General features: G+C 33.6%; 5 protein-coding genes and 1 long non-coding RNA gene across 6 annotated transcripts; 5 read left to right on the top strand and 1 right to left on the bottom strand.

Annotated features, from left to right (window-relative positions):
* The first annotated feature begins 31017 nt into the window (after positions 1-31017).
* LOC146913018 (uncharacterized) lies at positions 31018-32897 on the top strand. The gene is made up of 2 exons (XR_015013356.1): positions 31018-31078; positions 32699-32897. It is a non-coding gene; the product is annotated as an uncharacterized LOC146913018 (long non-coding RNA).
* Positions 32898-42632: 9735 nt separating this feature from the next.
* LOC146913017 (F-box/LRR-repeat protein 16-like) lies at positions 42633-44555 on the top strand. The gene is made up of 3 exons (XM_085720852.1): positions 42633-42943; positions 43012-43844; positions 44294-44555. The coding sequence occupies exons 1-2, from the start codon at positions 42633-42635 to the stop codon at positions 43832-43834; spliced, it is 1134 nt and encodes a 377-aa protein (XP_085576978.1). The 3' UTR covers positions 43835-43844; positions 44294-44555.
* Positions 44556-46863: 2308 nt separating this feature from the next.
* Positions 46864-50222, bottom strand: LOC146913016 (uncharacterized). Its single transcript, XM_085720851.1, has 6 exons — positions 50100-50222; positions 48752-48819; positions 48393-48658; positions 47819-48308; positions 47617-47722; positions 46864-47223 (listed from the first exon to the last, which is right to left on the bottom strand). The coding sequence occupies exons 1-6, from the start codon at positions 50220-50222 to the stop codon at positions 46864-46866; spliced, it is 1413 nt and encodes a 470-aa protein (XP_085576977.1).
* A 145-nt stretch (positions 50223-50367) lies between these two features.
* LOC146913015 (uncharacterized) lies at positions 50368-52132 on the top strand. Its single transcript, XM_085716277.1, has one exon. It carries the CDS (start codon positions 50368-50370, stop codon positions 52105-52107), a length of 1740 nt encoding a protein of 579 aa, XP_085572403.1. The 3' UTR covers positions 52108-52132.
* A 2346-nt stretch (positions 52133-54478) lies between these two features.
* Positions 54479-59045, top strand: LOC146913014 (uncharacterized). Its single transcript, XM_085720850.1, has 3 exons — positions 54479-55786; positions 55904-56127; positions 56744-59045. Exons 1-3 carry the CDS (start codon positions 54479-54481, stop codon positions 59043-59045), a joined length of 3834 nt encoding a protein of 1277 aa, XP_085576976.1.
* Positions 59046-65855: 6810 nt separating this feature from the next.
* LOC146913013 (F-box protein SKIP1-like) lies at positions 65856-68705 on the top strand. Its single transcript, XM_085718429.1, has 2 exons — positions 65856-67752; positions 68500-68705. The coding sequence occupies exon 1, from the start codon at positions 66458-66460 to the stop codon at positions 67745-67747; it is 1290 nt and encodes a 429-aa protein (XP_085574555.1). The 5' UTR covers positions 65856-66457; the 3' UTR covers positions 67748-67752; positions 68500-68705.
* Positions 68706-71482: the final 2777 nt, after the last annotated feature.

Genomic DNA, 71482 nt, shown 5'->3' with positions numbered 1-71482 from the left:
TGAGAACAACGCACACCGGAATCAAGGAAAACGCACCGCCGGGATCGAATACAAAATCTGAACAGCTTAAGCATGTTGCAGAAAAATCAGAACGAAGCTTCACCTTTGCGGTGGTTGTGCAGGCACTCGTAATCACAGACGATTGCATCACCATTACAGCAAGTTGCACGCTTTTCTTGATTTTCAAACGATGCAAGAATTGATCAACGCCGTTTCCGTGTTGACACTTGATCGGAGAAGGTGAACTAAGATTCGAGCTTTGTTGTTCCTCCACTGTAACAAATTCAGAATCCGAAAGAACACAACCAATTTCTCCAATTTTGAACGATTTTCCTTCAATTAAAGGTGTAATCAGCGTGATTGGAGACACCGGAACAGCATCAGAAGCTTGACCGAAACTACCAAAAATCAAGTCGGAATCGTGAACTGTGACGAAATCAGAGGAATCGAATTCTGCAGGAATTTCACTGGAATCTTCATCGGAAACTGCAACCTCGTCGGAATCTTGAACAAAAATCGCAACTTCGTCGGAGTCTTCACCAGAAATTGCAATTGCAGCGGAATCTTCAACTGAAACTGCATCCTCATCAGAATCATCAACGGAACCGTCATCTTCATCTTCCTCCCTAGGGTATCGCTCTGATACCATGTTAAAAATCATGGAATCATAGGGAGAGAAGTCATAGATGTAAGCAAGATAGCAAGCATAAGAGTACTCATGAGGGAGATACTCAAAGAAACTCATTAGAGAATGAATAGATTTGATAAAAGATATGAATGTGTACAATGGTGTTCCTATATATAGAGATTAGTTTGAGCAACTAACTCTAACTAACTTCTAACCAAGCTACTATTTCTTCAAGGTTAGCCCTTTTATTTAATTTGTAACTTGTTACCAAAGTTGGTCAGAATGTAAAATGGTCTTTTTGATAGTGTATATATATATATATATATATATATATATATATATATATATATATATATATATATATATATATATATATATATATATATATATATATATATATATATGGGGGCTGTTAACTTGCACCCACCTAAACATTAAGGTGCAAGTTAACAAGCTACACCCACTAGTTATTTACCAAAAAACATATTATAAATCCTGAAACCTGTTACAAGTGGAAGGGTAGATTTGTCATTACATTATTAAATTAATAAAAAGCAATTTCACACTGCAAAAACACGTAGGTTTTGTAGGTTTTTCCCCAATTCAGTAGTTTTTGCTGCACTCACTATTCTCTAATTGCATGAAATTTTAATTTTTTTTCCCATGCTTTTGTCACTCTGCTACATGTTGATTTATGCTACTCGTTGCTTGGGTTCCTTAAAAATGTTAATTAATATTTATAAGCTGGAGTGTTTGTTTCAACCAAAAAAATAAAAAGCTGTAGGGTTTGTTTATGCTTGCAAATGTCTCCCGAAGTTATAATATTGGGCAATCCGTATCCTAAATAAAAACATGGGTAATTGGAAGTCACGAAAATTATACCGGAAAAATTGGGAAACATTTATTTCCTCAAACTAGTTACAAAATTGCCCTTCTATTTAAAATTAATTAGAATAGAAGCAACAAGGTGTTTTAGTAAAACATAAGTGAGTGTAGCTAGTTAACTTGCACCTTAGTGTTTTTAGGTGGGTGCAACTTAACAGCCCCCAATATATGTTTTTAGGTGGGTGCAAGTTAACAGCCCCCAATATATATTGAGTCAGGATCCGTTGACACCTGGTGTCAACGGATTCGTTGACACCAAATCACAATCATTCATTTAAATTGATCTAAAGGTTCATAATTATTTACTTAAACCTTATTGTGATCTCTCTTTGATTGGCTCCCAAAATAAACAATTGATTTTCTCTCTTTCATATTTTTTGTTGCCGAAAATAAGTGATTAGCCTTCATCTTCTTTAACTGATCTGATTGTACCCTCTCCAATTCGTGACTCATGATACCATAATCAAGCATGTTTTCCTCACAACAAAGCAAGTTCCATTTTCGTTCATAACCTATTTCATATCACCATCAATAAAAAAATAAATTAATTAATTAATTCATTGAATTAAAAGTGGAAGCACTAAACTCTAGAGATAAAAGATTATTTTTCCATGAACGTTCTGAAATGAATGTAATTAAAAAAATAACTGAAATGGATGAAATTAAAAAAATAGCTTCTTGTTTTTTTTTTTAACAAAACTGGAAGCACTAAACTCTAGAGATAAAAGATTATTTTTCCATGTCAATGAATAAAGGGTTGATTACAAGTGTCGATTTTATCTAGTTCTACTATAAACTAACTACCATTAATATGAATTTTTACAAACAATCGTTCTTAGCATCCATTAGAAATCTATATAATATAAATTTACGGCCGATTCCATAGCCCTTTATGGAAATGTTTTTTCTCCTCCTATTCTTATGACACGTGACACTCTCATCCTATTCTTTTTCCAAATACTCTCACCACATTCATCCTCACAAAATACTCTCACCACATTCATCCTCACAAATTTGTATTTATTGTTTATGTATAAAAGGAAGTTTTACAATTTCAAATTCTAATATGCTTCAAATTTCAAATCAAACATTTCCTATTCATTCAAAAAATACGAATTCCAAATTATTGTTGATTTATTTTGTGAAAACGTATGCTTTATATTTGTAAAAATAATTAAATGTTTTTTCTTTCTACTAAACGTTTCGTATTTTAGAAATACAAATACAAAAGGAAGTTTTACAATTTCAAATTCTAATATGCTTTTTTTGAATAATCAAATAATTTAAATTAATATATTTGAATTTAGATATTAAAATAAAACAAGTAATATCTAATTAAAATACGATTAATGAAATAATTATTTAAATATCAAAGAGATGAAATAATTGATATATGTCAAATAATAAAAATATGATTTGATTTGTCAAAAAAAATGATTTGATAAAAGTGTAACTTTTTAAAATAATTTAATTAGATTTGGTAGTAACCATTAATTTGTTATATAATTTAACTAGATACATTTTACTTGGTACCCAAAAAAATAATATTTGGTTATTTTGTTAAGGTCATGTATGATACAAATATTTACTAGACTAAAAAGTATACGTTATTTTTGTCAAAGGATAAATTCCACCACAATTAAATTTTTTAATAAAACGCCGATTACCGCAAAAAAAAAAGAGGACGTAAACCCCATGTTTTTCTTATTATATATTTCTATTTTTGGTAGAATCATGTAATTTAATTTTGGTTGAAATACAAAAAGAAAAATATTAAATGCTATTAAATTGGTTCCTCTTTTTTCTTAACGTAAATTGATTCCTCTTTTTTTTGGCAATAATATAAATTGATTATATTTAATGGTCTTGCTAAAATAAACGTTGAACCTTCCCTAAAAAAATAAAGTAAGCCTTAAACCAAAAAAAAAAAAAATTAGGAATTGCTTAATAGCTAAAAAAAAAAATATATTTCAAGACCTTTCCTCTAAAATCGCAAAAACCGTTGAACAGATTTCACCAAATTTTTTTTAATGAATTTCGTTCAATTGTTCGATGTTTGTTTTATGAAAGAAAAAGAAAATCGGATACTTTATTTTAGGACAGAAAAAGATTGGAATTGGAGGTATTTAATTTGAATTGAAAACGTATCATTAGAGAATATCAAAAATATGATTTCAGTTGATTCTATTTAGTGGACCTGCTCTAAAAAAAATAAGCCTTAAACCAAAAAAAAAAATCGGAATTGCTTAATAGATAAAAAAAAATTATTTCAACACCTTTCCTCTAAAATCACAATGGCCAAACGAGATTATATCAATAAATTGGCAATGTTATCAAAAAAATTCCCAACATCATTCAATCAATGTGTATCTCTTCTATTAAAAAAAATATCGCAGGAATAATGCAAAAAAATATTACATATGTGTATCTCTACATTTTGTTATTAACACTGTTCAAATATAATTTGATTTTTCAAATCATTAGTTTTTATTATTTTATATTAGTTTTTATTTTCATTCATAAGAATTTCAATTCACACGTTTTACTTTGATAGTACACGTGACAACCTTATATTGAAAGGTGCATTTAATATTTTATTTCATATACACATCAAAATGTTATTTGCTAAAATTCGGAGGAGTATTTAATGTACCAGAATGACAGCCGAAAATTTACATATGAAATTACTCTAATGAACCAAAAATTTTGGAGCAGTATTTAAACTTCTATTTTTATTCTTAAAAAAAAAAAAAATATCCCCACTCTATTATATTTTCCAAGAATTTTTTTTAAAAAAAGTGTTCAGTATGAAAAAATAATGTTTTTATTTTGATATTAGAAATTTATATTTTATACACATTTAAATTTAAAAAAAATGACATTTTCTAGGCGTTAATAATAATTGATTAAGACTTTGATGATAATTAATTGCATAAAGATTGATTTCAATTTTAGTTAAAAAAACAACCGTAAATATGGCTATAGTAAAAAAAGTCTTAACAAAAAAGCATAAATCACTCTCTCAAAAAAAAAAAAACATAAATCATGGAACATACGTTATTCCAAGACTCTACTTTGTTTTTACAAGTATTTATATATTTTTATAAAAAAATAATTTGTTTTTATTGTGCATTCTTCAAAAAAAAAATTGTACATATTTAATTAAATAATTATTCATTTGATTTTTTAACACATTTAAATTATAAGATTAAATCTAGATCAACATAGGGTTAAAAAAACGATACGTAAATAAAAAATCTTTATTATATGTTTTTCGTTTTTTGCAATCAATATATTGTTATAATAAAAAAAATTGTGACTTTGATTATTTCAAATTAAAAGACTAATATACCATGAGTATGTGTATGAGTTTGTTTGAAACATTAATGTATAATTTATTCACAATTATTGCATCCATTAATCAATGGAATAATTTTTGTGGTTATTTGGTGTTTTTTGGCTATAAATATTGCTTTTGAAGCTCATGTTTTCCACACCATTTTTCAGATCATCTCTAATTTCATACAAGAATTGTAAAATAGTTTTCGAAATCCATCTTTCAATGTATTGATTTTTTTCTTATTTTCATAGATCTGTCTCCAAAAATTGATTCTATTTTTTATATTTTCTACGGGTACAACAATTAAACTTATTTCACTCTAATTTTCTTTCTTTCAGCTGAACATATGGAAATTCAGCATATGGAAACCTATTTCACCTTCTCTTTAGGTGTTCAAAATGTGGATTGATAGAAGATTGGCAAGTGTACCAATAACTACCGAAGTAGTAAAAATATCGTTCCCACGAGGACTGTTTTTAACTTCAATAATTCAATTGCGTTATAAAAGTAGGATGTATAAAAGTTTATTTTTGGTTTGCCACTAGGCAGTAGATTTGGTTTGATTTTACGAAATCAAATAAAAAGAATAGATTTGATTAAGAAAATATGGAGAGAGATGAGATCAGGTCTTCGAATCCTCTATGTTTCCCCTAATTGGTTACTGCACCTATTATTACTAATGATTCTCTAGTTTCACGATAGTTAACAAATTAGCCCTAATCAATCCCTTGAGTTAGGACCCTCTTTTTAAACTACAGCCCCTAATTCCTTAGGTGGTCTAATAATCATCAAAGGTTTAAGCACGTTAACCTAATATCACTAACAAACGATTATCCATTCCTAGACTAACCATGTTTATTAGAACAATTCAATTAGGTCTAAGTCGAAAGCTATGGTCAGTAGTCATTCGATCTCACAAAATCATGTTTATATTTGATCAGGATATAAAAAGCAGTAAGAACAATTGAATTGAATGAAAACTAGAATATCATTAATAAGTAATAGAGTTTCACAGCAACATATGATCAATTAGGGTTACATAGGTTCATCTCCGACCTAATCTCTAAGAGATTTAGCTACTCATAATTGAGTTTACAAATAGCATAATCAATGAAATAATTAAAACATACATGAATTGGTAAAAGGATGAAGAAATCGCCCTTCTAGCCGTCTCCGATGTCTCAAAATCGCACTTTGCTCTCCAAAATCGTAACCCTTGTTCTTCAGATTGAATGCAGTATTTATAGAAGTCATGGGCCTGACCCATCAAAATCGCGCCGCGCCATGTATATAGGCGTGCCGCGATTTCCCTCAAACAGGGAGGATGTAATTTTGCTTCAAAAATCGCAGCACGACTTGAAATTGGCGTGGCGCGATTTCCTTCGAACAGACTTCAACATTTAAGCTTTTTGCACTCCAGAATAGTAGAAATTGCATAAGAACTCTATCAAAATGTCACAATAAGTCCCTAATATTACGTAATGACAGAATGTCATCACAACCCCAAACTTAAACCATTCCTTGTCCTCAAGGAATTTGCTTGCAACAGTGACAAACGACAGTAAAATAACAGTTACCTGACAAAACGATAGTACCCAAAAGTTCATTCTCCTTCTAGCTAAAGATGAGCTAGTTTGACTTGTTCGCATCCACCAATTCACAATTCCTCGCATCAAATTGAAACAGGGTTCTACCAGTCGACATGCAGGTCTACATATTACCATACGCTTGAAAAGTTTCTAAACATCAATCAAAGTCAATATCATTACACATTTTTGAGGTCTTTAGGGTTATAACGGGGCTTAGGTGAAAGGTGGGATATATTTGGATAAGTAGGCTACACAAAATTTGAGTTAGGCATTCCTACGGAAATTAAAGCACAAAATTCAATCCTTCAATCATTCACCTTGTGGAATAACAATCAATGCAAAGGTACTAGAGAATATTTTTAACATTTAGGGACAATCGAGTTTGAAGTTACTCGGATTTTAAATGTTTTGTCCCTTTTTCATCATTCAATTTCTTTTTTTTTTTTTTGATACACCATTTTTGTGTATATTTTGCATGACAATTTCATAATTCTTTTCATTTTTGTTCTCTAATTCTCTAGTACCCCCACCCCAAACTTAGTTGGTTGCAAATTCCAATAGCAACCCCAAACTTAATCTTTAGCAACATTCTACAATGCCTTAACTCAGAAAATACATTAAGGGACAAGTCCTAAAAGTCTCTAGGCTTGTAATGTAGTTTGTCACCGAACAAAAAGTTCTAATCCTACCGTCTCACAATTGGTTAAGAAAGGATAAATTCAACAAATTAAAACAGGGTAGGCTTCAAAAAGGCTCACAGGACCAATCACTTTTGCCTCAGTGTGTAATTGACAAAGACCAATCAATAATAGAGAAACAATGCAAGTTCTAGAAATGTAGTTGCATGGAAAACTAATCTAAATATAAGTAAATTGAAAAACAAATTTGGCAATGAACCTTATGGCTGAGATTTCTGGGAGTATGTGACTACCTAGCAACGCCGTACACTTCGCCTTTGAATCAAGTCACCCCTCCTTTAGAACTTTTGGAATACCGTTTCATCAAACAACTGTTACTAAACTGGAATAGGTCACATGAAACAAAACAAATTCATTAATAAAACAAGTGCAGGAACAATTACAATAGGGAAATAGTTCAATGGACTTCGACATAAAAAAGAAAATAAAGAAAATACATCAAAAGAAAAATGACTGAAAATAAAATACAAAGCAGAAAATGCTGATCCATCAGTAGATCAGCCCATGTTCACATCATCATCCGAGTGTCCAGCCCCCGGTGTCCTCAATCCTTCAAAGATGTCATCCCCTTGATCTTGCTCGGTGGCATTGAAATCGTCAGTGATTTCCCTCCTCAGTTTCTCAACCCAACACTCCTCCGGCGGTTGAACATTCAGCAATGCATTAAGGGCTTCAGGGCTGAAATCAATGATCTTGCCCCAAACAAAAGATTGAAAGGGTGTATCGGAAACCCGTGCATTTGCAAAGAATTCGACGATCACGGTTTTGTTGTTCGCTTCATCGATCATCTCATTCAACTTCGTCCACCCTCTCCTTCGTAACTCAGCCTCAAAGAACGGATAATTCACAAGCTTTGTGAATTCAAACTTCCTCTCCCCCACAACTTCAAAACTTTTCATGGCTTTGTGGAACTCTTGGGCTTGGTCATTGATAAAATGAATGGCGTTTTCGGTGGTTCGGATGCGGTACGAGGGCGTTTGGCTTTGCTTGTGGATGGCTTGGGGTTGGTGGCTTTCTTTGAGCGGGTGTTTCGTGGATTGGAGGCCATTTGTGGTTAAGGAAGATGGTGAAAAGGAAGTTTTGTGAAGTTTGGGAAAATTATGATGGATTGTGAATGATAATGGTTTGGATTGATGAATTTGTGATTGGATTGTGGTTTGATGATGTTTAGGAAGTGATAAGGTAGATTAAGATGGGAAAAATTCGTGAATGGGAAGTCTAGGGAAATTTTTGGTAGAGAAAAGTAGGAAAAATGGAATGAAAATGATGATGAATAGTGAGGTTTTTATAGGCTGAGGGGAAAAATCGCGCTGCGGCCATATACAGGCGCGGCGCGATTTTGTAGAAACAGGGAGTTCTCTCATGCCAAAACTTGTTTTCTTGAAAAATGCGTGAGTTCCTTGAATTTTTGAAAAACTTTTGAAGAGAGAATCATGCAAGACATCAGTACCTTGCATGATTTTCTTGATAGGAGGTACTAGAACAATTTTTCGAAAACTTTCCTGCCTCATATTAAAAAGAAAAGAAAAATATTTTTGTGTTTTTATTTTTGAAAGCAATAAAATCATACCTGAAAATTAAACAGTGGGTTGCCTCCCACCCAGCGCTTTCTTTTACGTCATTGAGCTTGACGCTTCAACCACTGTTAGGGTGGCAAATATGTCAGAAAGAATATATCATCCTTCTTCTTCCTCTTGTTTGGTAGGAATTCCATGAATTTGTAGCAAAGAAGTAGATGCTCCCATGCTCTCACTGTTAAACCTTTAGAGTTTAAGCTCTCCCACCGTAGAGAAGGACGTGCATCCATCTGTACACGAGTGATTTCCTCAACCCCTGTTTGTTCAGACTTCGGGAAAATGTCAGCACTCCTCACTTTTGGATTTTCTTCCACCACGACCTTGTGACACTCAATCTCCATCTGAACCAGCTTCCTCTGAGACTCATGTGCTTTCTCAACAAGATCACCACACTGAACATCAAACTTTTCAAATAAAACTTGATTTGACACCAAGAAATCATCTAAAATATTCTGAAGTTGAGTATTGTAATCGATGTTGATCACCTCTTTCTTCCCTTCACCATCACTACCTGGTTGATTCGCCTCATAATGACCACAACTCGAGATTTTATTGTCCAAAATTTTGATCTTAAAAGATAGCATATATTTTTCATACTGCAACTTAGCAATCTCTTCTGTGTCATAGAGGAGTAACCTGTCTATCATAGCTGCAAAACTTGGATAAACTTTTCAGTAGCACAGTACAATGAGAAGAAAACAAAGAGCATAATATTTTTTTTTTATAAATATATATACAAAAATATAAAAGACAGAAATCCTAAATAATAACGTAATTGCCTTGTTGAAATAATTCAACAGTCCCCGGCAGCGGCGCCAAAAACTTGATAGAAGATTGGCAAGTGTACCAATAACTACCGAAGTAGTAAAAATATCGTTCCCACGAGGACTGTTTTTAACTTCAATAATTCAATTGCGTTATAAAAGTAGGATGTATAAAAGTTTATTTTTGGTTTGCCACTAGGCAGTAGATTTGGTTTGATTTTACGAAATCAAATAAAAAGAATAGATTTGATTAAGAAAATATGGAGAGAGATGAGATCAGGTCTTCGAATCCTCTATGTTTCCCCTAATTGGTTACTGCACCTATTATTACTAATGATTCTCTAGTTTCACGATAGTTAACAAATTAGCCCTAATCAATCCCTTGAGTTAGGACCCTCTTTTTAAACTACAACCCCTAATTCCTTAGGTGGTCTAATAATCATCAAAGGTTTAAGCACGTTAACCTAATATCACTAACAAACGATTATCCATTCCTAGACTAACCATGTTTATTAGAACAATTCAATTAGGTCTAAGTCGAAAGCTATGGTCAGTAGTCATTCGATCTCACAAAATCATGTTTATATTTGATCAGGATATAAAAAGCAGTAAGAACAATTGAATTGAATGAAAACTAGAATATCATTAATAAGTAATAGAGTTTCACAGCAACATATGATCAATTAGGGTTACATAGGTTCATCTCCGACCTAATCTCTAAGAGATTTAGCTACTCATAATTGAGTTTACAAATAGCATAATCAATGAAATAATTAAAACATACATGAATTGGTAAAAGGATGAAGAAATCGCCCTTCTAGCCGTCTCCGATGTCTCAAAATCGCACTTTGCTCTCCAAAATCGTAACCCTTGTTCTTCAGATTGAGTGCAGTATTTATAGAAGTCATGGGCCTGACCCATCAAAATTGCGCCGCGCCATGTATATTGGCGTGCCGCGATTTCCCTCAAACAGGGAGGATGTAATTTTGCTTCAAAAATCGCAGCACGGCTTGAAATTGGCGTGGCGCGATTTCCTTCGAACAGACTTCAACATTTAAGCTTTTTGCACTCCAGAACAGTAGAAATTGCATAAGAACTCTATCAAAATGTCACAATAAGTCCCTAATATTACGTAATGACAGAATGTCATCATGGATCTCGAAGAACGAATTTGATGAAATATGATGCACACGATGACTACTTTTTTTTTTAAAACTATTCATGTACTTAATTTTAGAGCTACGATTTGTATTGTTGATCATATTTTACATTTCAAATAGCAATGTTTCTTTTGCTCACCGACTATGCTATGATTTTAATATTGATTAAAATCATATTGAATATTATAGATAGTTGTTGTTAACTTGCTTTGTGTAATTAGGAAATTAGAGTGGACACTATCCTTTTTTATTGATTTAATTTCTTTGATGAGTGTTGTATCATATATATGACATTTTTTTTTCCTATTATCTTCATCCCTTTACCACAACAATGTTGCTAAAATTAAATATACAGATAAATATTAACACCTAAAAAGATGAATATAATATCCCTAAAAAAAAGAGATAAATATAGTAGGCCATCATGATAAAAAAAAAAAACAAATTATATATATGTAAAAAAGGTTTTTTGAAGTAATATATGTAAAAAAAAGTTACTTTCTTAATTTCCGATAATCTAAACTCTCAAATAATAATTTTGAATGATAATGATTTTTTGTGCTGACCCTCCAGTTTCTATGGAAGGTCTATGATAGTATGGAGTTTGACCTGAGTCTGAGTAAAATTTAACCAATAATGGTCTCACAATAATTTCAAAAATCAATTGACTCATTAAACAAAATAAGCTATTGGCTTAAGACAAAACATAATTGCTATGAGCGGATCTTTTGAGCATTTAATTGCAGACACATATACTCAATAGATATTATATTTTTGGTATAAAATCAAAGGAGTAATTCGCTTTTTATCATTTACAAATAAGGATTACAGATTCAATCTCACATGGTCCAATACATGGTAATATTTATAAGTTTTATACAAGTAAGTATAAAATGCCTAAAAAAAAGCAAGAATAATTATTATTTTTCGATAATCATTAAGAATAATAAATGACAAATTTTATCAATTTTTTTAATAAAAAAACAAAAATAACTAAAGGATTCACATCTACCACTGCTTATAATGATTATTTTTTTTTAGAAATATTCATAATGAACTTGTGGACAATTGTCATGTCTAGACATTCAAGGATTTATTAGTAAATCATATGTATATTGGCTACAATAATATAGTGTGTACCACTTTCTTATCGTGTTGTGTTGTTGGTGTAAATATTTATTCTTTGGAAAAGCATTTTAAGAATCTCAAGTTCTATATATGGTCTTCGTTGTTCACCATCAAACAATAAAGATTTGTTTTCAAACTGATGAAGAAATACAAATATTCAAAAGGACCATAAAAAAAACAAATGATATTAATATAATAAAAAATTTCTAAATCATTAATCACATTTTAATATTAATGAAGATATTCTCCTTAATGAAGGGGCTGTGTTTATATATATATATATATTTCGTTAATGAGAGTCACATTTAAAAAAATTTATAAATCATTAATCACATTTTAATATTAATGAAGATATTCTCCTTAATGACTACTTTACTCCTATGACTACTTTACTCCTATACAGGTAATGAGAATCACATTATTTAAATGATTTAATTTTGTTTAAATCGATTTAATATCATTAATAAAATACCTTAGATATTTAATGGAGAAATAAAGGATAATCACGTGATTTTAATGCATTAATCACATATAAATTGGTTTTAATCTTTACAGATATTCGACTTACTTGAGACATTTTTATCAGTGTTTTATTAAATAAATTTTATACAAACATAATTTTAAGTGTATATAAAAAATTATTGAATTTTGAGATATTTGACTTCGATAAGAAGTTCGTACGAGTGTTTAACAAATTTTATACAAATATAATTTTAAACATATATAAAAATGTTTTTTTTTGAATGTATATATAAAAAAGTTTTAGAAATCTTAATTTTTTTTTTGACAAAAGAAATCTTAATTAAGAAACCCAAATATAAACATATATAAAGAGAAATGTTAGCTACTTTTATAGAAGTTTGTATGAGTGTTTAACAAATTTGGAACATATATGCTTATGAAAGTTATATTTTCTTATATTTATAGAGAATTAAATTTTTGCTTATATGCTTTAGCAAATTTAGGTCTGACTCTTAATGATTATACTAACTGCAATAGCATCTCTGCCCAAATTAGTGAGTATTCTGTTGGAAACAAGTTTGGTTTATCAAACTTTAGATTCTTAAATTTCTGAGAGTTTTGGTTTGGTCTCTCCTCTTTTTCTATTGTATATATTTTTTATTTAATATATTTTGGTGAGGTGATACTCTAATTGCCCACTTTTGGTTTAAAAATAAAAATTATTGAAGACGGTATAAATCCCATTAATATTATTGATATACTAAATAACATATTCCATTTTTCAAACAATGAATAAAAAATACAGCCTAGCAAAATCAATGCAAATATTTTGCTACCACAATATAGCCTTTTAAAATTGGTCTTTCAACTATCAATGATAATTTTCGGTAAACCATCATACGCATAAACGACCCATGGTTTGGGCAAAATGTATGTTATTTGTATCACATTCATTTTGAGGTGTAATATGGACCTCTAAAAATGATGTGTGGATAAAGAAGTTAGTACAAGAGAGTATGATCAGTTTTGGAACATGGAATATAGACACTCTTATAGAAAAATATATTGAAATAGTTGGTGCTATGACTAGAAGGAAGATTATTGTACGTGCATATAGGAAAATAAGTGGTTGGATTAAAGGGCGAAAAAATTAGATAGTTCAAGGTTTAAGAATTGGTACACTAACAAAGTTAGATCGAGAAATGAGGTAGACATTATAATGAATACAGAATCAAAGAAGGATATTGTATATGTAAAAAGGATAGGACATCATATCATATCTATACAATTTATTGTGTAACAGTACGTCTTTAGTGTTACAAGTTAGACAGACAAATAGGGTAGACATTATTGTTGGTGAGGAATGAAAGAAGGATATTATAGATGTGAAAAGGATAGGAGATCATATTCCTAAAAAGTGTAGTGGAACAATACATCTTTAATATCATGAAATTAAGTGGGTGGATGAAAAGGCGAAAGAATTAGATAGTTCAAGGTTTAAGAATTGGTACACTAATAAAGTTAGAACGAGAAATGAGGTAGACATCATAGTGAATACGGAATCAAAGAAGGATGTTGTATATGTAAAGAGGATAGGACATCATATCATAGTTATACAATTTATAGTGTAACAATACGTCTTTAGTGTTATAAGTTAGACCGACAAATAGGGTAGACATTATTGTTTATGAGGAATGAAAGAAGGATATTATAGATGTGAAAAGGATAGAAGATCATATCATATTGCTAAAAGTTATAGTGGAACAATACATCTTTAATATCATTAGTGCTTATGCACCCTGGGCAGGGTTAAAAAAAACTTTAAAAGTAAATTTTGGGATGATTTAGGAGGCTTAATTCTAAATATACCACTAGGAGAAAATATTTTTCTACGAGGGAACCTAAATGTGAATGTAGGGAGTGTTTTGAAGGCTTGAATAGGGGTATGATCTAAGGGAGATATATGCGGATGGTAAATTCATATACAAGGGTCGGGTGCAATAATCATGAGGTCGAGGTGTACACTAGGTTGCCTTAATCAAAGACCAAACCCAGCAAAGTACCACGACAAACCGTGGTGCTGCCTACACGAGAGTACCCCTGTCTCACAACCTAATGCCCACAAAGATCCTCTAAAAAATCGCAGCTGCACAGCAGCAAAGCTGCACTACAACAGGCTAAAATACCTGCAACTAAAAAACAGAAAAGCCAAGCGGACGCAACAGCAATTATGCACACACAAAAGCCTCCCAGCCAGCGGCTACATCACGTAATAGCAGCGCAGAACTGACACTAACACACCCACAAATAATGTAAACAACATAAGGTTAATGCATGACCTACTATCAACGCCACAAAACTGTTCTTTAATTGATTAATTTTTCACGTTATCTAGATTAGTGAGCATTCATGACATCTTTTTGTAGCAGTTTCTATATCTATTTATTTTCGCGTTAATTAGATAATGGCTTGGGAAATCCTTTACAAATAAGCTTATTTTTTTAGTCTGAGTTAAGCTAAAAAAAGCTTTTTTCGATTAAGAATTGAGTCGTAACTTTAATATCATTTTTTCCGTTGCATTGCATATATTACTATCATTTTTAGTTTTTTTTGACAAAGACAGAAGTGAAAATAGACATGTTTCAAGACATAATGATATATTTTTTTTAAGGCCAGAACATGTTGCAATTGTCATTGATGAGAATTAGAACAAATGGCGTGTCATTATGCAACTTTAAAAGGAAAAGGTGCACTTAAAATGCATTAAGAGGTAACATAAAACTTCAAAGTAAAAACATGTCTCCACCGAGATATGCTTTGTTAGTGTTGTCTCCACTGCACTTCTCTTTGCGTACTCCTTTGTTGTTGTTTTTGAAGCAACACAAGTCAAATACTGCTTGGAATTTTGGGATGACGAGTTTAGCATCAGTGCAAATGACATGGACGAGGCAATTATAGTAAAGAACAAACCAAGAGTTACTAACTCTACGATACCATTCAGCATTTTCTACATTTTTTAAGCTGATATGTTTAAATATAAAGAATTCTCATATAAAGCTAATATTTTATCTTTCTCTTCAACGTGCACACATATGCATGCAAAGGTGTTAATATTAATTTCGAGACTTTACATTTAATATGCAGATCTGCGTATCAGTGACGATGACTTGAAGAAGCTGTGTTTGATTGAAATTGAAATGTTGCTTCAGGAAAACGGACGGTCTCTTATTGACTTCAAATCTATGCCCAGGCCAAATGCAGCAGACATGCCAACTTTCACAAACAAGCTTATCGTTGATGAGCTAAATGACAACAAAGATGAACTGGATAAGACACACGCTGATGTTGACTGATGAACAAAGATGTGTGCATGACAAGATCATGGAGTCCGTTGGTTCTGACGACGGTGGTTTCTTTTTCTTATATGGTTACGGTGGTACTGGAAAAACCTTTATATGGAAAACATTGTCAGATGTTGTTAGATCGAAGGGGTTAATTGTATTGAATGTTGCATCCAGCGGTATATCGACTTTTCTATTACCAGGTGGAAGAACCGCGCACTCGACGCTGACAATCGCTATTGAGATTAATGAGGCATCATCGCTTACGATGGAAAAGGATAGTCCTAGGGCCGACCTGGTGTGCACTGCAAAGTTGATAATTTGGGATGAGACTCCAATGATGCACCGATGGTGCTTTGAGGCAGTTTACCGATCAATGTGTGATGTCCAAGAATGATCCCCTAAACGAGTTTAGACCTTTTGGTGGAATGACAGTAGTTTTAGGTGGTGATTTCAGGCAGATATTGTCTGTTGTCCGAAAAGGAACGAGGCAGGATATTGTTGATGCCTCAATCAATTCATCAAAGATATGGGCTTATTGTAATTTGTTGAGGCTTACTGTTAATATGAGATTGGGTGCATCTTTGGTACCTGCAGAGCAAGAAGAAATTCCTAATTTTGGCAAGTGGATACTCTCAACTGGAGACGACAATGACGCTTCGGATGAGAATGGTGAAATGAAGGTAGAAATTCATGAATATTTGCTCATATCGGACACAACAAATCCGTTGATGTCAATTATAAACTTTGTGTATCCTGATTTGAATGATAACATTGGTGACCAGCTATTTTTCCAAGAAAGGGGAATACTCGCACCAACGCTTGATTCAGTTGAGCATGTTAACGAATATATGATGTCGCTGATTCCAAGTGAAGAGAAAGAGTATTTAAGCTCTGATTCTGTTTGTCGATCGTGTGAAAATTATGATGTCCAAAGCGAGTAATTCACAACAGAATTTCTTAACGGTATTAAGAGCTCTGGAATTCCAAATCACCGGTTGAAACTAAGGGTGGGATGTCCGGCTATGCTGATGAGAAACATCGATCAGGCCAATGGACTGTGTAATGGTATGAGGCTGACAGTTACACATCTAGGGAAGAGCACGGTAGTTGCTACTGTAATTACAGGAGAAAGGGCAGGTACCAGGGTATTCATTCCCAGGATGAATCTTATTCCGAGTGATCCAGGACTACCCTTCAAATTCAGACGCATGCAATTTTCATTGACTCTTTGTTTTGCAATGACAATAAATAAAAGTCAGGGTCAATCTTTATCTCGAGTGGGAGTTTATCTTCCTAAGCCCGTGTTCACGCATGGACAACTCTATGTTGTTGTCTCTCGAGTTACTTCTAGAAAAGGTTTGAAGCTGCTCATCTTGGATGAAGATAATAATGTTTGCAAGGAAACCAAAAATGTTGTGTATCGTGAAGTTTTTCAAAAAGTATGATCATTGGCTATGTTTTAGAATTGTTGTTGCTATAATTTAAAAAACTAAAGTTACGTATTGTTTGGAAGTCGTTTTTCTTTTTTAATTTCTTTGTAAGGCGTATTGGTAGACATGGCAACAAACCCCGCCCCCGCAAGACCCAGCCGCCCCCGCCCCGAATTTAACGGGGAAAAGCCGATTTAACCGGGTGTGGGGGAAATTTGGAGTTTTAGTACGGGGGCGGGTGCGGGGTATGCTTACTCCCGCCCCGCACCCACCCCCGCCCCGCACCCATTTTTTAAAACTTTCTTTCTTAAATTTTATAATCTTATTTCCATAAGTACCAACCTATTTTAATATAATATTACTCTTTAGAAACATATTTATTATAATTATTTTGCTCTTTTGAAAAAAGTTTATTAGATAAATAATTATTAATATAATTATTGTGTTTTTGTTGCTATGAAAAAATGAAAAAATATGCATTTTTTAAATATTTTATAAAAAATAAAGTTTTCGCGGGTGGGGGTGGGGGCGGAGCCGGGAGTTGAGGGCGGGGTTGGCTGTTCAATTTTTACCCCTGATATGGTTTGGGGACGGAGGCGGGGCGGGTACGGGTGCATGGAAGCGGGGGCGGGGACGGGGATTCTCAAACCCGCCCCCGGTCCGCCCCGATGCCATGTCTACGTATTGGTCATTACAGGACATGCAATTTCTATATAAGCAGATCCTCCTGCCATTGACTTTTAATTGATGCACTTTTCAGGTATAACAGTACGCAGAACTTTTTTTTTACATCGTTGTTACCCCAAAATACAAATTTACATTAGACCATTGGTTTTGTAAAAAATAAAAACAAATAACAATCGACGTTTCTGTAGCCCAAACTATATTTAGACACACCCATAAAAAATTTAACGTTTGCATTCACAGGCTATGGGTATATATCTGACACTGACTATTATATAAAAAAAATAGAATCTTTTTAGTTTTTATGATTAATAAAATATATTATGTCAACAAATAATAATATACAGTACGTCGGCGTATTTTTGCATAAATATTACATATGCTAAGTTTAACAATGAGTACATCTTATACTACAAATAATTAGTATAAGTATAAATCCAAATACTTTAATCGTTATGTGCAATGTTTAGATATTTCAAAATATATACAAAATTAACAACATTAAGATGATATTTTTTTCCATATCAAATTTAAATTATAACCACATTTATAATTTTAAGATAACATAATATAAAATCTATCCATTTGATCAAAAAAGTTTTTTATTTCCCGTGCTTGGCACGGGTCACTATACTAGTTGATAAAAAAAAACTCCATTATCATGATATATGGTTTGTCTCTGATTGAAATAAAGAAAGAGATCCTTTTCCATTGACCTCTCTTTCCAATTTCAGCATTGAATATAATAATGAGCAAGATCTGCTTACCATAAAAAACAATACTAGAGCAAGATTAAAGCACAATAAAAGAGTTGGAGATCAACATAGATTTTTAGTGAGTAATTATGAGCCTTTGATTAAAATGAAATGAAAGGCTTCGATTTGGTGTCGATATAAATTTTGACACCCTATGTCAACGGATCCTATCTCATATATATTTTCTCACCTAGTGGTGCCAGCACCTCAGTAATCAAATTTATTTTCTTCCTTTATTATATGGCTAAAAGAAAGCAGTACTGATGCAGATAGAAAAAGAATTCAAAATCATAGTTATGACAAAGCAGGCAATGGAAGAGGTTGACAAGTTCCGGAAGCAGATTTCAGAAAAGTTTTTATGATAATTCTGTTTTTAGATATTGGGAAAATGAGGAGCAGATCAAGGCTATTCATGGTGAACTAGATTCAGAGATTTGTCTTTTGTGACTGCTGCTCATGCTTTAGTGAGTGAACATGTGGATTTTTTTTGCATAAAATCATGTGACATATCAAATGGGAAATTTGTGAATATTATTGGTTATTTATTATGAGCTGCAAATGTGATTCTTTTTTAAGAGACTTCTATATCTTTTAGGATTATATTTATTTGTGAATATTATTAGAGATATAGTTTACTTACAAGTAGTATTAGTATATGTAATTGTAACCACCCCATTAGTGGGATAACTTTCACTCATTATAATATTTATTTTCATCAATACAAAGAGTTTGTTAAGCTTTTCTCTCCTTCATCCATGGATGCCATGTTTCCTAACAAGGTATCAGAGCAAATATGGCATCCACCTTGAAGGAATTTTCCGCTGCATTTTCTAGAGAAAATTCAATTTTCTGATCTTTAATTTCTCATTGGTTTCTCATTCATAACTCTGCATTTCTCCTTCGTCTTTTGAAGAAAATCCTAGCATAATCTTCTGATTCATTTTCTTTCCTTAATTTGTTCGATCGTTTTGGTTTCGATCCCTGAATATTATCTGATTCAGCCTGTGTCTTTTCCCCAATTTCTAGGGTTTGCAATTTCATGTTCCTCTGTCTCTTGTTTCTGTTCAATTTTTAGTCCAATTTCATGTGCGATTCAAGTTTCTTGTTCGAATTCTTGATCGATCGAATTTTAGTTTATGAATCTTTCCATTCCGTGATTTAGTTTGTTCTGTTCTTGCGATCGCGATTTGTTTCTATGACATTTATTTACAGTTCGCGATTCTGGTTCAGTTCTGCAATTCGGTTTTGTTTTTCGACAAGTCTTTGATTTGATATCGATCCGGTTTCTCCTAAATTTGTTTGTTTTTTTTGAGCGATTGTTTCGCTTTGTTCTTGTTCGTTGATTTCTTTTTCCCAAAATTCTAGGGTTTCATTGTTCAAGATTCACTGCAATTGATAATTTAGGATTGATTCTTATGATTTGAATTCCTCATGTACTTCTCTGCAACGTCATAATTCAAGGTTCTGTTTCGCAATTCCGCATCTATTCCGCTTTTTGAAGATGTTATGACATTGAACAATTTTCGGTTCCTCACAAATCTACAACAGAATTCAACATATGATGTGCAATTCTGGGTATAAGGTTCACTGGATGTTTGGTAAAGGTTCTATTTTATGTGTTTGGTACTTCTTGCATAATGCTTCTAAGGTGTTTGTTGAAAGTCCTCAATGGAAGACAGATTGTTCAACTAGTATATGATGAAGCTTCTTGTACAAATCAGTTTTTCAGGTTTGAGTTATGTGATATATACCTGTTGTCATAATTGTGTTAGTTTTGGCATATTGTTTCTTGTACTGTTGATTACTGGACTTGGTAGCTTCCTTTAGTGCATTGGTTTCTCAATTTGGTACATTGATCCTCCCTTTGGTTGTATATATGATGATTTACGATAGGTATCTTCTTAACCTTGTGGATTGACTATTATTGGTTTGGAGATATATCTATGAAACTGAGTTGGTGTATAGCATAGGAATCATACTCTCTTATACACACATTTGGATCTTTGATCTGTGTTATTGAAGGCTTCAAGAAGTACTTGGTTTAATTCTTTCTGCATTGTGTAATGTAATTCAGCCATTTCACAAACTTTGTAGCTTCTTAGTTTGTCAATGATTTGGTGTTTGAAGCATGGATTGGGCTATTGCTTGCTTCTGGCTTTCTTCATTAGTTTTGTGGATGCACAATTGTGCTAGTTTTTGGCTGATTGTCTTTAACACTTGGCTCCCTTCCTTTATGAGCTCTACATGGCACTTTCATGTCCTTGGTTTGGTATTTGGTGAGGTTTATCGTTCTGGCTTAGTTTTGGATTGTTGGAAGATTCTTGGATTGATTACCTTCCCTCGGTTTCTTTGTCCTGGATCATTGTTTGAAGTGGTGTGCTTTCTGAAGCGTGTATTTTGGCCTATTGTTTGCTTCTGGTTTTCCTATTACTGTGACAATTTTTTGGATTTGTTTTTAGCTTCATTATTGGAAGCATTGGTTTTGGCCTATGGTTTGAATGCATCAACATGAATTTGTTTTCTATGGTTTGAAGACACATCACATGGCTATGCATCTCTATTGGCATGCTTTTGGTTTTTCTTGTCTCGGCTCGGCATTGGAGGGCATCTCTTTTTTATCTTTGGAACCTTGGTCTTGTTGCTTCATGGTACCTTTGGTGTGAAGTTTGTTCAACATATGACCTCCTTCCATTGTAGACTTTGGCCTTTCCTTGCACTTCTTATCTTTTGGATATCATCATTGATTTTGGATATCCTTGTTTTTCTTGTCTTGTGCTTCAGTCCAAGGATGGTTAAGCGTCGTTATTGTGCTTCTATCTTGAGTCATTGAGAACTCTTGATGGTTAAGTGTTATGCCTTTTAAGGCTTTGTTGATATTTGCTTCTACCGGATGGTGGTTAAGCGTTGTTTTGTTGCTTCTTCCTCCAAGAGGTTAAACCTTGAGTTGTGGTTTCATCTTGTTGGATTAGCATTTGGTTGTTGCTATTCTCTTGGCCGATGTATTTTCGGCATCTCTTCTTGTATTTTCATTTGTTTGATATCGTATTGTATTGATCATCCCAAGTTGGAAGTGTTAAGAACACCTTCCAACTTGAGGGGGACTATTAGAGATATAGTTTACTTACAAGTAGTATTAGTATATATAGTTGTAACCACCCCATTAGTGGGATAACTTTCACTCATTGTAATATTTCATTTTCATCAATACAAAGAGTTTGTTAAGCTTTTCTCTCCTTCATCCATGGATGCCATGTTTCCTAACAAGAGGAGTGCTAGCGACAGGCGCTTCGGCACTCGCTCATGCACACTCTCTCAAATAGCGAGCCACGTCATTTGCCTTTTTCTGGTAACCGGTTGCTTCTTTTTGTTTTTTTAACACTATTTACTTTAATTTTATAATTATAACAATTATTTAAGTCGGATAATGATATGAACATGCTTTTCCACCATTTTTCACGTTTTCTTCCCCAACAAAATTCTGTTGTCCAGATTCACAATCACCATATGAGTTGAGGGAAGAAGAAAGGAAATCATGTTCAAATATCAATTGCTCATAACTCGCATTACTCGTTCCTTTAACTCAAAAATTGTGTTTGTAAACAGTCACCACCAGCAACAAAGAGTTTTTGTAGATGAAAAGAGATAATCAGTAACTTATTGTGTTGATTTAACACACAATCATAGTTTGCATAAACTATCAATCAAAATTCCAAGTTAAGTATGTTTCTCGATCTAGATCTAGAAGTTATTATTTGCCTGTAACACTCTGTTCAAAAGTTCAATTAGAATAGGAGACAATTTCGATCTCCACATATGACCATGAATGATGTTGATGGGTATAAGGATGGTGAAGAAGTGTTACTTTAATGGTTATTGTGAGCTTTTGGAGCAGTTGGTTGCGGGTGCAAACGTGGTCATGAGTGGTGGAGATTAAAGCGGCTTTTTTTTTTTTCAGTTAAGGATTCTACCATGTTGATGGTGGACTGGTTTTACAAAGGACAAAGAATAACAAGGCGGTAGAACTGTAATTGTTTGATGTTTGGATTTGGAGAAGACGACGAATTAGTGATATAAGGAAAAAAAAGGTATTAAAAAGGACAACCTAGAGTGCCGGTAAACCAGTAACCAGTTTTAGAAAAGTTGAAACGTGGCCCAATTGGCAAGCGTTTGCTTAATAGTGACTGTCCAAGCAAGTGCAGCTAGCATTCCCCTTTCTTACAAATATCCATGTTATTTTTGTCCAAAAGACTAAAGGAAGTGAGGGAGCAGTTAAGCTTCCTCATGAATGAATATCATTACGATCAAAATAATCCATATAAGCTAGGGCAAAAACGAGATGTAAAAGTTGTAACATGAACAAAAGACTTGAATGAAGGAAGAACGTCCACAACATTGACATCCAAGAGAACACAAGAGTATTGAAATCCAAGTACTGAAAATGATGATTTCAACTTCACAAGCCATAAAGCAGCCAAGTTTCAAGGTGAGGTTTGGAATGTCTAACATTTAGAGAAGTTACTGCAGTACTATGCTATTTCTGTGATGTTTGATAGTCCGTTCTTCTTCTATTAGTAAATATAATCAGAGCAACATTGTTAGAGACACAGTTTGTAGTTGCTTTCTCGAATTCATTATCGGCTATTTCGCATAAATAATTTGTTTGAGGTTGGCCTAATTGATTACTTGGGAGACTAAAATGGACCAAACATGATGATTGAAAAATTTATAGGGCAAAAAAACATACCGAACCCTATTTTATATTATATCTTCTACCAAAATGATTACACTCACAATAAAATGAGTTCACATAACTCTTTTTTTTTGGTGGTGGCCGGGGTTTGAATGTAACACCCCGTTTTCCCAACGTAAAAATTTCATAATTAAAAATCAGAGTAATTCAACTAATTAAAACTTCCTTATTTATTGTAACACCCATACCAGACGTATCTAGAAAGTCTGGCACGTGCGTTAATATTAGTACTGGATACATTAAAATATACAACAATTAAAACTTCGAATGAATAATATTTACATCAAGTTCCGTTCGTATAAATAATAATACAATACAACTCATCCATACGTAAAAATGCATCCTTGAAGTCCATAACATCCTGCAGCTTCACGAACGAACCCTTGAAGTAATATCCATCCGGCTCCGAACATGCATAAACATCCTGCTTATCTGAAACAAATAAGGATTGGGATGAGACATAATGTCTCAGTGAGTTCCCCTAAATCCTAGGCTATAGGCAACCTCAAGGGGAAACCTACGGTCACCACGTGTCTACATTACAACCTGACGGTTGATTATACGTGTGTGGGGATTTGCATTCATAGACGGTAGTGCATACTAGAGCCGTCATAATCTTATCTCACTTGTTATAGGCTTCACTTCCTATACGTGTCATGGCGGTCGAGGGGGAATCTAGAACCGCATTGCCAAGAATACACTTTATGTCTCGAGGCCTAAACCTAACATAGTCATGGCACGATTCTAAACCGGACGATTAGGGGAAACTTAAGATCGTCATCGGTATCATGTTCATAGCTTGCTCTATACCTAACTTATACTTGTCTTTAAGCATCTAATGCTCTTATTCTCATACATAATCGTACATGAGTTCATACATGTTCATAATCATAATCGTAACATACATAAACGTACTTAAGTTCATTCATATTGGTTAGCGTTGAACAAACAATGTTATCTTGATTCATTTTACGGATAGTCCCGAGTGGAGTAACCCCGAGATCAATCCCATACATGACCGATGTACGTACATCGGACTCCCTCGGTGTCGTGCGGGTCCCTTGCGGCTTGAACCGTTCCCCTTAGATCGAGAACCTCCCGTATCCCCATGGCGTGGATAACAAGAGACACGAGCACCTACGTCTTGTTTACTCAGTGACATGCGGGTCCCTTACGGCTTGAATCGTTCTCATTACGAGAACCCCTTGTATCCCCCTGACGTGGATATCAAGAGACATGTCACCTACACTTATTAAGTCATGGTCTTGTCGTTAATTTAGGTTACACCTAATCATGCATACATGTTTACCTCGGAACCTTAATCAATCCGATTAGCGGTAAATGTTCATACTTGTACATTCCTAACCTGGTGGAGAGATTAACTAATCAATCCATAGCTTATCATACTTGCTAAATCATCTAGCTCATATGCAAAGAGATTATCATTCGCGTCTTGTCCATCTATGAATTCTTGCTAACATGATAGTTCTCGACTAACTATGTCGAGGCTCTAGTTATTTCCCTTGCTTAAAGAATATCTTGCTACCCCAAACTCTATCATAACATAACATTTCATGTGCAATTCGTCATTGAAATTCTTGATGTTGTTTATGCATTTCTTTACCAATATCTTTAGGTGTAATGTGCAATGATAACTTGACTTTGAGGGGTTTTTAAAGTTATAAAAGACTGCAGGGAAAAAACTTGGTCAAAACCACTGCATTTCATGAATTTTCTTGTAAAATAGTACTGTGCTGTGAAATCTCGCTTGAGCGAGATTCATCATGCTTGAGCGAGATTCCAAGCGAGATTTCTCGCTTGAGCGAGATTCCAAGCGAGATTTTAATTCGGTTCTGCCTAAATCTCGCTTGAGCGAGATTCTTCTCGCTTAAGCGAGGTTCTTCAGTACCAGACCTGCAGAATTCGTAATTTTGACCTCCAAACCTCAAAATTAAGTTTCCAATGCACACAAACCACTTAGTATACATAGAAAACAGCTTAGAACAAATACATAACAACAAACAACATAATTCCAATGACTAATGGCAAAAGGGGTACTAAAACCCTAACTTACATACTAATCCAAATCATGTTTTCTACAAGACATAATCATAATCCCAAAGGTAAGGAATTCTATCTATGGAACTCACCTAATCATGTTTGCTTGCTTTCCTTCAATACCTAGCTTCAAACCCTAGCTTTGCTTCATTCCTTGATTTCTTGTTCTTTCCCACCAAACCATGCTTTGATCCTTTCCTTTGCTTGTTTCTTACTTGCTAAGCCATGCTTAATCATGCTTGATCATGATTTGGATGAAGTTTGGTTGATTAGAGAAGAGAGGGAGGGCGCATGGTAGAGAGAAGGAGGAGAGAACTCTTTCTCTCAAAACCTAGAGAGAGAAAGAGGAAGAAATTATGAGGTTTTCCACCCTCAAATCACTTATATACTCCCTTGAGCGAGATTACTTAAATGCCCTTCGTCTCAGTCGTGTTTACCTGACCCTGATACATAACTCATGCTTAACTGATATTACTTATAAATATCTTCCGTCGTACTTAACTTTCTTCATCATAATCACTTTCCACGAATCTTAGTCCTCTGATACATTTAACAGATGAATTTTCCATTAGCTGACGAGCGGGATGTTACATTTATAATATTAATCACTCTTCCTAAATCTATTTAGGCCCAATAACTTATTTTTCTTTCTATTCTAACCTCCAATTCTACTTACACTAATAATTCTCATGTTCTAATAAATAATAGAATAATGCCACATAATAAAATACTAACACCTCACATATATAAAATAAATCACATAAATAGACTCTAATTTAATAAAAATAATTAAATAAAAGGAGGGCGTTACAACTCTCCCTAACTTAAAAGAATTTCGCCCTCGAAATTCAAAGCACAAGAGAAAATAAATTTAATTATTGCTTCTTCAAACAAAACACAAAAACCACATCAAAGTTAGTCAGTTAAAGCTGATCACATAATAAAACATAACTACTAACTAGAAAACATAACGACACAACACAACGACTCATCTACTTGGCCGGATGGACCGACCTGCTCTGATACCAATTGTAACACCCCGTTTTCCCAACGTAAAAATTCATAATTAAAAATCAGAGTAATTCAACTTTAAACGGAATGCTACACTACTTAAAAATTCATAAACTGAATAAATAACAATTTATTCTTCAAAATCATTTAACATAAGTAATTCAAAACTTCGCAGCAGAATTAGTTCATTCAACATAAAAAGTCTTTGGCACTAAGGCCTCATCATCATAAAAGTCTAAAATATAATAACTGGTTCAGTCCAACATCTTTATTATAAAATCTCATAAAACAATACGTAAGGAATAGAAAACAAAGTCAAAACTCCCATCCCGTTACGTATCAGAGCACCTAAAGATACACACTTGTGAGGAGTCCACTCACGACCGCAACTAATCTTGGTTACCTGCAAGTTACCCATACGAAGAGCAACATTTTCAAGCAGAAGGGGTGAGATTTCTCAAAGGGAATGGACAATAGGCAATCACGGTCGAGAAACCACAACTACAGTACCATCACAAGAATTAAGGAAACATCGGAACCCACATGAATAGGCTACCTAGATTGAATAATAAAACTCCCTGTTACATCAGTTCAGCAGTTTTTCCTCATCTAATCATTAATTCTCACTCAAACCCTAATTTCTCATAATCTCACAAACTCATCCTAAAACATGTTAGATGCAATCTAATGATTCACAGACCTAATATTAGTGAAAGATAGTCTCACCCTTACCTTAGATTGTTTTTCTGAAATCAAAAGCAGCGTTCTTCGTTCCTAGTGTTCTCTATCTCTGAGTTCTCCTCTTTCTCCTCTTTCTCCAAAAAGTGGTTTTAACGTCAAAACTCTTTCTAACCTAAGCTTCCTTATTTATAATACTAATCACTCTTCCTAAATCTATTTAGGCCCAATAACTTATTTTTCTTTCTATTCTAACCTCCAATTCTACTTACACTAATAATTCTCATGTTCTAATAAATAATAGAATAATGCCACATAATAAAATACTAACACCTCACATATATAAAATAAATCACATAAATAGACTCTAATTTAATAAAAATAATTAAATAAAAGGAGGGCGTTACATTGAACCCCGGACTTTGCATATTTTATGCATTGTCCTTATCAAATGAGCTAAGCTCACGAGGACTAACTCATATATGTTTGATAGCAATGATAAGTTTCTTATTTACAATAATAATTTAAAATTGAGAAATGCTAGGGTCACACACACTAACACTCTCTTTTAACACACCAAATAAGAATGGGACATGTGTCTCACTTTTTTATTTCAATTAACCTGTAACCTGTTCAACCTGTTTCTAAACATTTTGATTTTTTTAATAATTTAATTTAACAGTTGGAGAGAGAAAGAGAAGAAAATGTAGAGAGAAGAGGTAGTGAGAAACGGGTCTTCTTCGATTTCCATTTTTTTCCCTGAGATGAAGCGTTCCAGAATCATACCAACCGTTCCATTTTTTCTCTGATTTTGCAGTTTAACATTGCATAACAAAAACTGTTTGAAAAATTGAAATGCTTAACACCACTCTTCTTTGTTGTCTTTCTTCTTTACTTAAGAGTTTACCTTGCAAGTTACATGAGACATATGCAACAGAACTTCTTAATTTTCTACAATTGCCTATCTTTTCATTTATTTCATGGATCTTATTGGATTTTCAATTGTCCGATTTTCAATGGCCATGCAACAAAGAGTATCAATCCAGGTTATTTCATGTTTATTGCCATATTTTTGTGCTGATTTTTTTCAAGCCATAACTCATGCAATGTGTCAGCGCATTCCTCTTGCTTCATCAGAACTGTGATTTAGGGAGATTGAGCAAAGGAGATGAAAAGTAAAAACCTAATTTAATAATTAAAAATTAAATAAATGATTTCCAACACTAAATGGTTTAACAGGTTTCAAGTTAATTGAAATAAAAAAGTGGGACATGTGACCAATTCTTATTGAGTGTGTTAAAAGAGAGTGTTAGTGGGTGTGACCCTAGCATTTCTCATTAAAATATTCCACTATAAATTAAAGATTTAATTAAGATATTCTTTAGCAATCTCGATATATATAAGATCGTTCAAATTTGTGTAAAAGTAACAATCTCAGTAAATATTAAATGTTGTAGTATCTTGAAATGAACAAATATAGTAGTTTTGTTTTGGTACAAAACAAATACAGTAGTTATTAAAATCTTAGTATTTTTTACTTTTTTTGTGGATATCACATAATCGTATACTTCTATTTATATTATATCCTGGAAAATAAAAATAATAAAATTTCTCCATTTATTGACAGTTTCTATTTATTCCAACGGACACAACTTTTCACTTTGTTTTGGTACAAAAAAATATAGTAGTTATTGAAGACTTAGTATTTTTTACTTTTTTATGGATATCATATAATCGTATACTTCTATTTATATTATATCCTAGAAAATAAAAATAATAAAATTTGGCCATTTAATGACAACTTCTATTTATTCCAACTGACACAACTTTTCACTATAAAAATATGACCGTTTCAGCTTTAAAAATTACCCTATAAAAATATCCAGAACCAAATCAAGGAGGATAGAGAAAGGAATCAAGCCAAATGTGGTGACTTTCTACTCCGTAATTGATGCATTCCGACAATCGCCAACTTCGGAATATGGAGTTCATGGTTCTTCGCAATCCATTGAGTATTCGAGTGAACAATTGTCTTCTATGTTTATTGATGATGATTTTTAGAATAAGACCGGGGATGACCGGATCTTGAAGATGGTCGAGCTACTTGCATGCGGTTGAAAAAGATGGTGACATAAAGAAGGATAGGAGGGGACGACAACACCATCAGTACATATAGCGGCTCTTCCAGAAAATGTATGAGTTGCACATTAAACCAAATGTTGTAACTTCAATTAAATACTTTGATTTAATGTGCAACTCATACATTTTCTGGAAGAGCCACAATATGTAGTGATGGTCTTGTCGTTCCCTCCTATCCTTCATTGTGTTACCATCTTTTTCAGCAGCAAGTTGCTTGAACATCTTCAAGATCCGGTCATCCCCGGTCTTATTCTGAAAAGCATCATCGATAAGCATAGAAGACGATTGTTCACTCGAATACTCAATGGATTGCGAAGAACCATGAACTCCATATTCAAAAGTTGGCGATTGTCGGAATGCATCAATTATGGAGTTGAAAGTCACCACAATTGGCTTGATTCCTTTCTCTATTATTGCAATAAGCAACATAATAGAAGACTCCAGTAAACCATTTGTACCTATATACATTTCTTCAAGGTTAGCCCTTTTATTTAATTTATAACTAGTTAACAAAGTTGGTTAGAGTGTAAAATGACCTTTTTTCACATTGATCTTTTTGATAGTATGGTTGGACTTAATAAAAAAAGGTGGATTTCTTTAAAAAATAAAATAAAAGGTGGATGTTAATTTTTTTTTTATTTTCTCCTACAAAACCCACGACCTCCATTCTTCCTTCTCCCAAAACGGAAAACCTTCGCATCTTCCATCTCCCTCACGATCTTCTTCGATGAAAACCTTCTCCCTCACGATCTGGTCTAGATCTCTCTTCATTTCGGTACTGTACGTGGTGGTGAAAACCCTTTGGTGGTGGTTTCGAACACTCTCTCTCGCTTCATTTCGGTACTGTGACTCAGGGGAAAACCTTCGCCTCCTCTTCTTTCTGGTTAGATCTCATCTTCATTATCTTCTTTTCGTTTTTTTTAATCGCTGTTTTGATGCTTTGTTGCATGTGTCTGCTGGTGTTGTTGTTGTTGATTTTGTCATCGATGCTTTGTTGTTTGAGTTTTTGTTTTAAACACTATAAGCTGATTTTGGATGTGTGACTCAGGGGAAGTTATGTCCCAAATTTGAGTTGATTTTGGTGAATTTTTTTATGATAAGCAACCTATTTGCAGCTTATAGCATAAGCAATAAGCTATTTTCAGAACACAAGCCAAAACGAATTCAAATTATCTTTGTATAATCTATAAGCTATTATGTAGAACTTGTGGAAATAAGCTGAAAACAACTTATGTACATGTCATTTGTTTATGTTTCTGTTGTTTTTATTGTTGATTTTGTCATATATAATGAATGATTTATAAGCTGATTTTGAGTACGTGACTCAGGAATTTATGTCCCACATTTGAGTTGATTTTGGTGAATTTTTTTTATGATAAGTAACCTATTTTGCAGCTTATAGCATAGTAAGCTATTTTCATAAAAATAACAAAGGAATTAATCAATGATAATTGATAAGCTATTTTCATAAAAATAACAAAGCCGTTAACTATTCTCACAAGGATAGTAAGTGAGGAGTAATATTTTCAATAGAATATTATGTAAATTGTCCGAGTGCGATTAGGCTAGTTGTTTACCTGTGCAAACGAATCTGTATAACAGGCATGTAAACTGTCCTCTTCACCGTCCTTTTTGTGAGCACGCCTGTCAGTGACATTTGTTTTTTGGTTGTAATCATGATCAGCAAATCTGAACTGAAGGAAAATTATGGTTTGTTATGCAGCATCTAGTCATGGCTAATTTAGTGTAAAGAAGATAACCTTATATAAAAGTCACACCTTTTTAATAGATGAAATCAAACCATGAATAAATCTAGAAGCATGAAAGTTAAACCTATTTATTTGATTGTAAATAAAATTAATAAGCATGCTCAAAATCAATGTGAAATTTGTACAAATTTGCAATGGTAAGTTAAACCTCATTTGATTTTCAGCTTTGGATTCAAACTGTGCTTGCAAAACAAGGTTGTTTTTTGGATTCAAACTCTGCTCAATTTAGGTATGTGTTCATCTGATTTGTGAGTTAGTTTGAATCGTATTAGGTGCGATTTTGCTGAGTTGAGAATATACTAAGTGATTTGTGAGTTAGTTTGAATCGTATTAGGTGCGATTTTGCTGAGTTGAGAATATATTAAGTGATTTGTGAGTTAGTTTGAATCTATTATGTTCTTGTATTCTGTTTTTAGGTTCATGGTTTGATAAGTTCACTGTGTTGTCAATAAAGATATGAAATCCTTAGTTAGCTAGCCTTTAGATGCTAATGAATCATGGTTTGATAGATTCACTATGTTTAAATGAGCTGAAACGTGGGGACACTCAAATATATGTTATTACTCGTTACGCGTAATATAATCAGGTTATTTCACGAAGTCATGAATTTCAATTTGACTTGATATGATTTGTTTTAATGGAAATTAGTTTAGTGTTTTGTCCACTATGTTTGACTTCACGGTAAGTTTGACGAAACCATGGTGACATCGTTATTTTATTGAAATTTCAAAGTTTATCTTTTGTCAAAATCATCACTTCAAAGGTTTAATTATATATATATATATATATATATATATATATATATATATATATATATATATATGGCCTAAAGATTGTTTTGATAGTGCTTCACAGTTTCATAGTAAAACCTTTTTTTACTGCAAATCATTTTTATTTTCTAGTTTCCATATTTATGTTGTACTATCCAAGTCTGTGCTCAAATAACACGTGATTATAAATTTATAGTTTAAACTAAACTTTAGTCATTGGTAATTGAGATAAAATTTAAGTGCAATGTCTAGCACTCGTGAATCTACCAAAAAGGCAGTCACTTTTTGCTGATCATTAGATCACATTTTTTTATATTATTGGATCTATAATAAGCCTTCTTTTATTGAGAGATCAAAGGATTTACAAAATGGGTTGCTTAAGGTAAGGAACATTGGCATTGTTTTATTGGATCTATAATAAGCCTTCTTTTATTGTAGGTAAGTCATAGTTGCTCGTTTGGTTGTCTTGTTATCACATATTTTTATATGGTATCTTATTTATGATTTGCTTATGGCTATAAAATATTGGTGAAGTTAAATACAACTGGGTATGAATAAATAATAAAGAATCATTAATCCAATTAGAAGGCTTATATAGGTCTTTTATTTAGTCTTGTACATTTCCTAGTTTTACACGTTAAGATATTCCTAACTATCTATCTAGTGCGTGTGTCTTGGTCTCACTCATGATATTGAGTTTGGACTTTTTACTATTTGTGGTCCTTTATTTTCTTACTTATGTCAGCACATTTTGTATATCAATCAAATATATCCCTTTTAATTTTTTCTCCTTTTCAATCTAAGGATACAAAAAGCAATAAAATGTAGTTCCTGTTTTAGCCATAATGAGAGCTGCATTTTGGAGGGTATAATGCTGAATCATAGCATTTGATTATAAAAATCAAATAAGACAATTTAGCTTTCAAGTACTTCTTTTATCACAATCCCAATTATTGATATTCCACCAATGGTTATAATTATGCATTATACAAAGGTAGAGAACAAGTGCAAGTGCCTTTGCACAACTATACCATATCATCATGAGCCTACTTTTTTGATGTGTTATTTTTTGTTTGCAGAGAACAAATAGTTTGATTCCTCCAACTTCGTAATTTAACTTCGTAGCCACACATGCACGCGAAGAAGTTTGACGAAGGTTGTGTAGTGTGTCGAAAGCCGCCAAGTGAACCTCATCCTAGTTGGCAAATCTACACTATCATGAACAAACTGTATGATTTTGATTCAAGTTCTCCTTGTTAGTTTATTTTTTATTCAAAATGAGTGTTAGTTTCTTTTTTATTCAAAATCAATGTTAGTTTCTTACTAAATAATGTCAACATCTCCCTACTAAATAATGTGTTGCTTTTTCTTACTAATTTTCTGAACTTCACATTATTATGTTTAGATCGAACATCCAATTCAAACATACAAAAGTGCTCGTTCTGTTTTTAGAGGAACTATTTCAAGTTATATCAATGATCATTATTTGTAGTTCCTTTGTGTATTATAAAGAAACGTTAAGCACAACTTACTGGTTTTTTTTATTTATCCTTAACTTTGATAAATCTAAACTGAGTTCATGTTTTTATTTTTTTGTTGGTTTACTTGTGCTTGTAGAATATCTCGTGCTTCTGATTTTTTCTGTCGATTCTGCACTGAGCATTTGCGTTGACTATCCTCACCTCTCGTGAATCAGGTTAGTTCACCCTGTCGTTTTTCTTAAGGTAGAGAGATAAAATCTTAGGCATATGGGTTCTGTGCTGGAAATCGAACAATACATAATTAAAATTTCCTTCCATATGACATAGGAAATCATTTGCTAGAGGTAGCTTTAACCACTAGACGTTGGATCGCTTGTCATGAGTACCTTTGCAGTTGGGTGTTTTTATTTGTTGGTTGCGACTACTTTTGCTATATGTGCACTGGCCGTACAATTTTTTTAGTTTTGTAAATTAGATGTTCTTCTCTAGGATTGATTAATATATGAGATTTATTTTGTAACCAAGTTTTTGATTAACATATTACTAGTGTTTATTTTTTTATCAATGGATGCAATGAGATGTTTGATTGATTTGCTAATTTGCTGCAATTTTGAACTTTCAAATGCAGGATTTTAAAAAAAAAAAAAAACTTATAATAGCAGGCCTTTATTAGCGCTTTTCTGAAAGCGCTAATAAAGAGGGGATAGTTAAGATAGCGCTTTCTGGAAAACGCTAAGAAATATCTGTTTAAAAATAGCACAAAAATAAGGCTACGTTAGCGCTTTTCTGAAAGAGCTATTGAAACACTGATATTTAATAGCGTTTAGAAAGCGCTATTACAGGGGTTCTGACCTATAATAGCGGGGGCTTTCTTAGCGCTTCAAAAGCTCTATTAAACGCTAAAATGAATGCTATTAAAGGGGGTATTTTGTAGTAGTGTGGAAACCCCTTGAACCAACCTAGTGTGGGCACAAGAGACACGACCACTACATCTTGCTAAAGCTTCTATGTGAAGAGATATCTAATCGCCTCACTGTTATACCCTAATTTTGGACCTAAAAATACTTGTTCTAAATTGTCTTTCATCTTTGATATATGTCTATTACTTTTGAAAGATTGTCAATTTGCTGTTGTTTTACACTGACATTTTACTCTGCTTTATCTCCCAATTTAGCTTTAAAAATCATTTCAACTGTGTATTTGTCTATGCTTTCTTGCATTTCAAGTCATCCAAAAATATTTTTCTTGCATTTCAAGTCATTTGAATTTGTCTATGATCAATTGCATGTCTCTCTGCATTTATTTCAATGTTATTTGCAAAATTCATGAAAAAGGGCATTTTAGTCATTTCCTGTGTTAAAACCCCTTTTAATCCCTAAAAATTGTCTCTGAGTCTTTTAATTCGCCTGTATAAACTCTTGCTTTAATTCCCTGTTAAAAACCATTTTAAAAGTGCATTCGAGTCATTTTGAGTCATTTTAGTCCCTAGGGGCATTTTGGTCATTTCACACGAAATTTTGGCAGAGAGAGGTTACTTTGAAGTACCTCATTTAAGTAGTTGGTTCATTTTAGTCCGTTTTGTTATTTTTAGTCGTTTCACTTTACGCTTAGTCAAATTTACCAATTTTTTAGTCCAATTTTATTTTTAATTGTTTTTTTATTCTTAAAGTTCTCAAATTTCTAAAAAATTTGCATTCAAGTCCTTTTTTTTTTTGTTTCGAATTTATTTTCAAAGTCTTTTTGTTGGAATTGCAGAGTAGTTTTTTTTAATAATTGCAGAACAGTCCACATTTTGTCCAGTTTATTTTTTAGTCCTTTTTTTGGTTATTTGCAGATTGGTCCTTTTAATTTTCACAATTTGCAGAAAGGCCCCAAGTCCAAATTTCAGTCCAAGTTTAGTCCAGAATACGTGGCAAGCTCCTATTGGTCCAGTCTCACACTTGTCACCTATATAAAGGCCACATCACCAACAATACCATTCATTCAGTGCCAAATCATCACAAACAGATTCATACTTTCTTTCTCCATTCAGTTACGATCAAAACACAGAAACTCCAAGAACACAAAGAACATTCATCAAACCTTAATTCTCCAGAATCACAAATTGAACCAAATTGAAGTGAATTTCGTATAAGTTCTCAGTGATTCTCTGCGAAGATCATCATCATCGAACTATCTTTTTCTTCTTCTTGCAATTCAAGCCCAAGGCGATCACAAGAAGAAGATTGAAGAAGAGAAGAAGGAGAATCGAAGCAAATTTTGAACCAGTGAAGAAGAAGAAGAGAAGAACACCGATTTATTTTCGGTTCAAACTTACCAGAAGAATCTGAAACCTTCTTGAGAATCATTTCGTTCGAATCTCCAATTAGAACCAGGTAATCACCAAAAACTTCTTCGTTTTCATCGCTGAGGCTCAACGAAGGCTCATAGGGACAAATAAACGGTGAATCAAAGTTGTTAAACAAGTCTCAAGACTTGTTCCTTCAAAACATCACAAAAAAAAATGAAAACCGAACCCTAAAATGTAAATTCACGAAGATTCACCGTTTATTTTCCAGATCTAAGTTCATATTCATAATCTATGTAGAAAATAGTTTAGATTAGGGTTTCGTTCCAAGAAGTTTTAAAAAGATTTGAAAACGTCGAAACCGTAAGATTCAAGTATAGATCTGCTCTTATCAAAGCCTCGTTTCAAAAAATTAGTATCAGAACCATAAAGAGGAGGCAAAGACGAACATAATGGTGTTAAAATTTTTAGAAAAAACCTCAGGTACGACGGCGCCACCGGCGGGCCACCGTACCTGCACCGTTGTGCTCGTCGGAGAAGATGATCGGAGAAAGGGAGAGTTGCAGAGCTTCTCTCAATAGGAGAGAGCTTAGAGAGAGAAAGAAAGTTGCAAAGTGAATTGAACCGGTCTTAAAGCCATTATATAGACCTCTGAACCAGACAAGTTCAACCCTGGTTCACTTCTGCTTCGCCTAGAACCATTAGATCTAGGGTTTATTGGAGCTGGATCAATCCAACGCTCCTGATGCGTTTGGATGATCCAGGATCCATTTCCCTTTGGGACTGGACCTTTTTCTTTGCAGTTTTTTCGTTTTTTACTTGTTTCTTGCTATTTTGTACATTACTTTTGATAATTGCACCTCTGATGAATTTAAAATCTCTTATAAAAATTCCATAAAAATTCATAGAGTTTTCTTGATGGTTTTGTGATGTTTTTTGATAGTTTAATACTGGAAAACTTGATAGGAAATATTGATGCTAATTCTTGTTTCATTATTTTTTTGATATTCATGTTAAAAACTTGTGAAAATTGGCTTAATTTTGTTTCCAATTCTTGATCTACATTTGTGAGTCATAATATGTGATTTTGTGAGGAATTTACTACAGCTTGATTGTGTTTTTACTGAATATGTGCATGGGATGTTTGGTTGCTTATTTTCTAAGTTTTGTTTGTGAACAAATAATGTGGAATTTGCCTAATTTTGGTCTTAGATGTTTGGAAGAATGTATTCCTTTAATCCTCTTTGTGAAAACTGAATTAAAACTCTTTGGGAACTCTTTGAAATATGGGGATTATAGGTCATATTCAAACCTTGCATTGGTGATGAATTTTTAGGTCTATTTAACATTATTTTTGCTTGTTTTTATGTCAATTCTCTTACTTTTGTTATAATAGCTTTTCCTTGCTCTATATCTTATGCTACTAACATCTTCATCTCATGTTTCATATATTCCATAAGCATATTTCATCCTTCAACATTAGTTTCATTTCTTGCACTTCAATTCATGCAATACTTAGTATGTAAAGACCTAGGGATTTTGTAATTTTCTTTATGCTTCTAAATTCTTGCAAGACCATAGAATGTAAACTAGTGCATGATGTAAAGGACAATGGACTCTAATGATGTACACCGACACAAGCACCGACACATGCACACACTTCACCTAGATACTTTAGATGTATGGCTAGGATATGCATGTTTAGATGTATGTTTAGGATTGAATGTTTAGATGAATGCTTAGGTTTTACACTTAGAAAAAATCAATTTTCCAAAAACTTGAACAACATAACTTGAAAACCTTTTCCAAAAAATATAGGAGTCAAAACTCCTTTGCATTTTCTCTTTTATTTTCTTAATCAAATTTCAATGAAAATTAATCATACTTGACTTTTTTTTTCGAGATAACTAATTCCACCTCACCTTTTCAAAATCTTATGCCCTTGAGGCCTCTCTCTCTCATTCTTCAAAATTTCAATTTTCAAACTTAAAATCAACCAACAAAAACAAAAACATTTTTTGGAAGAGAACTACGGTGGATTTGATCCCTTAAAAGGGTACGTAGGCAAGGAATCAAAATTCCTTCAATTCAAATAAAACAAAAATTCAAACACATTCTTCTCCCTCCAATTCTTCACTTAGTAAACTCTTAGGTGTAAATGTCATTTTCAAATAGCATTTAAAAATAAAGCGCGCGCGTAGAAAGTAAAAACGGTTCCTATAGGATACTATAGTCGTTATGGGTGCCTAACACCTTCCCATAGCGAAAACAACTCCCGGACCTCGATTCTCAAGGGTTTTGCTTATTTTTCCCTTCCCAAGAAAAAATGAGATATCAAAGGTTAAAAAGGTTCAAACTTAATCAATGTTTGACACCCGAAAAACCAAGATAAAACACTCACAGCTTCATTAAAGTCTTTTAGTCTATGAATGCATAAATATTAAATCTATATGCATGCTATCTCTTTTACCTCGGATCCTTAAACGATCCCTCTAGAGGTAAACTATATGCTTACTTAACTTGCTACGTGAAGGGATATCTAATCGATTCACGTCTTACCATACTCATAAGGTCACTCTAGCTCCCATACGAAGAGAATACTCTATATCACTTCGCACCTTATCAAGCATAAAACTCATGCCTAGCGTTCTATTTCTTTATAAGCTATTCTAGTTCTTGACAAGCTATGTCAAGGCTCTACTTTTATTCCCGATCTTAGTTCATCACTACCCCATCGTGCTTAAACTCTCTTGAGCCAACCTTGCGATAGATGCTAAGTTTGCCATGGTTTTCGATTCAAGGGTCGATGGATGACATGTGCAATTTTCAATAATTTCTAAAGACCGAAAGTACCGAAAACCCAAATTCCAAGCCATTTATAAGTTCTAAGATTTAATAAAACCATGTTTGTTCCAGTGGAAAAATAAGTGAAAACAGCAAGAGAATACTTCGAAACGATCGCTACGGACCCCCGCACGACTGCCCCCAAGCACCCGATCACAGAACAACGCGGAGGTTGCCCTGTCTGGGGCGCCTGGCGCCAGGGTTAGGGCGCCTAGCGCTGGCCCTCTGACTTGTGGGCGCCTAGCGCCCTTGTACAGGTGCAGCGCTCCGAAGCTTGCGTTTTCGCATGTTCCGGCTGCGGGTTTTCGCCATTTTCGACCCAAAATTCGTCCAATTAGACCCTGTAATGCACCAAACTCATCCAACAACATGTATAGACTTATTTAAAGACATCTCATGGCAATATTAACACATAATCAACAAGATTTACTTTGGGGTACTAAATTTTCATATAAGCTAAACTAACATAAATCATGCTTTTCTCACAAGATTTGCTTCTTTGCGTTGCCGCTTAACGTAGCTTCCCGAACACTAGAACCTTGTTCACTTTGAACATTCAAGTCCATAACCTCAATAACATAACGCTAATCCTGAGAGTCTACTAATTCCGCCAATGTACGTCGACTGCTCTCTATCTTGTAGCCTTGCGCTTAATTTCCGGAATACAATTCTGTTCTAACTACGACCCTTACTGAAGCTTCAGGTCCTGCTAAAATATTTCCATATTCTTCAATTACGGGTATATGAAGTATCAACAACAACTTACTCAACGCTGTCTAAACTTCCTTTCTTAGCATTGCCTTACATTCCCGGAGGATTCATACTTATACTTGCTTAATTCACCGGCCACCTACTGGCACGATCAACTTTTTACTAATACCCATTCTGAGTTCTTACTTCTGAGTTCACACTTTCCGGTGCATCTTCATCACATACTTCGTTCCTCCTGGGTCCTATTCAGCTCTCAGGCATCCATTCTAATCGTCGAATGCTAAATTGAGTTGATCAGGCTCAACTAACATCAACAACTAGAACGTTTACCCGGAACCCAATGGTCCCACTACCTTTGTTGTAACTTAATGACCCAAGGCACGGTCTGAATCGACCTGCTCTGATACCAAATGTAACACCCAAACTGCTGAAATAGTGGGGCAGGTCTATGCTTGTTAGCAGATTTTATTAGGTTGGCTACTTAAATAAAAAAAATCACGATACCTGACGCGGTTCTAGAAACAACGACAATTCTCACTATAATTTGAAACTGCAGCAGTTTGGAACGACAAAATTGAACAATCAAAAAGGGAAGAAAACGAAAAAGAAACAAGAATTGATCAATAGGGAAGAATAAAGAAGAAATTTGAATGAAGGAGATGTTTTTGTTCTCACGTTCGGGGTTGTGGAATGGAAGAAATTTTATGAATGTAAGTGATGAATTTAAGGACATCCAGATGAAAGAAATTTGATGTAAAAATTTTATTTGTTATAAGTCTTGTAGTGTAAATTAATTAAGATTGAACACCTTAATATAATTAAATAAAAGAGTAAATTACTCTCTTCTCCCCTCAAAGATTCTTGAATTACACTCCCCTCCCCTGTTATGTTAAAATATACACTCTCCTCCCCCCTTATTCCATATTAGAAAACATTTCATTCCCCTCCCTTAAGAGAAGCTTGAATTACATTCTTCTCTCTTCTTATGTTAAAATCTACACATTACTTCCTCAATAATCTAGCAAAAATAAAATAAAATAATCTAACACACTTAAAAAAAAAAGTACCGCGGGTCTATTTTAACATAATCAAAATTTGAATACATATTTTTCGCTATTTTTTATTCACAATTACATTAACATATAATTTTAAATCCTATTATAAAATATGAAACAACCAAAAAATAAAATTACAATAATTACTAAATACAATAAAATATGGTTATATAAAAATTAGTTATATACTATAAATTATAAACTTAATAGCAAAATGTTTATGTTTAATTACCATTGATATTTAAATTATAAAGAAATGAATTTATTTTTCTTAAATGGTGGTTCAAAATTAGTATATATCATAAAAATATTTATTTATGTTAAAATAGATTAAAGTGTAGTACATATTTAATTATTAAGGGAGAGGGTTGTAATTAAAGCATCTTAGAGGGAGAGGAGTGTAGATTTTATTTTTAAAGGGAGGGAAGTGTATATTTTAACATAAGAGGGGAGGGGAGTGTAATTTACTCTAAATAAAAATTAAAAGTATTAAAAGTTACCTTATGATTAAGATGAACTTTTTTTATTTTTAGAAAAAATTGATTCATTTATTTGACATTTAATGTTGCCTATGCATATTACATTTTGATTGGTTGATATCATGAGAGGGTAAATTACCCCTAAACAAGAGAGGGTAACGTAGTTCTCACCGGAATTAGGACAATATCATATTTATTTCCAAACAACATCTTAAGTTATTATTAATGTAAGAAACTTTAGTCCCATAAGTTATTATTACAAACAACAAAAATGATCAAGGTGTCTAATGAACAAACAAACAACATGAGAATAATTGTAATTTAAGTAACTCAATCGGAAAAAAAAAAAAAAAACAAGTTATGAATCAAATTGTATGATACTAGTGTAACGTCATACATTTTATTTTAAAAAAATTAACGGAGTTTACACATAAATAAGTTTTTCAAATTTTATTTGATTTTTTAGTTTGATTTTATCCAGAATTTTGACATTATGTGGAACTTTATCTTCATATTTAAAATTGAAACAATAAATCACCGTTTATTGAAACAAAAAAGGTTAAATTTTATGAAGATATAACTATTGTTGTGAGAATGATAAAATAGTGGGACAAAGTACAACTATGCTTAAAATATAATACTATATGAATAATTACTATATTCTTAAAAATATATCTAATTAATAACAGTTCAAATTAACTTTGGTTTTTCAGTCATTCAATATATTAAACATGTATGATTACCTATGTTTTAATCTACCATTATTAATAAAATTATTACTTTTTTTATTTAATCACAATACTCTCTTGGATTTCAATTATAAAAAAATATCTAACTTTAAAAATTTACTTATATGCAATTAGTTTTCTTGATTCTAAAAAATATATAAAATTATGAAAAGTACCATATATTGAAATTGTTTTATGGGAATAAAAAATTTAAAAAAATAAAACATACATGAATTAAAATGTATATTAGGCTAAATAACATTAAATAGAATCAAAGTAAGTTATATTTTTATTTAATTTAAGATAGAAAAATGTAATTTTTTATATTTTATATTTAAGATTGGAGAGAATCCCTAAAAAAATATTGGAGAAGACTATTTTTCTCGGAAGCAATTTTTTTTTTTTTTTTTGGTTACAAGGAAGCAAATTATCTCTAGTGAGAAAAACTTGAGAAAACAATTCTATTTAATCTCCTCCCTTCATTTTTTTAATTAGAGATCAAGGGTCACAAATTTAAACACTCTAACCTAATTTCGTTATATTTTGATTGTTCAAAAAAAAAATAATTCGTTATACTTTACTTTTTAATTTCGAATTCATCGTTTCCCCTTTTTTCAAGCAAACACTTCCTCCATCTTAAAGTTCCTAACCAAAAACTAGAAACTAAAACCTCCACCAAACGTGGGGAAGGAAAAGGTAGTAGATCTATGTCAGGCACCTAGAAATACACAAAACAGAGGGTCAACCTTTTCACATAGTTAATAAAATTTTGAATGGTTAAAAAGAAACGTTGTCTTCCAACTTAAATTAAAATAGCGAATGAATTTTCTCAAACTTCTAAAATAGATACAATACTTTTTTTTTTTGAAGGAGATACAATACTTTTTAATATTATTTAAAAAGATGATATTTTTTCTTAAAAAACTTATAACAAACGATGTCATAGAGCTCGTTTGCTACAGATTAAAATAAAAGCGACTTTAACATTCAATATTTGAGAGATTATTATTAAGAGATTTTATAAAAAATTAGAATCTTTTTGTGTTTGTTTTTTGTAATAAAAATCGTTTTATTTAAAAAAAATTATTTCAATATTTTAACACTAATTTCTTTCTCCTCTAAAAGGGATTTTTTTATTTTTTATAAAAATTATTATGCAGTAGTGTTTTTGGTACAGAAAAATATGGAGTGGTTATTGTTTTTTGGAAAAAGACACAAAAATATATTAAAAAAAGGGACAAATAAATCGATATATAGTTAAAGAAAGATTGTCACAAAAAAGCCCATTGCACAATGCATATGTATACAAACTACCCCCTAGTCCTTTTATCGAAACCCTAAAACACAATAAACCTGAGGCACCGTATGATTTCTCTCTTCAATTTCCTTTCCAACCGGCCTCGCCGGTGCTCGTACCATTCCCTGCCAATGAAAAGGAAAAGAAAATCTTCACTGGAAAATTTACCACCAGTGAAACTCTTCCAAAATCCAAAAAAAAGGAAGAAGATAACTCCTTTAAAATCTCCACAACAGTTAGTTCAGGAAGAAACATGTTCATATTTACCTGATGATTGTTGGGAAATTGTCTTCAGATTCATCATCAACGACAACAACCGTCGTCACTGTTTAAATTCTCTATCCCTTGTCTCCAAACAGTTCCTCTCCGTCACCAACCGTATCCTATTCTCATTTACTATCTCTGATCAAACATGCCTTTTCCTTGATCGCCTTTTTGAAAGGTTCACAAACCTCAATTCCCTCAACATCTCGCATTACAACTGTGACCTGGACATGCTTCTCTGCAAAGTCCCTCGTTTCCCATTAAATATCACATCACTCAAAATCCATTAAATATCACATCACTCAAAATCTTCACCAATCAAACTGATGCAATCCACTCTTTGATATCCAAGTTTCGATGTTTACAACATTTGGATCTTGAAAACAATTATTATTATCTGAAGGATAAACATGTTGCCCGGTTGTCTTTGTTTCTTGTTGATTTGGTGTCTATAAACCTTAGAGAATGTTCCAACCTCACAGAATTATCCTTGTTTTTACTAGTTAGAAATTGTCCTTCACTTAGTGTGATCAACATGGAAGATACAGCTATTGGGAAAGAGAGATTAAAGAACAATGATTCTTTAAGAAATATTGGTGTATACGCTCAATTAAAGTCTCTCTATTTGGGTCACAATAGCTGGTCAAGTGTCGAAAAAATCAAAATGTTTGGTTCTTCTTTCCCCAATTTGGAGTTGCTTGATTTGTATCGTTGTAATTGGGTATCTAATGATATTTGGCAAGTTATAAGGAGATTTGATATGATTACAGATTTGTACTTAGACGAATGTAAAGCAGATGTGGACATATTTGAAATGAACTTTGTACTTCCCAATCTACAGGTGTTGGACTTGTCAGTAACAGATGTTCAGGATGAAACACTCTATGCGATCTCAAAGAGTTGTCCTGGGCTTTTGATACTATCACTGAATGATTGTTACGATGTCACAGTGAAAGGAGTGAAAGATGTGGTAGAAAACTGCAAACAACTGACAAAGATTGAAGTGCCAGAAACAACTGAAATTTTGGAACTCGCCATGGATCCCTTCTATTCTAGTGTTCTGAATTGACATGAACATTGTAAGAAATTATTTTTAAAAATTGTCAACTTACAAAGGTGCATTTAGTTATTAGTCTGTTGTTTTTGTTGTTGTTGTTTATATTGATAATTCATAACCAAAGTATCTTGGGGTGGGAGTATAATTTTATATTCAATTAAAATAAATGTGAAACAAAGATGATATGAGCTCATTAATTATTATATTGGCTAATTAGAACAATGATTCCGCAGCTGCTCTGCCTTAACTTTTAATTATTATTTTGGGAAATGTGACGGATTGTAAGAAGCAGTTTGGTAAATCGTGATGTGTGTTGGTTGGTGTCATCAATACTGCTCTGCTTAGAGTTTCATCCATGGTCACCGGTCCCATTGTTCTGGAATCTAGTGGATGTTTGGGCTTCACAGCCAATTAAGCGCCATTTGAAAAAGGGGAAATTATCACTGTTGATTCATTTTGTGTATGCTACAGGTTACCGGAGATCAAGGGAAGATGGTTGCATTATAAAGAAGTTTAAGAAAGTTTGGAATTAAAGAAATATCTAGAACCGGAAGATTTCAAAGCTCAATTGAGTACCCAAGAAATTTCTTTATTTTGTTCAATTTCTCGTTCACTGTTTTGTGATATTTGTTGGAGCAAAATGTCTGTCTTGTTGGATTAAAGTCAAGTTTTCCGATTGATTGGCAAATTTTATTAACATCATTGTTATTGTTTATTCTGATTGCTGAGGTTACCTATGCTTTATTTGGTAATAAATTTGATGAAATGTATCAACTATACGTTAGGTCAAAGTTAAAATAGATTCTAGCTTATGACAGCTTCTCAATTAGAGAATTATTCGTTTCTTTTACTTTAAAAGAAGCATTTAGAAGTTTTCAGGTGTTAGTAATTTAAACTTTAAATTTCAATGTTTGGTGATATGAATAGCCAAACCAATGAAGTGGAATGTTTCTGAAAAGAGTCAACATAGTTGGTTGAATGTGCAAACAGTGGTGGTGATGGAAATGAGAGCTTGTTTAGACAAACAATTTCTAAGTGGAAAAGGAAAATCAGTTTAGGAGAAGAAAATGAATAATAGACAGCATTTGAGGATTCAATTATCTATTGACTATAGAAATTGTAGACAGTGCAATTGGCTACCTTATAAGACATGACTGCAAACTGTGAAAGAGGACAAGTAAATTAATTACACACAATTCATCGCATAATTCTTTAGAACTGATAGAGTTATTCATCGCATAATTCTAGACAGCAGGACTCAATTGCATTGAAGGTTGAAGAACAAATACTGAATTTTGGATCCTGAAGTATCTATCTAGCAAGAACATAAATCATGAGCCACGTAATATTTTTGCTAATATAAGCAAGTAATTTAGTTAGCAGTAAAATGCAAAGTACTTCCATTTCTCAGTAACTTGTCCATCTTAAGTTTCTTGGTTTATCACTTCCTTTTACTTGATATAATCTGATTGTAACTACTCTTGTGGTTATTATGTTCAATAGCATATATTGTAGCCGCCCTGAGATTGGCACATTCTTTATTATAACTGCAGTCCATAGCATGCCACAATGATTTAAAATTATGTCACACTTAAATGGATATTTAGCAACCATTTGGAAAACCTAACATTAACTCCCTCAACCACATGATTTGGACATATGGGAGCTCATCCATACACTTCTCTTGAAGAAGAAGAACTAAAAATCCATACAATAGAAAAATAGTAGATAATGAGAAGAGCCTAGAAGCACAGCTGCACGAAGAAGTTTTGAGAAGTAAACAAGAAATATTAACGTTGCATCCCCTAGTCGATGGCTATTGAATTCTAGAATCGTTTCGCCCTATAATCCTTATTAGTATGATTTGAAGAATGTCGGCTTGATGGAACTGTGCGAAAAAAGAATATCGCAAGGAGCCATTATTTAATGTCAACGGTGAAGAGATATATGCGAGCATCGAGATGTGTACATGATGGCGGGGAAACGTGAATTAGCAGCTCACGGGAATTCGTAAGTGATTAAAGTGTGAAGTAATTACTCCTAGAATCCTATCAATTAAAAATCTGTCAACTACAAATTCGGAGAAATATGAGATATGTTCTGCTTCACATTCTAAGACTATATACTCTTTTCAGAAAACATTTACTTCTCCCAAGTTTTCAAATTCACTAATTTTAATTTTTGTTAAGGATGAAATTCGTTGCATTTCATTAGCTAGCAATTTCCAGATACATGACGGTACACAAGAATAAATGTGGAGGCTAGGATTATATGGGACTACTTGACTAACTCGTGAGCACACCATTAGCTTAACATTAATTTAAGGAAAGTTTAACTATTAACGTTTTATCCACTCAAAGTAATGAATAACCATATATAGTATGTACTTTGTAATGGCCTTCGTACATTGGAGATTATGTTAATTTAGATGCACCATTTCATGTATATCCCAAATGTGCAAAGGAATACGAAAGGTCTTGACATCCCTTAAAGTCTCCATCGCCGTCGAACACCGAGGAACAACCTCTCAGAAATTTCCTAACTACCAGTTTTGGTTTTTCTTCATCACTCTCTCTAGTTCACCTTCAATCGGGCACCAGAGCAACACAAGATTATCACCCATGGGGACGAATTTGATATTAGTGTATCTACCCGTCCAGAGGGTTGTCTACAGCCGTTTCAAATCCCCTAAATAAGCCGGAGAACCCACAAAACATTGATCCATATCTATGAAGATGGATACATGAGACTAAGAGTCTGTTTGGTTCGAGAGTTTTGGAGGGGAGGGAAGGTGAGGGAATATTTTTAATTTGCGTGTAAATTACAAACGATAATTTATATAAATTTTTTGATATAGATAACAGATTATAAGGATAGTTATTTGTGACTTTTAAATGTAACAAACTATACAAACCATATTTATATTTTTCAATGACAACAATAATATAACAATTTTTTTTTTATCTTTTTTAATAAAATCAACAATATCATATTATTATATAAAAATTTGTATTATTATTTAATCGTTCTAATTATTATTCCTACGGAGCTTTGAAGAAGGAAAGAGCATAGACAGGAAGCGCGGTCAGGACAGATTTAAGAAGAGTTAAACGGCCTCTGAAAGACAGGAATCGACTGTGCCACCCCAAAAGTCTAGACTTAATATTAGACACCACAGGTTCCCAAAAGACTAATCTGTGAGGATCACCGCCAATTGACAAGCCAAGATACACAAACGGTATTTTTCCCACTTTACAATTTAAAATAGATGATGCTTCTATCAACCAAGAATCCCCAATATTAATACCAACCAATAAGCTTTTATGAAAGTTCACTTTAAGACCAGACATATCCGCAAATAAATTCAAAACCGCCCTTAATGCTCGGACATTGGCCCAACTCTTTTCACCAAGAAGTAGTGTATCATCCGCAAATTGCAAATGAGATACCACAACCGATCTTGATAATCCAACTCCGTATCCCGTATACAAATTATTTTCCACACCAGCGCTTGCATCATAACATTTAGGCCCTCAGCTGCTAATAAGAAAAGAAAAGGGAGAGAGGGGATCTTCCTGCCGCAATCCACTGTGAAGAGGAAACTCATCAGTTGGACTTCCGTTTACTAAGATAGAAGCAGTGGCTGTTGTGACGCACTCTTTGATCCATTTCCTCCATAACACCAGAAAATCCACCTTTTGCATTACGGCATCCAGATACCCCCAATCAACCGAGTCGTAGGCTTTTTCAAAATCAACTTTAAAAAGCATCAATTCTTTTTTATTCTTTTTTGCCTCATCAACCACTTCATTTGCAATTAGAATGCCATCTAAAATCTGTCTATCTTTCACAAAAGCTGTCTGAGTCTCAGATACAGCCTGACCAATAATCATTCTCAACCTGTTGGCCAACACTTTCGACAGAATTTTATACAAACATCCCACCAAAGCAATGGGCCGAAAATCCTGTTAATGAACCCAAAATTCCTTAATGAACCCGAAATTCACACCAATTGGACCAGGACTTTTATAACTATCACAGTCCCACACCGCCGCTTTTACTTCTTCAGCTGAAAAAGGTTTTATTAGGCCGCTACCTTCCACATGAGACAAACTTCGAAACCGCAAATTTCCAACCTCGCGCCTTATGACATGCTGATCCGCAAAATGATTCTTAAAATGATTAAAGACTGCATTTCGGATTGGCTGCACACCTTCCACAAGCTCTCCATTGACCATCAAAGGCACAATGGCATTTCTCCTCCGACGGCTAGATAAAATAGAATGGAAATACTTGGAATTAGCATCTCCCTCCTTCAACCAAAGCATCCTTGACTGTTGCCAACTAATACTCGTACTAAAATGTGACAAAGAACGAATGTCATGCGTTAAACCTCTCATTTCATCAATCTCATCCTCCAACAGTTCACCATCCTCCCCTTTAACGTCCAACTCAGAAAGACGAGATTTTAAGGCATCAATTCTACCTATAATATTTTTAACATGAACCATATGCCACTCCTTCAATGCTCACTTAATCAATTTTAATTTTTCTCGAAGAACATAGCCACCCCACCCTTCAACTTGAAATGATTGCCATTTTTCTTGAACAAACTGTTTATAGCCCGGCATCTCTTGCCAGCATTTCAACATTCTAGAAGGACGGGGTCCCCTATTTTCCTCATCCACAGACAACTGCAGGGGGCAATGATCAGAGAGCCCCCGTAAAAGGGCTACCTGAAAACAATTCGGCCATTGAAGACACCATTCCTCTGAAATTAGAAAACGATCTATCCTGCTCATGGAAGTGCCATCCCCTTTGTACCATGCGAACCATCTACCACATAACGGAAAATCTATTAACCCATTCTCATCGATAAAAAGATTAAAATGTTGGAACTCCTGGACTGAACTGTGACCCCTAACTGACCTTCTTTCCTCCGCATTACGGACAGCATTGAAATCCCCACAAACACACACCTTTTCACCCCCTAACAGCTGCAAACGATCTGACAAATTAGTTTATTATAATTATTCTCTTTTCTGTGAAAAAAATACTAAAAAAACTAATTATTTAGTTATTCTATTTTTTGTGAAAGAATTTTTTTAGAAATTCTATAGTGAGCTACATTTGTCTCGTGTTTGATTTTTATAATAAATAAATTATAATTACTATATTAAAACAATGCACTATTGACAAACAGTTGTATCATATATGAACCGTATCTTCCAACCATATTCATAAGTGACACATTTGCAGAAAATAACACTTGAAACAATGAATTATATTTGTCATGTGAGCTTAGCTCAATTGGCAGGGTCATTGCATACTATATGCAGGGGTCGGGGTTCGAACCTCAGACACCCCACTTCTTCACATTTAAAATGTGTGAGCTCAAGCCACTAGGCTACTTGACAAAAAAAACAATGAATTAGATGGGTAATTTGTTTCCTACTATCTATAGAATATATGGATAGGAATAGGCTAAGCCGAACTATAAGGGCCTACGCCCTAGTCTAGTACAAGCCAGATCAAGTTGTTTTTTCAATAAATAGAGAAGATTTAAACTCTTTTGGAAGTTTAATTAGTTAAAAAGGCCAAATTACAGGCCATAAAAAAAGTCTTTTAAACCTATAAGGCTGACTTACTTAAGTAAAGGTAAACAATATTATTTCTTACTTCTATCTATTACTATAAAGTGTAGCTCGACCTAGCATATTCCATGCGGATGATAAACTAATGTTTTTTTTTTGAGAGAACTTATGTTTTTATTTTGAAAGGATGAGAAACTCTTCTATAGTCTCGGAATATAAAAAGGAACATAAGGTGTCGGTTCAATTTTCAAGGGCAAAAAGCGTAAAAACACTTGACCCTAATTTTTTTATTATAAAATATATTGTTTCTACAGTCTTTTTTACTACGTGCTCACAAACCCTGATTTATGTGTGACGCAATCTTCTTCGTGTTCTCAAAACCCTCACTCTCTCTAATTAAATTCTCAAATAACTTTAGAAGTATTTGTAGTTAAAAAATATTCAAAAAACAAAAACAGTGAACCCATGCTAGCATTTGTAGTAAAAACTATTTTGGAAGTATTTAAAGTTTTGATAAAAAAAACTATCTTAGTTAAAAAATAGAGTTTACGTTTTAAAAAAAAAATAAAAAAAATCCACAAAGCCATACTTATTACATATTTTCCCATTTCATTGGATCAAATCAGAAAAGCCCATTATAAAAAACAGATCCAGCAAGAGAGAAGCCCAACTTCATAACTAACCCTAATTTCATCTTCTTCCTTCACGCGATACAGCCACAGCCGCCGCCCAACGGACCTGTTTTTTTCGGTAATATGACGTTCTTCATTCTCACTCTCACAACGCGCGTTTTTTCCGGTACCCATGTTTCGTTGGTTTTGGCGAATTCGTTCACGAATTTTCGCGAACCAGTACGCGAAAGTACCGCGAATCGGTTCGCGCAAACCAATTCGCGGTTCACCGTCAATCCAGCGAATTATGTGACTATGGGCTGAAACAACAATTTCACATATGAAAAGGAAGAGAACTTCTTCTGTTAAATCTTCCCAAAAAATGGTTTCTTCCATTGAAACAAAAAGCAAAACTACTATTGATGCAGCAATATATTTATATTTACCTGATGATTGTTGGGAAACTGTCTTCAGATTCATAATCAACGACGGCGACGAAATCAACAACCGTCGCAACTTGAATTCTCTCTCTGCCGTATCCAAACGATTCCTCTCCATCACCGACGGCCTCCGATTCTTACTTACTCTCCGCCAGAATCAAACACAACCTTTCCTCCATCGCCTCTTCAGAAGGTTCACCAACCTCAACTCCCTCAATCTCTCGCGATACAGTGGTGATGACATGGACGACCTTCTTTGCCAAATCTCTTGTTTCCCATCATTGAAAATCACTTTACTCAATATCTCCTATCAACCCACAGTTCCGGAAAATGGACTGCGAGCTTTCTCTCAGAATAATACAATTTTGACCTCTCTCACTTGTTCCAACATTTATGATATCAATGCCACTCATCTGTTACTTATAGCCGAAAGTTTCCCTTTACTCGAAGAACTCGATCTCAGCGAGGTTGGAATGTTCATGGACACTATAGCTGACAAGTCTGATAGCTATGTCCATGGGGTTCAGGCTCTCTCACTCGCACTTTCCAAACTTCGCAAGGTTAATCTTTCTTACTTTCCCATCAACAATCAATCGCTTTTCCACTTGTTCAACAACTGCAAGCTTCTGCAGGAAGTAAATATGTTTGGTTGTCATGCATTAACCAATGCAGGCATTGCTTCTGCTCTCCGTGAGAGACCAACATTGACGTCTTTATTGTTATCAATATCACTTCACGATGAATTCACTGCTTCGCATTTAATTGACTCATTGGTGAGTTTGAAGAGTTTGACTTGTCTTGGTTTGTCTGCTTTGAATATCTCCGATGAGTTGCTCTACACTTTTGCAAGGAAACGTCTTCCTTTGACAAGACTTGACCTTAACATTTGTTTTGGCAATAATTATGGTGGACTCTTTTGTTTGTTATCAAAGTGTCATCAAGGTTTCCAACATTTGGATCTTGAAGATAATAGGTTTCTGAATGATCAACATGTTGTCAAATTGTCTTCTTTTCTTGGTGATTTGGTGTCCGTAAACCTTAGTAATTGTAGCAAGATCACAGAATCAGCTTTGTTTGCACTTGCTAGGAACTGTCCTTTACTTGGTGAGATCAGAATGGAAAACATTGGGGGTAGTGTAGTAAATAATGATTCTTTGGCGTATTTTGGTGTACATCCTCTATTAAAGTCTCTCTATTTGGCTGAAAATTCTTGGTTAAGTGATGCAAATATCATAATGTTTGCTTCCATTTTCCCCAATTTAGAGTTGCTTGAATTATATTCTTGTAATGGTATATCTAGAGGGATTTGTCAAGTATTAAGAAGATGTTGCAAGATTAGGCATTTGTGCTTAGCCGATTGTAAAAAAGTGAAGCTACGTGGGACGAACTTTGTAGTTCCCAAGCTGGAGGAGTTGGACTTGTCAAATACAAAGGTTAATGATAAAACACTCTATGCGATCTCAAAGAATTGTTGTGGGCTTTTGCAATTACAACTTGATAATTGTAAAAGTGTAACAGAGAAAGGAGTGAAACATGTGGTGGAAAATTGCACACAACTTCAAGAGATTTATTTGGGGAAAATTCATTTAAGTGACAAAACTAGGGAAATCTTTTCGCGTCATGGATGCCATCTTTGCTAGTATTCTGAAATTGCTATGGTAAAGTTTGAACACTGTAAGTTGTTTTTGTTTTAAGATTCATTTATTTGAGAAATTACTTTTTCAGAATTTCAACTTAGAAATGTGCATTTACTCATTAATTGTACATGATAATTCCCTAAGGCTTTGTTTGAGAGTTTGGAGGGGAGGGGAAGGCTTTAGATGGCCAAAAATATAGGGGAAAAGGGTAAAATCTTTCTTAATTTTTGAAAGAGTAATTTTAAGTAAAAAGATAACTGAATTTTTTATTTTTTAAAATTTGCATATAGTGCCGATCCTTGCTATTAGCCTCAGTTTTCTTCCAGGCAGTTTCTATTCTTTGGCAGGACAATCTCCAAAACCATATCAGAAAAGTATCAATTATTACTTGAAACCCATCACATACTCATTCTGAACGACTTCTTAAAAACTTGATCCAAAGCAAAACTTCATCAAACTGAATTTACCGGAAGCAATCATATAGGTGTCTCATATTCTCATTCCGGTATACCTGTATAGGTAACTCATTAGTAAACAAAAAAAGGCATTCTTATATGCTGCATGTTTTTTAGTGAGCTGCTGTCTAGTTTGCTTGTTTTGATGCCTATCTAGTAATTGATCAGTTTTTTGGGTGGGGTTTACTGCATTACCGCGGCTGTTATATAAATATATGACAGTAGCAGCTTCAATTGATGCAAATTAGCTGATGTAGTTTCAATTTTGGGAGTGTTCGTGCAGTGATTTTGTTTTGGTTTTATGCACTGTGTGATTCTGTCTTGGTTTAGTGATTTAATTTCAATTTATGGGGCAGCTGTTTGGTAGAAAAATTATAATAATGTCTTGTTACTACTCTTCTTTATCTTATATTAGTAAACAACAAGTCGTTGCTACACTTTTTGTTGTTGTACTACTACCACACGACTTTCTTTCACGCATCATATGATTTTGTCGTTGTGGAATTGTGGTTGTTAATTGGGTGTGGGCTTCACAGCCAATTGAGTGACATTTGAAATACTGTTGATTCATTTTGTGTATGCTACAGGTTACTGGAGATCAAAGGAAGATTGCACGTCAAAGACATTTAAGCCTGTCATGTTGGATTGTTGTGAAGTTTTCCATCTGATCTGTTTTAATTTTCTGATGAAATTGATGAAATGTATCAACCTTAATTTCCATCTTTCAAGAGATCAGTTGACTTTAGGCTGAAAACTACCTGCGATTCTTAAAGCTAGATATTTTTAATAAGTTAGTCTTTTTAATTTTTTTGCAACAAGTTGGTCCTTTAATTTACATCATAAATTTTTCCCACCACTACCCTCTTTAAATATTTGTTTGCGTGGACTTTAATGCCGAGGTTGGTCGGTTCAAATTCACTTGTCTCAAAAATAAGATTCATAGGCGTATTATCCAATATTGGTGGCAAACAAAATCGATCGATTGCTTAAATTATAACGTTGTTCATGAGATCTTTATCAATCAGGGGAAATAGTTGTTGTTTGTATAACTACTAGAATATTGCTAATAAGATTTGGCAGTATTTCAACATTGAAAATACTAATAGTTATATATGCAAAATCATGCAATTGACGGTATTGATAGTTCTACAATTGCATGTACTGATAGTTATACTCAACCAAAGAATGAAACGGTAACAGAATCAAGAAAGAGATGTACTATCTCGCGACACTGAATACGATAAACCCATTTATCAGGAATGTATGCAGCCATTTCCTCTTCGGTTCAACGTATTCACATCCCTTTGACTTCAAATCATACTTTAATTTCCTCCACTTTATGCACATGTTATCCTTTAGTATTTTTTCTGTTTGCTTAGATATTTCAGGAACAAATCAAAAAAATATAAGTTAGAAGAGATGAGTTGATGCTGATGTTACAAAATAAAGAGGAAGAGGAGATTACTTGTGATGCAAGTAAGCTCACAAATGAGGAAGAAGAAGTTACTTGAGGATCAAGTAACTTGAATATGCCAGCTGGACTTTCTGTTATGGCAGTTAGATGAGTAGCATTAGTATATGATTAGTGTATGATAACTACAATAGACTCTCATTGGTCTATAAATAAGCGTATACACTTTGTATCATTTGATTGATTCATTAATAAAGTTTTTCACTTTCATTTCATTTTCTCTCTCTCGAGTTTCTTGTTATGGTATCAGGAGCCTTCTCTTTGGGGAAGGTGGTTACGATTCAGTTACGCACCGTTTCCGCCATGGATGCGTGTTTCTGAAGCTTTTTCAAGCTTCTTACTTTTTTCTTCTTTCTTCTCGTTGAAGATCCTTTCTTTTTCGTATCTCTTTTCTCATCTTTGTGTTGATTCCTGAATCGTTCAGATTTTGATTTTCTTTCAATCAATCATGGTTCGAAATCAAGATCCAACACAAGATTATTCTTCACCTTACTATGTTCATCCCAGTGATGGACCTCATTCAGTTGCAATCAAGCCTCAATTGAACACGTCCAATTATCAAGCTTGGGCGCGTGCTATGCGTAGAGGTCTTGGTGGCAAGAACAAGTATCAGTTTGTAGATGGAACAATTCCTCCTCCTACTGATAATGATTTGAATTTTTCTGCATGGGAACGTTGCAACAATCTTATCCACTCATGGATCATGAACTCTGTTTCTGATAGTATTGCACAGAGCATTGTGTATATTGATAACGTTTCTGACGTTTGGAATGAGTTGAAAGAACGTTTTAGCAAAGCTGATCGTATTCGTGTTTGGAAGCTCAAATCTGAGATCAATAATCTCAAACAAGGTACTGGTTCTGTTAATGACTATTACACTGAATTGAAATCTCTTTGGGAAGAGTATGATAGTCATAGACCTACACCTTCATGTGTTTGCCCTATGAGATGTGTGTGTGCTTCCATGCGAAATGTTAAAGAATTTAGGCATGAGGATCAAGTGATTCAGTTTTTGAGTGGCCTTAATGAAGGTTTTTCCATTGTTCGTACTCAAATTCTGCTTATGGATCCATTACCTCCTCTCAGCAAAGTTTACTCTTTAGTGGCTCAAGAAGAAAGTCATGAAGGTATTGATGCTATTGATGATAGTAAAGTCTTGGTTAATGCTGTTGAAACCAAGAAACCTTATGGTAGAGGCAAGGGATCCATTTCTCAGGGAGGGAAAAGTGGTAGACAATGTAGCTTTTGTGGTAAATCAGGTCACACTATTGAGACCTGTTACAGAAAGCATGGCTATCCTCCCAACTATGGTAATGGTAGATTCAACTCTAATGCAAATTCTGTGCAATCTGAAGATCCTGATGAAAGTTGTAAAGGATCTACTGAGACTGCTTCTGGTTCATTGCCTGCATTTACTAAAGAACAGTATGACAGCATTCTTGCCTTAATTCAATCCTCTAAGGTTGCATCTCCTCAGTCTTTGGTAAACCAGGTCAGCACTTCAGCTTCAATTGGTCATACACCAGTTGAAGCATCTACTTCAGGTAATGCTTATTGTTCCCTACCTGTTGCACATTGCCTGGCCTGTGTTAAATCTAACTCCTGGATATTAGATTCAGGAGCAAGTGATCATATTTGCTCTTCTTTGAACTGGTTTACTACATATTATAACATTGAGCCTACCAATGTTAAACTTCCTAATAATACTATTGTTGTCACTAATATAGCAGGCACCATCAGTCTCACACCTCATCTAGTTTTACATAGAGTTCTATATCTCAAAGATTTTTCTTTTAATTTGATTTCAGTGTCCAAATTATGTTCCAGTTCAAATTGCACTTTACATTTCTTTGACAAATATTGTGAATTGCAGGATATGACTTCTCAAAGGAAGATTGGTTTGGCTGATCTATGTGAAGGATTGTACAAACTAAACCTTGAAGCTAGCATGTCCAGAGTCATGTCTGTTTCAGTTGCTGATCCCAATATCATTCCTTCTTCAGCTCTTTGGCACTATAGGCTAGGGCATTTATCTCATTCTAGATTAGCTATTATGAATAAGCAGTTTCCTTTCTTGCAAACTGATCCCAACTTAGTGTGTGAAACTTGTCATTTTGCTAAGCAAAAGAAACTTCCCTTTTGTATCAGTACCAAAAGAGCAATCAATAAAATGGATATTTTGCATTTTGACATTTGGGGTCCTCTTTCTATTAAATCCATTCATGGTCATAGTTATTTTCTTACTGTTGTGGATGATTATAGTAGATTTGTATGGATCATTTTATTGAAATCAAAATCAGAAGTTCAATTACAAGTTCAAAACTTTATACTTTTTGCAGAAAATCAATTTGATTGCAAGGTTAAAACTGTCAGAAGTGACAATGGTCCTGAGTTTGATTTACAACAATTTTATGCTTCAAAAGGAATTTTACATCAAAAATCTTGTGTTGAAACTCCCCAACAAAATGGGAGGGTTGAGAGAAAACACCAGCACATATTGAATGTTGGAAGAGCGCTTCTTTTTCAATCAAAACTTCCTAAAAAAATTTTGGTCTTATGCTCTTGTGCATGCCACTTACATCATAAATAGAGTTTCTTCATCCATTTTAAAGGATAAATCTCCTTATCAACTTCTTTTTGATCAAAACCCTGATTTTGATAGTTTTAAAGTTTTTGGTTCATTGTGTTTTGCTTCTACTCTTTGTTCTCACAGAACTAAGCTTGCTTCTAGAGCAAGAAAGAGTGTTTTTCTTGGATATAAGACTGGTGTCAAGGGTTTTGTTCTCTTTGACTTACAGTCTAAGCAGCTTTTTATTTCCAGAAATGTCGTTTTTTATGAGTATGTTTTGCCTTATAAAACTGCTTCTGATCCTATTTCTGCTTCTGATGCTACTTCTGCTTCTGATCCTATTTCTGCTTCTGATCGTACTTCTGCTTCTGATCCTACTTCCGCTTCTGATCCTACTTCTGCTTCTGATCGTACTTCTGCTTCTGATCCTACTTCCGCTTCTGATCCTACTTCTGCTTCTGATCCTCCCTCTGCTTCTGATAATTTTCTTGCGTCTGTCCCACGCGTAGCGTATCATAATCAGGATTCTTTCTCTGATTCTCTTCCCATTCCTCCTATCAATCATAATGATTCTTCCTCTCCTATTATAAACCCTCCTATACCTAATCTACCTGATCCTATAGATGATGTTGAACCTGTTATTAGAAGGTCTGAAAGAGTAAAAAATGTTCCTGTTAAGCTTCAAGACTATGTTTGTAACTCTTTCACAGATCAACCATCTTCATCTTCTTCAGGTAGTTTATATCCTTTGTCCAATTTTACTTCTTCTCATTTTCTTTCTCCTTCACAATCACGTTTTACTCTTTCTGTTACTTCCCACACTGAGCCCAAATCATTTGAAGAGGCTATGCAATCTGAGTACTGGGTTGAGGCAATGAATGCTGAGATCCTGGCTTTAGTAAAGAATGGTACATGGACATTAGTTGATTCTCCTCCCAAAGTCAAACCTATTGGGAACAAATGGGTGTTCAAAATCAAGTATCATTCTGATGGCACTATTGAAAGGTACAAAGCCAGATTGGTTGCTAAAGGGTATAGTCAAATTGAAGGTCTTGATTATTTTGAAACCTTTTCACCAGTAGCAAAGATCACCACTGTTAGAATGCTTCTTGCTTTGGCCTCCATCAATGATTGGTTCTTGCACCAGCTTGATGTGAACAATGCTTTTCTTCATGGTGACCTCCATGAAGATGTGTATATGCAGATCCCACAGGGTGTTCATACTTCCAAACCAAATCAAGTCTGCAAGTTAAATAAATCTCTTTATGGTTTGAAGCAGGCCAGCAGGTCCTGGTATGAAAAGTTAACCTTGTTTCTCACTCAGCAAGGATATACTCAAGCTTCTGCAGATCACACTCTTTTTGTGAATGATTCTAATGATTCATTCACTGCCCTGCTCATTTATGTTGATGATATCATCTTAACTGGAAATTCTTTGCCAGAAATCACTAGAGTCAAGCATTTACTTGATGCATCTTTCAAAATCAAGGATTTAGGTCAACTGAAATACTTTCTTGGTCTTGAGGTCGCTTATTCCAAAACTGGTATTTCTGTTTCTCAGAGGAAATATTGTTTAGACTTGCTCAATGACTCTGGTTTATTAGGTTCTAAACCTGTTTCCACACCTATGGATCCTTCTATCAAGCTGCACCATGATGGGGGGCAACCCTATGAAGATATCTACTCATATAGAAGGCTTGTAGGCAGATTAATATACTTGACAAACACAAGACCAGACATTTGTTTTGTGGTTCAACAACTTAGTCAATTTCTGTCTGCACCAACCAAAACTCATTACAATGCAGCATGTAGGGTGATTAGATACTTGAAGAATTCACCAGGCAAAGGTTTATTTTTTTCTAAGTCATCACACATACAGCTTTTAGGCTTCACAGATGCAGACTGGGCAGGATGTGTTGACACAAGAAGATCCATAACAGGCTTATGCTTCTTCCTTGGTTCCTCTCTTATATCATGGCGCACCAAAAAGCAAAGCACAGTGTCTAGATCTTCAAGTGAAGCTGAATACAGAGCACTTTCAGCTGCAGCTTGTGAAATGCAGTGGCTGATTTACCTTCTCAAGGATTTAAGGATTCACAACACTAAGCTTCCTGTATTGTATTGTGATAACAGAAGTGCTTTACATATTGCAGCCAATCCAGTGTTTCATGAAAGAACTAAACATCTGGAGATAGATTGTCACTTTGTAAGAGAGAAGGTACAAAATGGAACTATGAAGCTTCTCCCAGTTTCAAGTGCTGAACAAGCAGCAGATTTCTTCACCAAACCACTGCATCCTAAGCCTTTCATTACTCTATTGTCCAAGCTTGGCATGGTAGATATATACCAAGCTCCAGCTTGTGGGAGGCTGTTACAAAATAAAGAGGAAGAGGAGATTACTTGTGATGCAAGTAAGCTCACAAATGAGGAAGAAGAAGTTACTTGAGGATCAAGTAACTTGAATATGCCAGCTGGACTTTCTGTTATGGCAGTTAGATGAGTAGCATTAGTATATGATTAGTGTATGATAACTACAATAGACTCTCATTGGTCTATAAATAAGCGTATACACTTTGTATCATTTGATTGATTCATTAATAAAGTTTTTCACTTTCATTTCATTTTCTCTCTCTCGAGTTTCTTGTTAGCTGAACTATTAAAAATTTATACTAGACCTGAATTAGCTCAAGATGTTAGTAATGTACGACTCATGCATGTCTTTCCAACTAAGACAATTGATACGAGCACATTGATGTTTCCTTACCAAGATCCCTATTGCATTCAATAGATTTTTACCTTCCCAACCGATTGGATTTCCCAAAGGATCTACATCAACAAGTACAAAGTCTCCGTCTGGCATGTCCCGCACACCTCGCATATGTGTATAACCTCGAGCTCTCATTCTTTACTTGAACTTTCACTTGTACTTCTGAAAGAGACTCAATGTGATTTCTCTCTTTTCTTTAGATCATCCAAAATTTCGTTTAACATTCAACTATCTACGATTCCTCATTGCACTTTCTACAGAAAGCAAAGCAAAACATGATCAACAGTGCAACATAATATGGTTTTTAAATTTTCAACAACCTTAAAAGCATCATAAATACTTGCTAGCACTACTGCTGATCACATGCATGCATGTACGATCCATGTAAAAACAGTCTTTATTGACGTAGTAACACCAATCCAATCACACTTGAAAAGTAACGCCTTAGGACAAGAAAACTTATTAACATAGTGTTTGATTTTAAAAGAGATTAGTATCTAAGTGATTGACACCTAGATATACACAAAACAGAGGGTCAAACTTTTGACATAGTTAATAAAAAAAAGAAACATTGTCTTCCAGCTTAAATTAAAATTGCAAATGAAATTTCACAAACTTCTAAAATAGATACAATACTCTTTGAAGTTATTTAAAAAAAAAAAAGATTTTTTTTCTTAAAAAAGTTATAACAAACGATCTCATAGAGCTAATTTGCTTGAAAAACTCAACATCAGTCACCCTTTAATGTCCGTGTTCCGTTACCCTCAACTTAGAGTAACCAACAAGCCTACCAACTTTATGGATGGAATGTACTCTCTGTTATCCAAGTGTCAATGTATACAACATTTGGATCTTAGTCAGACTTATTTTCTGAATGATCAACTTGTTGCCGAGTTTTCTTTGTTTCTTGCTGGTTTGAAGTCCATTGAACTTAGTTTTTGCCTTGATCTCACAGAATCAGCCTTCTTTTCACTCCTAAGAAATTGTCCTTCACTTAGTGAGATCAAAATGGAATTCACAAGTATTGGGAGAGAGAGTGCTGTGAGTTCTAATTTTTTGAGGGATTTTGTTGGTGTAAGCCCTCAACTGAAGTCTCTCTGTTTGGCTACCTGAAAACATCATATTGTTTGCTTCAATTTTCCCCAATTTGGAGCTGCTTGATTTGAGTTGGTGTCGTCAAATATCTGAAGGTATTTGTCAAGTTTTAAGAAGATCTTGTAAGATTAGGCATTTGAACTTATCCGGATGTTCAGGAGTGAAGCTCCTTGGAATAAACTTTGTAGTTCCCAAGCTAGAGGTATTGGACTTGTCAGATACGAAAGTTGATGATGAAACACTCTATACGATCTCAAAGAATTGTTGCGGGCTTTTACAACTGTTACTGAAAAATTGTGATGATTTCACAGAGGAGGGAGTCAAAGGTGTGGTAGAAAACTGCACACAGTTGAAAAAAATGTATTCGGGGAGTTTTCATATAAGTAGCAAAATTAGAGAACTCTTCTCGCGTCACGGATGCCTTCTTTGCACGTAGTTTTGAAGTGTTGTGCTGAAGTTTGAATTTTGTAAGTTTCTTTTCCTTTAAGATTTAATTCTGAGAAATTACTTTTTTAAAATGTCTACTTCAAATGTGCATTTACTCATGCATGATAATTCCATAAGTAATAGTGTTCTATTTTTATATAATGTACAATGTAATGCAAGCAGTTGAGTGTAGTGTTTTTAAATATGATATATGTGTGTGCATAGTTTTAGTTTTATTTTTAACATGTTATACTCTCAATTCACCATCGTTATGCTTTGAAACGTAACTTTAACCATTGCTATACATTCAAACAACTCCCACACAAGCTCAACGCCCTTTAAATTAACCTTCAACATTGTTCGGTTAAGTGAATGGTTGCGATACTATGTCATTCAAAGTTCAAATCCTTTTAGTGAACGGTCGTCTACCATATTTTGTATTGTATTAATCTCATGTGTCTTCACTAGAAATAGCAATTCTGGTTCAATTTGCGTGTTGTGTTGTTGAAATTATTAGCCTACGTTTGATTTATTTCTCTTTCTTAAGTTTTATCGCATCAGTGTAGTAATGTTATCTTACTTGTCACAGATCTCTCAAAAGTGTTATAGGCTTAGAAGAGCATTTCTCTTTACTGGTTTTGTAACTTCTATATCTATTTCGTGCTTTAGTGTTGGAAGATAGTTTATTTAATTCGCTACATTTTTTGATTGCTACTGATTGACTTAATGACTTTTAAGCTTTGATCTTAACCACACAGGAGAATCAGGAGTATGATATTTGAGAAAATCTGTCGTTGTTAAATCTGTGGACTTGTGATTACACATGAAAAGTAAAACAAGTAAAATGCCAATAATTTTTCAAATGCAATTTTATTTAGGATAAGTTTTTCTATTTTAGTTACTTAACATAAAGAGTGTTGCTTAAGACAACAAAAAGAGTATTATATTGTGTACTTTTTTGAGCTTGTTTATCTGGATTCTTTCACTTAAGTGTTGTATTACTTTTATAGTACTTGGATACTTCTTTCTACTTCATTTGGATATATACACCATAACAACAACATTGCTTCATATATATTTCTTTCTAGATTTTAATTGCATTTGATTCTCTAAAATATTGTTGCACATAAGAAATAATTGGTCAACTGCATTCCTGCTGCATATGACTGCACTAGTATATCTAATTTATGTGACCGGTTTGGGATTTATGATTCTGTAGTTATTCTGTTTTGGCTGCACTATATATGATTCTGTCTTGGTGTAGTGATCTAGTTTAAATTTATGGGGTTGTTGTTGGGTAAATGATGAGCAATTGATTCATTTTGTGTGACTCCCTTCAAAAAATTAAACTAATGTGACTTTTAAGTGATTAATATTAGATTTTGCAATAATTATGATTTAGACATTAGAGAAGCCATTATAATTGAAACCATGAAGGATATCTCACAGGGCAGAACAGATTTCACAAAGCCAGGATATCTCACAGGGCTGAACAGATTTCACAAAGCCATCATGATTATAAGACGGTGAACGACCTTGTAATGTGGCCCATTTGTTAGCTACGGTGTCCTTCATGCTCTCATTTCAAAGGATAAGCTTATAGCTATCACTGAAAATGCTGAACAAGCATCCAAGGAGAGTGTTTGTTTGGAGAAAGAGCTCATCTCATCACAGCTTGTTGTCTTTGTTCCAAACACACAGGTGTTGGAGTCTGATCATGGGAGGCAGTCATTCCCATGCCAGCTCCGTATGTTGAAACCAGTTTGTATCATTTTCCCTTGGTCACTCCTATCACAACTACAGATGAGGTGCTTGGCCCTGATAAAGGGAAGGTCATAATCACTGGTAGCTCCAAGAATTTTACTGCAGCAGGCATGAAGAGTGTTCAATATTACGCAAGTTCTGGGGAGATTAGGAGGATACAGATCCTGCTACTGACAGTACTATGGATCACGACACTGACACTGAGAAATTGGATACTTGTGAGACTAGTATTGCAGGAAAGTACTTAGTGCAGCATCCTCAGGAAGATAGCTTTGTCAAACCTGGTAGGAAGGCAAGTAAGAAAAGAGTTAAGTCTCACAATGGCAAAAGCACTGATGGCATCACAAGTAGTGAGCACATCCAAACTCGTTCCAAAAAGGGTGTAATCAAAAGCAATCCCAAATATGTTTGACTGTCATGAGATATGTTGTCTGGCAGATAAGTTTCTTGGCAGCTTATGGTTATGAGCATAGATTTAGTTGAGATGGTCATAGTTGACCTGCTTATATGCTGTAATATGTTGTAAAAAACGGCGTCCTTCTTCCGACTTAAACTAAAATTGCGAATCACACATCAACCCAATAAGAGTAACACCATAGAACAAGAACAATATGTACAAAACTTTTATGAACATAGTGTTTGATTTTAAAAGAGATTAGTATCTAAGTGATTGACACCTAGAAATACACAAAACAGAGATTATATTAATAAAACTTTGAATGGTTAAACAAGAAACATTGTCTTCCAACTTAAATTAACATTACGAATGAATTTTCTCAAACTTCTAAAATAGATACAATACTTTTTAATATTATTAAATAGATGATTTTTTTTTTAAAAAAAGTTATAACAAACTGATTAAAATAAAAGTGACTTTGTGATTCAATATTTGAGAGATTATTTCTTTTTTTTGGTTACAAAAAGTTTAGGTGGGTTCGGCTCCGGTCACCACCAGGGTCAGGGCATGCCTCCGGGCCCAAAGGGCACTTACAAATAAAAGTGACTTTGTGATTCAATATTTGAGAGATTATTTCTATATTGTGTTTGTTTATTGTAATAAAAACTAGCAACAAACCCGTGCTAAGCACTGACCCGTGCTCTGCACGGGTTAATTCGAAGTGCGGGGCTATGCACTATATGAATTGAGAAGGAAAAAAAAAAACTAAAAGCCGACGTTAATGATAAAATGGTAAATTACTTTGACTTTTCTTGAGATTTTCTTAAATAACACAAACACCCCATCTAATATTTCAAACACATCAATCTCCCATCCTTTTATCCATTTCAATAACTTTGTAAATATACAATTTAATTTCAATCATTTTGGTTGTTTTCTCTTTTCACAATTAAGTTAAATGAGATTTTTTTCTTAATTTATTTGTATTTGTTTTCTCTTTTCTAAATTAAGTTAAATGAGATTTTTTTTCTCGCAATGTAGAAATAATAACAACATTTATTTTTACCACCAAATAGAACCAAACATCGGCAATTACAGAAGAGATCAAAGGAGAATGTAGAAATGAGAAGAATTTTGATGGATGAACATTGTGGTTGATCAATGAAAAGAAAATAATCTTCCATATATGTGTTTTATTACATTATAGTTTAAAAATTAAACCACCTTGACTGAGGAACAATAAGTTGAGAAAAATCACCAAGTGAAAAATGGAAAGAAAAAATGGTCGAAAATTAAATGAGTTCATACTTGTATGAAGAAGTTAATTGCTCAAAATAAATGAAAATAACGAAATTTGAACCGTGTTATAGTATAAGAGAAGTGCTTGTCAATTTGATAATAAAAAGAAGAAGATTATTGTTTAGTTAAAAAAAAGAGCGGGTGTTTGTGTTATTTAAGAAGACCTTAAGGGAGGCTAATGTAATTTGTCCATGATAAAATCATTGAAATAATTGTTATTAAATATTATGAAGTAGTAAACTAAAAATATGTAGAAATATTTAAAATAGTAAAATTTTTATTATTGATAAAGATATCGTTATGAGTCCCGTGTATGAATTGTACAACAATATTATTTAGTGACTCATTTATCATGTTTTCAATATTTTTTATAGTCATATTTCTAAAAGATATAATAATTAATAATCTACAACAATAAAAAATAATATTTTATAATATGACATGGTGGCCTGACTTCTTTGATTCTCTATTGTTTTCAAATATGTTGAGATATGCAAGTTTCAAAGTGTCTTGTTTGTCTACACTCTGGTTCTTCAAGCTTGAAAGAGTTTTTATGCTTGTTGATTTGTTTAGGGAGTTTTGACACTTGGATTTTGATACCGTGGTGACGGTCGATCCATTAATTGTTTTTCGCAGAGGTTCACTTTTCATATTGGTTTTTTGGAACCTGGTTTCATGCCCGTGAACTTGTTCGCTTGTTGATTAGTGGATTTTTGTTACAATATATTTGGATCGATCCACTTGGGGCCCATTTGGATTAGCTTATTTTAGAGCTTATTAAAAACAATAGAATTGATTAGTGAATTTTTATGTATTATTTATAAGTTTTTAAAGTTGTTTATGTAAAAACAGTTTATAAAGATATACTTTTCGTTAGTGAGAGCTTATAAATTAAAATAAAAGCTTATTTATTTACATAAATTATTTTTCATAAACCTAAAATAACCTCAATCCAAACCGAGTCTTGGTCTGATTTATTATGTGGTATCCCCGTTTTTTGTTATACTTGAGTCAGGTCTAATGCCCTCAGTCTCTTTATATATTTCTTTTTATTTAATATAATTTTTCTTTTGACTAAAGAAAAAGATAAATAAAAAACAAAGGCAAATTATTTTTAGAAAAGAAGCAATCTTGAAAATGTGTAATTTTGTGAAAATTAGGTATATGTCTTGTAATAAATATTTTGTAATTTTTTTAACTCTTTAGATATTTAAAAGTTCCCTAAAAAAAGATATTTACAAGTTGAATTATAGGAAAATTTGTTTTGGGATTAAGATTAAGTTTGTTTGTTTTGTTTTTTTAAAAAAAGATTAAGTTAGTGTGTTTTATCGAGTGAGTTTGTTTTAATTTATTTTTAAGAGAAAAAATATGGGGAAGTTGAAGTAAAAGACACAAAAGAATATAATTTTGATGATTCGTCAAAAAATTAAGAGGGGGTAAAATTGTATTTTTGATAGACATTAATGTCATATTTAGAAAATAGAAGATTGTAAATTTTTTTAACTCTTTTGATATTTAGAAGTTGAATTATAAGAAAATTTGTTTTGATTGAATTAAGATTAAGTTTGTTTGTTCTTTTAAAAAAATTAAGTTTGTGTGTTTTATTTAGTAAGTTTGTTTGAATTTGTTTTTAGGAGAGAAAAAATAGGGGGAAGTTGATGAAAAAGACACAAAAGGATATAATTTTGATGACGTGTCAAAAAATTAAGAAGGGGTAAGATTGTATTTTTGGTGTCATTAAGTTTCATATTTAGAGAATAGATAATTTTATTTGAAAAAATAATTTAGTTTGTTACAAATTAATTCAATCTTTATGCACTAATTTTCTTTCTCCTCTAAAAGAGATCTTTTTATTTTCTTTTTTACAAAAATTATGGAGTAGTTTCTTTTTTATGTACAGTAAAACAAAATAAAATATTGAGTTTTTTTTTTTTTAGAGAAAATATGGAGTGGTTATTGTTGTGTGGAAAAAGACACAAGAAAGATAAAAAAAAAATGGACACAAACAAAGCCCATTAATATTGTCTAATATATAAAAGAACGAACACAATACAAACTACTCCTAGTTCTTTTACCGAAACCCTAAAACACAATAAACCGTGGCCGCCATATGGTTTCTCTCTTCTATTTCCTTTCCCACCGGCCTCGCCGGTGCTCATACCATTCCCTGCCAATGAAAAGGAAAAGAAAATCTTCACCGGAAAATTTACCACGGGTGAAACTCTTCCGAAATCCAAAGAAAAGGAAGAAGATAACTTCTTCTTTCAAATCTCCACAACAGTTGGTTCAGGAACAAACATGTTCATATTTACCTGATGATTGCTGGGAAATTGTCTTCAGATTCCTCATCATCAACGACAACAACAGTAGTCACTGTTTAAAATATCTATCCCTTGTCTCCAAACAGTTCCTCTCCGTTACCAACAGACTCCTATTCTCACTTACTATCTTGGATGAGACACGCCCTTTCCTTGATCGCCTCTTTGAAAGGTTTACACACCTCGACTCCCTCGACCTCTCGCACTACAACTGTGACCTCAACAAGCTTCGCTTCCCATTAAATATCACATCGCTCACAATCTCCAAGAATCCGACCTTGCTCAAACAACTCGACCTCGGTAAAAGTTTGAGCAACAATCACACTAATGCAACTCACTCTTTGTTATCCAAGTTTCAACGTTTACAAGATTTGGATCTTGAATGCAATTATTTTCTGAATGATAAACATGTTGCCCGGTTGTCTTTGTTTCTTGTTCATTTGGTGTCTATAAACCTTAGTTATTGTTCGGACCTCACAGAATTATCCTTGTTTTTACTAGTTAGAAATTGTCCTTCACTTAGTGAGATCGAAATGGAAGATACGGCTATTGGGCAAGAGATGTTAGAGAATAATGATTCTTTGAGAGATATTGGTGTATACCCTCAATTAAAGTCTCTCTATTTGGGTGACAATAGCTGGTCAAGTGTCGAAAAAGTCATAATGTTCGGTTCTTCTTTCCCCAATTTGGAGTTGCTTGATTTGCATCGTTGTGATTGGATATCTAAAGATATCTGGCAAGTTATAAGGAGATTTGATATGATTACACAGTTGTACTTAGACGGATGTTATGCAGATTGGGACATATTTGAAATGAACTTTGTACTTCCCAAGCTACAGGTGTTGGATTTGTCAAATACAGATGTTCATGATGAAACACTCTATGCGATCTCAAAGAGTTGTCCTGGGCTGTTGGAACTATTACTGATAGATTGTGATTTGGTCACGGAGAAAGGAGTGAAAGATGTCGTGGAAAACTGCAAACAACTGAGTGAGATTGTATTGGGAGGTTCTGATATAAGTGATGAAATTAGGGAACTCGCCATGGATGCCTCCTTTTCTAGTGTTCTGAAATTGATATGAACACTGTAAGTTGTCCTTGTTTTAGTATTTACTTCTCTATGAAATAATTATTTTTTTTAAATTGTCAACTTACAGAGTTGCCTATACTAACCAGTCTGTTGATTTGTTTATATTAAGAACTCGTAACCAAAGTATCTTGTTTTGTTGTTTTGTTTAGTCTATATTAAATTCAAATAAATTTGAAACTATGAGCATGGTGTGGAACATGATTACCTTTTTGGATGATATAAATATGTTGGTTTGTGTCATCAATAGTGCACCGGTTCTGATTGAGTATGAGTGTTATCTTGTGCTTGATTGCATCATGATCCTATGCAAGTGTTGAATGGATGCTGCTGAATTTATATCAGTTAGTTGTGTGAAAAATGATGTCGATGCATATTTTTGATAGCCTTGTTTGTTGCAAATGAATTTTGATGATGTGTGGAGAGGGTACCAATAGTTTGCTGATCAAGGAGATGAAAGTATTGAAGTGGTATTTGAGTGCTGTATTTTGTGATTTCCAAGAGAAGTGTATCCAAGATATATTAAAGGTTTAGTGTAGCAGGTTTATATTAGGGGGTTGGTGTTTTTATTTGTTTTGTATTTGATCCTCGGTGTATAGGTGAATTAACTAGTTAGTTCATTTGTTTTTATCTTCCTCTTGATAAAAAATAAAACAGTACTCCAGATACTAAAATAGTGGTTTGTTAAAAAACTATTAATTTTTTTAAATATCTTACACTTGTTGATTCATTTTGTGTATGCTACAGGTTACCGGAGATCGAGGGAAGATGGTTGCTTTTCAAAGAAATTTAAACAAGTTTGAAATTAAAGAAATAGCTTGAACTAGAAGATTACAATGCTCAAATGAGTGCCTGAAGAAACTTATTTATTTTGTTCAATTTCTCATTCATGGTTTTGTAATGGTTGTTGAAGCAAAAAGTCTGTCTTATTGGATTGAAGTGAAGTTTTCCAATTGAACTGTTGATTGGCAAATTTTATTAACATCAATTTTATTGTTTATTCTGATTAAAATAAATTTTATTAAAGTGAATTTGATGAAATGTATCAACCTTAGGTTAGGTCAACGTTAAATAGATTCTAGCTTATGAAAGCTTCTCAATGAGAGAATTATTTGTTAATTATACTTTAAAATAAGGATTTAGAAGTTTATAGGATTATATCACATTAATTACCTGGACAAAATTTCAGGTGTGAGTAATTTAATCTTTAAATTTTATTGTTTGGTAATATGAATAGGTAAACATCGTTGGTTGAATGGACAAATAGTGGTGATCGAAATCAGAGCTTCTTTCAGCAACTAAAATGTTATAACTTATATGCTGATAGTTGTTGTATTAATTAGTTGGTCATACTGCACAAGATAGATGCGTTTACACGTCTTTCAAATTTTATTGAAGGAATTGCATGACTTGGCTACCATTAGACATGACTGCAAAAAGTGAGAGAGGAACTGCGGAACAAAAGTGGAAAATCGATGATCCTAAGACTAGTTTTTGTTACACCAAAGATCCTAAACACATTGAAAAGTTACATGTTAGGAATTATAACAACTTGGATGTAGCTTTAGTTATTCCTCACATATTTGTAGACAGCATCAGAGGATTCAATATGATATTGCATTGAAGGATGAACCACATAAGTCTTTTGTTAAGATAAGCAAAAGTACTTCTATTTCTCAGTAACTTGTCCATATCTTGTTCCAAATGTATCCATCATCTGATTTTCTGCTAAGCGTCTGCTGTAATTGTAACCACTCCGGTGGGGTGAAACTCTTCATCTGATTCTTATTACTTATTCCAGGAGAAAAATTGGTCAAACTGAGCAATGTGAGGTTTCTCCATATCTGATATTTCCCTTCACCTATACTTCAAAAAACGTAATACATTAACATTGTGATGTTATCTAAAGTTTAAATTACTCACCTGTTTGGTAGAACACTATACCAATGTCACTCACTTTGACTATTTCCTGTGAAACATACAGGCATTAGAGTCAGTTGCCAAAACAATTTATTTGAAGCTCAATGTACTTTGTTTACTTAATAGAAGTTCAATATACTTTGTTCTAAGATATTAAGCCTAAGCATCTCAATATTTTGTACACCATGTCAATTCATTAGAAGCTTCTCAAAGCATCGAAACTCCAAATGCACAGTCACCATCATTTTGTTTTGATTATGCTAACATATGTTTCCATGGTGAATTTAAGCCACGATAATCTAACTTTACCAGAATAAACTACTTGCTCCTTACAAATATTATGAAAATTATACACGTGGTTGTGACAAAATCATAAGCTATCTTCTTTTATACAAGTCACGTCCTTCAATCCACAACTGTGCATGAATACAAGTCATTTCTGAATTTCTATATAACATTAGTATCTATGAAGCACGGATACTATTGGGATTAGGCGTGTCCATTCAGACACACACCAGTGTCTGACACACACTCATATGATACCCGTACGAAACATGCCGGATAACTAAGAGAAGTGTCCAGCCCTAAACAGTTGTTTTTTATTTGCTTCGACATACCAGCAGAGATATACCTAACCTTGCCACATCAGCAGTGGCTCTAACTAACTGTGCCACACCAGCAGAGATGGCTAACTATAACACTTGTGATAATGGGAACAGTAGAATTCCTTCACAAATGCATTTTTCAGTTCAACTATTTTCATAAAATGCGGACTGCAGAGTCTTTCATAGTATGCAAGCTATTAATTTTTGTAACTCGCACGTTGTCATGTGTAAAAATAGATTTACTTTTCAATGTTATGATGACTTTAGGAGTAAGCTATGGTGTAGAAGTTTGTATACATTAGGATGAATACTTTACTTATCAATGTTATGATGACGCCTAATGCTGAAGTTGATCGATTCAAATTCACTTATCTCAAACCTATGATTCATAGGTGTAGTATCCAATGATGTACTATCTCGCGACATTGAATACGATAAACCTTTTTATCAGGAATGTATGAAGCCATTTCCTCTTCACTTCATCATATTCATATTCCTTTGACTTCAAATAATACTTAACTTTCCTCCACTTTATGTGCATGTTATCCTTTAGTAATTTTTCTGTTTGCTTAGACAGTTTAGGAAAAAATCAAAAAAATATAAGTTAGACGAGATGAGATAAAGCCGAACTATTAAAAATTTATACTAGACCTAAATTAGCTCAAGCATGTCAATAATGTATGACTCATGCATGTCTTTCCAACTAAGACAATTGATACGAGCACATTGATGTCTGGTTACCAAGTTCCCTATTGCATTCAATAGATTCATTTCTTCACAACCGATTGTATTGCCCAAAGGATCTACATCAGCAAGTACAAAGTCTCCGCGCGTCTAGCATGTCCCCAACATCTCGCATATATATATATATAACCTCGAGTTCTCTTTCCTTACTTGAACGTTCACTTGTACTACTGAAAGAGACTCAATGTGATTGCCCTCTTTTCTTTGGATCGTCCAAAATTTCATATAACATTCAACTTTCTACGATTACTCATTGCGCTTTCTACAAAAAGCAAATCCAAACATGATCAAAAATGCAACATAATATGAGCAAAACAGCCACCATTCATTCCCAGTGTCATGCCAAAAATTGATTGATTTTGCAGCCTCTATTCACATCAATCCAATTACACTTGAAAAGTAACACCATATAGTACAAAAACTTTTAAAAACATAGTCTTTGATTTGATCCTGGTTGTATA

This window comes from Medicago sativa, chromosome 6 (genome assembly GCF_051527215.1).
Source record: "Medicago sativa cultivar Bolivia chromosome 6, Bolivia_mono, whole genome shotgun sequence".
NCBI lineage: Eukaryota > Viridiplantae > Streptophyta > Magnoliopsida > Fabales > Fabaceae > Medicago > Medicago sativa.
Note: the sequence above shows the minus strand (reverse complement) of the source record. Positions and strands in the feature narration are given on the sequence as shown.

Coding starts and splice junctions, on each gene's coding strand:
- LOC146913017 (XM_085720852.1), top strand. CDS start 42,633: ATGAAAAGGAAAAGAAAATCTTCACTGGAAAATTTACCACCAGTGAAA. Junction 42,944..43,011: donor CTTGATCGCCTTTTTGAAAG/GTTCACAAACCT, acceptor TTCTCTGCAAAG/TCCCTCGTTTCCCATTAAAT.
- LOC146913016 (XM_085720851.1), bottom strand. CDS start 50,222: ATGGGTACCGGAAAAAACGCGCGTTGTGAGAGTGAGAATGAAGAACGT. Junction 47,723..47,818: donor CCAATTGGTGTGAATTTCGG/GTTCATTAAGGA, acceptor GTTGGCCAACAG/GTTGAGAATGATTATTGGTC. Junction 47,224..47,616: donor CAAATGAAGTGGTTGATGAG/GCAAAAAAGAAT, acceptor CTTGGTGAAAAG/AGTTGGGCCAATGTCCGAGC.
- LOC146913015 (XM_085716277.1), top strand. CDS start 50,368: ATGAAAAGGAAGAGAACTTCTTCTGTTAAATCTTCCCAAAAAATGGTT.
- LOC146913013 (XM_085718429.1), top strand. CDS start 66,458: ATGGTTTCTCTCTTCTATTTCCTTTCCCACCGGCCTCGCCGGTGCTCA.
- LOC146913014 (XM_085720850.1), top strand. CDS start 54,479: ATGGTTCGAAATCAAGATCCAACACAAGATTATTCTTCACCTTACTAT. Junction 55,787..55,903: donor TCAGTCTCACACCTCATCTA/GTTTTACATAGA, acceptor TGTGAATTGCAG/GATATGACTTCTCAAAGGAA. Junction 56,128..56,743: donor CAAACTGATCCCAACTTAGT/GTGTGAAACTTG, acceptor TTGTTCTCACAG/AACTAAGCTTGCTTCTAGAG.